The 71,191-nt window shown below is 46.5% G+C and overlaps 1 protein-coding gene across 2 annotated transcripts; it reads left to right on the forward strand.

The window, feature by feature from the left end:
• The first annotated feature begins 5,283 nt into the window (after nt 1-5,283).
• LOC128730465 (TLD domain-containing protein 2) lies at nt 5,284-59,513 on the forward strand. 2 transcript variants are annotated; one of them, XM_053823511.1, is made up of 19 exons: nt 5,284-5,386; nt 20,439-21,291; nt 25,900-25,971; nt 32,722-32,828; nt 33,554-33,847; nt 35,504-36,440; nt 36,819-37,443; nt 37,507-37,652; nt 38,132-38,266; nt 39,053-39,192; nt 40,199-40,234; nt 41,082-41,244; nt 41,321-41,462; nt 41,536-41,592; nt 41,877-41,954; nt 57,994-58,115; nt 58,208-58,367; nt 58,455-58,624; nt 59,066-59,513. In XM_053823511.1, exons 2-19 carry the CDS (start codon nt 20,462-20,464, stop codon nt 59,199-59,201), a joined length of 4,350 nt encoding a protein of 1,449 aa, XP_053679486.1. In that variant the 5' UTR covers nt 5,284-5,386; nt 20,439-20,461; the 3' UTR covers nt 59,202-59,513. The 2 variants fall into 2 exon arrangements, with proteins under 2 accessions (XP_053679486.1, XP_053679488.1); XM_053823513.1 differs by lacking the exons at nt 5,284-5,386; nt 20,439-21,291; nt 25,900-25,971; ... (10 more) ...; nt 41,536-41,592; nt 41,877-41,954 and adding an exon at nt 48,070-48,120.
• The last annotated feature ends 11,678 nt before the right edge of the window (nt 59,514-71,191 follow it).

Consider the following 71,191-nt stretch of genomic DNA (forward strand, 5'->3'; position numbering starts at 1 on the left):
AGCTGTTGCTAGTGCAACCAGCGTTAGGTCATTGTTTTTTGGGGATCCTTTTTCTTTTTTTTTTTGTTCGACTTTTTTTTACCAGCCAGCACACCTTGCACAGGAGTGCTGCAGTGGGACCCGTGCCAACTGTGGTGCATCGTAAAAGGACACACTTACGACTGGGAAAACGGGAAACTGCCCTGCTCCTGACAGATGGCCAAGATTTATTAGCTTACATTGGGGCAGGATGTGCTCGCGCAATGAAACTGAAACATGCATTCACGTGCACGGACGGTACAAAACGACTTGAAACTTTTACACTCGGGTGAACCAGTCGGATGTCCTTTCGAGTCCATTGTGAGGATTAAAACGATTGATCCCGTGGGAGCCATCCATTTGCGTGGTCCTTTTGCTTTGGTGAAACATCGCGAACGCGTTGCATATGCCCGATGTGGCCTTTCGCCTGACACGCGGTGGGATTAACTGGCATTTTGTTCGCATTATCGACCATGTTGTGACAATGAATGGTTCTGCCATCGGATGCGCTGTTTAGGAGAGCGGGAAAAAGGAAGGCTTTGGATGCTCTCGCAAGCGAAAGCGCAACCGCGTACCACTGTCAGCTGATTCATCAATACCTTTCGTCGTTGGATCCGCAGAAGCCAACCCCCGTCTCTGATCCTCGCACCGGAAGGTCATTAATCACGGTACGCTAAAAATCGAACGTGCGCGCGTGCCGGATCGTGCGTCACCTTCGGGCGGTTTTTCAGCACCGATGCGCAAAAAAAAAGGGATGCAATCGGTCAGGTGGCACTTAATCGAGCGGGCTTTTCGCGCGCGCGCTCGACCCTCGTTGGGGGCCGATCGGAGCCGAGTTTGACCTTTTGCGAGCTGAAACAAATGAGCCGCGCGAAAGCGACGAAAACAACGAGAGAGAAAAAAAAACAAGCAGGAAAATCCACACCGAACGGGCAAAGTAATCATCATCATCGCAAGAGGACGGTAGGGGCGCACATCGTTGAGATGATTAACATTTAGAACGTGGCGGCAGAGATATCCGCCCTTCGGGGCTAAGCGACGAATGGGATCGCACCGCCTGGCATGTTATTTATCGTTCAAGGATCAAGGGCTCGATTACAAGAGCCGGCTGGTTTCCGATCTGTTCGGGCCAAGCTAGCCCTTCCGTAAGCGCCGCCGCCGTTCGTTGTCGGTTAATCACGGGATGATGGCACGCTTTGCATTTTATAGCGTGCCTTTCGTTACATTGTCCGCCTTAATGCGCCCGTTGTTTGTCGAAGGGGAGAAGGCGCAAAAGTAAGGGGGGGAGGGGAGGGGGTGATGAAAACAAACAATTAAATAAATGGCTGTATTATTGCGATCTCGTGATGATCGCGAGCGCGCGCGCGTCTGGGAGCATAAGTGATTATAAAAATAGATGCACGTTCCTCACGCGTTTTGGCGGCTCGCAATTACAAAACAATAAGTACAAAAATCGCGCATTGCATGTACACTTCAGCAGCGTAGACATATTAAGTGACCTGTCTGTTTTTGTATGCTAAAGAAATTATCAAGGTTTTGGAGCTGATATACGATTGCTTTTCATTCAGGTAAATTGAGCACATTTGAGATACGTTGCCGCGCAATTTCAGCCATCAGCAACGAAACAATCAGCATATCATAAAAGCAATTTTCCGCGGCTCGCGTTTCGATCACGTGAGGATTACCCCCAGCTGACAAACCCACCCGTACGGATCGTACATCTTCTCCGACAGCCGTGCTTAACGGGCGATTTGTCTAAATTGACCGCGTACCAAACGTGACCGTTAGCGGTTAGCGGTTGCGGCGATTAGCTAAACAAAGTCTCGTCAGTCGCTCCATCTGTCGAGCTTACACTGACGGTTACGCTGACCCACTCTTTTCCACGGGCAGGCTCACCAACACCCCTGAAAAACCCACTCCCGGACCCAGTGTGTTGGTGGGTCGAAATAGAAGCTCACGATCCGGTGATTTGCATTGCACAAATTTGCGTGAGAACAACACCCTACTTTGCGAGTCGCGTTATGCCCCATAACCGACACCGATGGGCCGAATGGAGTGTTGGATCTTTAATGACGCGGTGGTGAAGGGCGCGGGGTTGAATTTTCCCACCCCTATAGTCCATCGCGTCCAGCACGATGGGGGTTGCAAATGGTGGCGCTTAGCCACCGCACACGAGAGTGACCGTTGGCTGTGACCTGCCTCACGTGAATTACCTTTCACTTTCCGTTGACTAGATGGAGCACTCTGACGTGTGTGGTAGTTGGTGAAGGAGCGGGAGTTGTGTTAGAACTTGGGGAATCTATTACTGGGCGCGAGGTTGGTCGCTCTGCACCCGCGCCTGGGAGCGTTAACAATCGAACCGTTTTCTTTGGCTTTATCGAGTTACAATTTTGATCAACCGTTCAGATATGGCGTACGGGTGGCGTTGACGAAGGTGACCTTCCGTTTGGTCGCATTTGCTCTAATAAAGCCCGTCATATGGAGAACCGATAACTTTGCTGTCTTTGGACCATTTTTAATAAAAATTTCATGATTAAATCATCGACCTGTGGTTCTTATGTTGATAAAAAACGCTTTAGCTAATTTTTTTATGATTCGGATGGTTACATCGATTTAACGCCACTCGCAATAATTGGATTTGTTTCGCTACCTAAAGTTGGGTGCAATTTTCCATTTGCATCCGTTAAGTTCTGCGATCGTACGTGAGTGTCTTTACGATCACATGGTAAAAAGCTCGTTGCACGATCTTCAGCCACTCAACCCACTTGGAGGGGTTAAAAATGAATCCGAATGCGCGATCGCGGCTCCGATCTCACAACGAAACCACACCGAGTGGTCACCCGAGGAAACTCAGCTCAGATGAGTACTACTCGTACCACTGTGTCACCTGTGCGGTCTAATTTGAATATACTATTAATACGATGCTCTTTTTTGCAATCATCGTGCTAACAATACCGTGTTATTTACTCGTACAATGTTTGAAACATTTTGTATGTTTTTTTTCCTCAAAAGTTCCTCAATCTATCCACAATAGATCACGGTTATATACACAACCATATCGCGTTATCATTTTACCTATCGTAATAAAATATAGTGTACAATTGCTCAAAAAATGCACACCAATTTATCAAACGAAAAAAAAAACACTAACATACCAAAAACACACTCATTCCCAATTATGGCCACCCTCAGCGAGCGACTGTGCGCCCACAGTGCGATCGCGTCTTTTATCGTGCTCCACCACGGTGAACCACGGTTCGGGCTATTAAACATTTTCGAACGACGTGCGCGCAGTTTAGTTTCCAACGAGTTGCTCCACCGAACGCAGGCGCCCCTTTAGCGAAGGCTCGCGGTTTCTTCCTTTCGTCGGTTGATACTATTTCTTTTTCTTTGATTTTTTTTATTACTCTCCCATTTTGCCGCTCCTTCGGTGAGCTTCACAAGCCAACTCTCGTCCAGCATCCAGAGCCCTGGACACGCTGGTTCGATCCCGGCAAGTAAGAGTGAGTGACGAAATGGCCGAAAGCTTAAGCCACCCGGAGCCCATTTGGGACGTATGACATCGAGCCTTGCGGCCATCATCGTGTGCAGTGCCGCGTGCCGTACGAACTCGCGCGTGCCCAGTTTTTGGCTTCCACATCCCTTCGCTGGTTCGTGAACAAACTCGGACGCTTTTCTTCGCGGCTCAGGGCGGAAGTGTGCGTGAATTTACCATCCACTGGGAAGCTTTCTTCTCCCGCAGGAGAAGCCCAATCTGCGCCACCCCGACGCCCGCCGAACCGATTAGTGCAAGTGCAACTGTGTGTGCTCTCTTTCTCGCTTTCTGGCCTGCGTTTTCCGTTTCGAACCCACGTTTGGCGTGTGCGTTGCGTCTAGGCGGGTCGTTACCACCATCAGCAACTTTTCTTCGCCACCGCGCTCTCGTGGTGGCCTTTTTTCTTTCCTCCCGCCGTTGCTCAGTGTGGCGAGGGGTTTCACTTAACGCGCCAGTTTGGACCAACAGAGATCGATCGTGGCATGCGATCACGTCTCGCCTGTGTCTGCCGGCAAAACGGACAGCTGTCCGCTTTTTTTTTTTGCTTCTCTCCAGATCCAACCACAGTTGGCGTCTTTCGTTATCGCTGGCGGAACAGTGGGCAAGCGCTGGTGCTCATCTCCGGGCGCCCTCTTCTCTTTTCGCAAGTGAAAGTTAGATGAGATGGGCGTCTCTTTTTCGTTTGCTGTCAGGCGATAAGAGCGCACACGCTGGCGAGTATTCGAACCGGTGTGCGTCTCGATCAAGTAAGCCAGTGGAACCGATTTATGGCTATTCGAACCATTTCTCTCGTGCTACTACTGCAATTATATCATTCTGATGCCCTTGTGTGGCGTCTATGTCTACTATGTCCTAGACCCTTGGACAGGAAAACGCACACAGCGCAACAAAACCGCGTGTTCTAAAACCTATCCTAATTGATCGTTCACCTCAACTCACAGGTAGCCGAAATAATCTTCCCTAGTGCGATGTGACTTAATCAAGAGTGAAATACGAAGCCAATCTCACTCTCGGATAGAAGTGTGTGCCCCAAACTTCGACGCCACCACTTCTTTCTCTAGCAAAAGAGTGCGTGTAAGAGTGTGTAAAAAGTGCTTGCTTGTTTGTTTGTTCTGCTCGCTGGAGTGTGCGTCGTTTGCACTTGCTAGTGGCAGATCGGTGCCCGTGTAGTAAGCGCGCGTTTGCGTCCTGATGGAGGGATTTATCTAGCCTGTGTTTATGTTGTTCGCACGGGCTCGTCTATGTATGTGCGTTTTTTTAGTTTGCTTGTTTGAGAGCACTCCAGACCGGCTACAAAAAGTGTTCCGTTTTTGCGTCTCAGCGTCCTTAGAGGAATAAAAAGCTCATCCTTCGTTCGCGCGTGACAAAGTGTTAAGCTAAGATCGTATGGTACAAAGCGTGAAATCGTGAGAGCCACCGTTGATCGGATTGGGTGCACTGGGATCGAGCAGAAAATTCTATATATAATCGTCCCAGGAACGCCATTTCTACCACCTCGCCCCGATCGGTGCTGGTGAGAAGCTCCAACCCACACATACACGCTCCATTTTGCGGAAAGAAAGTGACCCACGATCGGGATCGCGATAGCAACGAGAACCACTTGTAGGGGTCTTAGTGTGGCCACTGGCCTAAACCGTGCTGTTCCGTTTTGTGCCATAGCGAAAGAGGAAAAAAAATTCCCGCGTGACGAAACGCAGATCTTCCCCGTAAGGATCAGCCGGAAAAGCATAGCTCGACCGATGCGTCAAAGCGCGACCAAGTTTGTGTAGTTTTCTTGAACGAGAAGCAACGAAGCTCTGCGGGATAAAATTTATTAACCTTTCATTTACTAGAGTGAGTTAGCTTTACAGATCTGTTATGCATTTATGTCTTCAGCCACAAAAGCAAACCATCGATAAAGCCGAGTACTTTGATCGAGCAAGCCACAAACGATCGTACTGAAGTTCTTGAAAATTGCATCATGTCCTATTTTATCGTTTTTAGTACACATCTGATCTCAACTCGTGTCCCTCGATATTTCCTAAAGGAAAATGTTAATCTGTCGTACTACCACTAACATACATTGTGAAAAATCATCCCGATCTTTGATTTGGGGGTAGAATGTGGATGTAGTATCGTTCTCAAAAATATCAAGCACAGATTCGACACCTGATCTGTCCCTGAACTTCCTCGCCTTCGGTGCTTTTGCACCCCCCAAAAGCGAGTGCACTTCAGCCACAACGACAACCGACATTGACGAAACATCTGATCGCGATCGAGGCATGATCATCTTGCCCGAAAAGCGTAGAAAGCCGTCATCCAACACACGCACACGAATCGATCCGGCCGCTAAGCCGAACAACGAACCCAGCAACACCGTGTGGGTCCCTTTCTTTTTCGAACGGCACGAGACAAGGGGTGTCCCGTGACGCAGGCAGGCGAAAAAAAGGGCAACGAGGCAGCACCGGCATCGATGTCGAGCCGATGATCGTGACCGGTTTTTCTTGGGCCGTTGGGCGCGTTTATCCACCCCTTCTGAACCACGGAAGGGGTTGATGCACAGAAGAAAGCACCACCGTACGGGATCGTCTTGCAGCGGATCACGAAACGGTGTTTTTGCGGCAGGACGTGAAGCTTTTCGATGCGCAGACTCGAGATCGCGCAAGAATCGGGCTGATGATCGTGCAGCTTGCGGCTGTTAACATCCCGATGAGATGATCGTGCCTGCTCAAAATAGCGGAAACCCCGAAATCTCAAGCACATGGTCCCAGCGCACCCCCAAGCTAAAGCTCTGAAATCCCTCTCCTGCCCACCCCCCCCCCCCCCCCCCCCCCTCTAACGCGATCCTTCACGATCACACAAAACGGGTGATCTTTCCCAATAGAGCACACACTTCCAAGGCTGATCGCGGGCGCACACGCGGGAGCCCGTTAGCCGATGCGGGCCGGCGCAAGCGAAGCGTTAACTTAATCTGGACACATTTGAAATCTGGTTTTACAACAGACCCTGGCCACCCGTCACTCTCCCCCCCATGCCCAACCTCACCACAAGCGCGATCGCGAAGTGCGCCCGCGTGTTTGTATTCGTACGCCAGGGCTCGATCGTTGGCGAGGGTTTTATGTTCGATTTGGTTTGTTGATTTTTTTTCCGCTTTCCTGTTTACTTCGCTGCGCGGCTCCTGCCTCTGTTAGGGGCCCACCCCACCACCCAGCGTGTGTGTGGTTCAACCACGAGCCCACCTTTGGGTTGCGTATTTCGAGCCAAGCCCGCGACCGGCACACGCAAACCTGTCGAGGTGGTGCGTGGAGCTTGTCGAGCCACCCCCTGGGTGAGGCGGAAATCAGTGGGAAACGAACAAAAAAAAAGGCCCCCCACATATGGAGCCCCGCCGCGAACAGCGCGATGGAAAACGCGATGGAACTTTTGCTGAAAACGCCAAAAGAGCACGTGGAGCCGTGGCGGAACTCGTGCAAAATGCTCCGCAAAACGCGCGCGTATTGGTGAACTCTTGTGCCAAAGCGGGGTGACTAAGAACCGGCGCAAGAGCAGCGTCCAGGGATGGGGCACGTCAAACCATTCCTTAAAATGGATGCGGACGTTACAGATATAGAACTACCTTTTTGACGAAAACCGTTCACCTCATGGAGCCGGTGACTAGCGACGGTTCACCGCTTCAAGTGGCCATTCGAAACGTCTTAAAATAAAGCCAGCACATTCTTGAACCGATCGACCAAACGTTTCTTTCTCTCGCTGGTAGTGGTGATGGCGGTTGTTTGTCGTGCACCTTCCTAGTGCTCTGGTCACTCGAGGGCCCGCTCTACTACGCGCCAGCACAGGTGCAAGTGCTGCGCCATTTCGTGCAGCCAGGATGCAGCCGGTAGAGCTGAAAAACAACCACCATGTTGAAGGCCGAAGTCCTTCAACACGGAACGGAACGCCGGCGAGTGGTTGAATGAGGGGAAACGGATCGTTAGAAAAATTGTAAACCTCATCAGCCGCGCATGGACGTGCGCAAGTCTCGCTCTCGCGTAGCATAAATGGCGCATAGATGAAGCGCACGGCGTCGGCAACGGTTGTTAGGATGGTTTGGCTTTTCGATGTCCAAACGGAGCCCATTCGAAGCGAACGGTACACACACGGGGGAGGACTGGTTTTTCGAAGTCATCTCGATGGTGAGTCTTCCACACTGCACCTACCCGCCGGTGCCATTGAGAGGCAGAGACACAGTCAGGAACAGGTTCCACCATTCTGCGAGGCGTTTCGTTTTCTCGTCGGATTGCGCGGGAATTTTTACGTACCTGGGCTTTGATTCTAGTGATGCTTCAAACTTTGGGCGATCATTCACTCGAAGCGTAGTGGAAATGAGCCTTAAAGCATCATCAAACGTACCTTCGTTACGTGTTACAAAAGAATCTGCGTTACAAAAGAACCACGTGGGCATACGCTGCTGACGTAAAACCGTATCTAAACCGGTGCGTCAAACAAAATCCCCCCAGCAATTGTCGTTTAGGGCTCCAGTAAATCCCCCGTTGTCAACGAGCTTTTTCAACGGGCTCCGGAGGTGAAAATATTTAAGGAAAAATCCCCCATCCCAAATGGAATGGAGGCGAGGAATTTCGCTCGTCATCATCAGCTACCTGCAGCACATCGGCTGTTATCCCAACACCGGCCCTTGGTATGCTCTGTGACACCTTGCTCACCTCTTCCAACCGGTTCGCCTCAACTCGAATCAACCCGGCGTCACTTAGCGTATACAAATTGGTCAATCCTGCAACGTGTCGCTTTTTTTTTTTCCTTAATTCAAACCATCCCCCACCAAAAGCCTGCCGGCCACGTGTGGTGCACGCGTGAAAATCGTCCAACACCGTCGTTTTGCAAAACCCTCACCATCCCAGGGCTGGCAACCTTCAAATGTCTCCACTCTTCATTACACCCTGACCGGATTTCCTCCTTGCCTCGGTGCCAACGTTGGCTCGCGAGCGCTTATGCTGCGTGTGTGAGATAGTTGCAGCTCGGTGACACCGCGAACCCAGGCGCATCGTGTGCCAACGCGACCCACCGTGTTACGGATCGGTGCTCGATGAAACTGAAATTTTTACCATCGCGCCGCCGCTAATTAGCACCGGTTAGCGTTAATTATCGCTTCCTGGGTTTCGAGAGCAACCGTACGATGGCTACGTGTGCGTTTCTAGTTGGCGTTTAGCGTACTCGAAAGCCCAGACCCACAGACGGGATGGAATTAGCGCGCGATCAATCCTCACCACTTGACTCTCGCGTATGGCTCGTGTAAGCTCCAGTTTGCGTATGGAGTTTCTGCTCGAGGCTCAGTGTCAGCAGCGCACCGATCGTAAGGAAGGTGTCGACGCCATTTCTGATGACGATCGAGTAGACGTTGACGCACATCGAAAGCGAAAGGACACAGCGACATCTTCATTCGAGGTTGAGTCACGAGTTTGTTTGCGATCGATTGGGGTATTATTTTTTTTTTTCGTAGGTTCCAAAACCCCCAATTACCGACCCGATCGATCGAACACGGCCCAGTACGGCATTGATTACAGCACCATCAACCCTTAGCGTGCGAAAGGATTTTTTTTTCATCCATCCTCAAAGGTATTGACTTTTCGATGTTTTGCGCAATGTCAAAAATATCGTTTTTATACGTTTCCTGCGGCAATCACACCGGGATCGAATCGTTTTTATCGCTCCCCGTCGGGTCGGGAAAGACGGACACGGTTCCGCAAGGTACGGAATCGTGCCATTCCCACGCGCAAGCAAACGCGCACGCAAACGATGCTGATTTTTAACTCGCCCGCAAGCAGTTAAAATTCACTTTAAACCAACCAACCTTCGGCATCCCGTCGAGCGAATGACGTCGTTTTGATGGCAGCAAAGAGCCGCTCGCCAACCATAAAATGCGATTTAAAAAAGCATTCTCAGGGCTCAGGGGTGTGTGTGTGTGTGGGTTAAAAAAAAGAAAAAGGAGCCGAACAAAAAAACGAGCTTCTGGCGTCGTTCTCGGGAAGTCGGTTTCGCGTCTTCTAGATCTGAAACTGGTGGTAAACTGCCGGTACCATGCCATACACACCCTACTCGAATGTGCGGTATTCGCATCATAACGCCCGGCAATGTCAGGTGCGAAAATATCTCGCATTTACCCACCCACCAAGGGAGGGTGGCCAATAAACCACGTGCCACACGACCCCAGAACCGGAGGCTCGAATTCCGACCAACCCCCGGGTTGACTATCGAGTTGCGGTTATTATTTTACGATCCATTTTTTTCCCCCGTTTTTACTCCGTACACCTTCTCGCTGGTGGAGTCATCGATTAGCGGTTCTACGGAAATGCACGATCGGCAGCGCGGGTTCGTGGTAAAGTGTGCGAAAGTACCTTGAAAAAATAAATAGTGCAACGACAGTTCGCTAGCCTTCCCCAGTGGCGGGGTGGAATCGATTTTGCTGTACTGCATAAAGGATAAACCGTGCCCTGAAGCAAGGAGCGATGCTGGCTAGGGGATCGATCGTTTTTTTTTTTTTGCAAAGCGATACACTCTCCCTACGGTCACTAATGAATGCGATTTGTTCGCTCGTGCACCATACCGGAACTTTGCGGTGGGAATTAACGATTTCCGTTTGTTAAAAAACGATGCAAAAAATAACGGGTAGGAACTTTTCCCCCATGGGGGTTTTTATAATGAAATGTCACGGCAGAGTTCCTGCACCGTTGTTTGGGGTGTGCTCTTCGGATCGACCCAACAGCCGAAGCTCAAGGACCTGTGCGGGTTTATCGATTGGTATCCATTAATCTTCACCGACAGACGACCTTCCTGCAGGTTGATAATGGATCCATGCACTTCGGGCAGCACATAATCGAAGCTCATAAGGCAGATAATTCAGAGTATTTTTGATTGAGAACAGTGATTTTTATTCCATGAACGGTTTGGTCGGATTTTTCTTCAAAATAAATTTACAGATTATTTCTAGATTTCAAGGATATTTCATTTTCCAAAGGCTGTTCCAATCTTCAACCACAGATACAATTTTTAGCGTGTTTTCACGGCTGGAGGGAGTTTCGTCCCATCAGTCGCACGATTTCACCTTATCCTGGATGGGTTCGGTTCAGTAGTTCTCTTCTGCATAGCTTTCCTGGTTTCGTCCTTCTAGGATCTCATTTCTTTTCCTAGATTTTCTGGACCTTCTGGGTTCTTCAGGCTTTTACGCTTGCTTAGCTTCCCTAGATTTTTTGCTCTGGTAATCTGCCATCTTAAAGAGCACTAAAAAATCAACAGCGCTCTCTTCAAATAGAGAGATCCATGTCCTTTTCAATATGAATGAATCGTAAGTTTGTTTTTGTACCACGTGGGATTTTATTTTACCCAACGAGAGGGTCGTTTGTTCTATCCGAAGGTGCCCAAGGGCCACTGCATCATGTGCCAACACCATGCAGTGGAATGCTGTTTGTTGCACCGCCACGAGTTACCCTCTGCAGACGGGCAACCAATGCCACCGTTCTGATATCAGTGCGAACTACTACAACCCCGCGTGACTAGTGTTCTGTTGGCCGCCACGTTTACTCCAGCGAAGGCACTACCACCGACATCTTAGGGCTGCATCTCCCTAAGCAACCACCGCGTGCTGCCGTCTCACGGTTGGCAAGACGCGTTGTCCTTGACGCTGGGCCGCAAAAACCTACCGCTGGGCCGTTGTTCTAGACCCAGGCGGACAAACGCACGCATTCTCACAGCCGAGGCACAATCCGTTCTATGCCAACACGCGTGCTTCGGCGATGGAGCGGCACACGTCAGTTGTAAACCGGTCCCCTTGCTTGGGGTGTGCTGGTGCAGCGTGAAAAATGAGCACAATAACTAGAAGAAAAGCACACACAACCACACACACACGCATGCTCGCATGAACAACCCACCCATCTGGGCCGGATGGTGGGATGTAGGGGACCGCGCTGAAAAAGTGTTTGCCCAGGTCACGAAACAACGCCTCTCGTATTTTTTTTTTGGGAAGGTGTTCCAATTTAATTTTGAAATGCTTCAAAATACCGACACAGTATGGGTGGGTGCGCCTACAATCCACCCCGTGTCGAATGTTTTTCCGACGGCTAAGGTTGATCGCAAACAATCTGTCAACTGGAGAAATATCAATGGTCGGCTGATGCTAAAAATAAACGCAACCACTAAGTTGAGTTGAGTAATACAATTTGCGCCATAAAGGTTTTGCTGCGATGGTGTTATTTCGTTTGACCTTGGCTTTGATAGGGACGCATTGATACTAGATGCACCGCGGAAGATGTGTTTAATCGAGAGTTAATTGTACACTCGCGAAGAGAAAACCCACCCTTAAGAAAACGTGCCTTTACGCCCGACGACACCAAAAGGTAACAACCTGCGACGAAGAATTGCAACAACAACGGTCTCACACACCCGCGAGGCAGGAAATAGTAAATATTTTTGTTGATTCAACAACTTGAAAGCACACCACCGATATTATTCCCGTGGGCGCTCAATGTGTCTCTTTTGCGTGCGTGTGCCTCAATGAGCAGGGTTTTATTTCACCTCCCCGAAGCCGCACCAGCGTTGATGGGTGTATTAAAAATGTTTACGTCCTCGTTGGGTGGGGGTTGCCCCGTTTGTTTAATTAGTGCCGGATGAGCTCATCTCGTCGCTCGAAACCTCCCTCCACATGGCGTGAGGTCCTAAAGCTGTACGATTGGGAGGCTTAGAACAAAAACAAAAGGGTGCAAAATTAAAACCGTGAAAATAAAGCCCACCACAAAACGCTTGCACCATCGCAAAACGCGTCCCCATCACATGGTCCCGGGCATTTAAAAGGGAAGATTAAGCGTGTACCACTTGCTTGCGTGTTGGGGGGGGTTGCGCGAGAATGCGACACACATGCGTGTGTGCGATTTAAACGCAAGTGCAAGGCCGGTATTGCCTGCGACTGTTCCCACGTGGCGTACCCCCGCGATTAAGGCCACGCCAGTCGGAATTGTAGCAATTAAAGTCGAAACGTGCCTCGTGTCAGCTTCTTGCGCGTTGTTATTTCTTCTCGCTCTCGATAGAGAACGCACGGAGGTGCTCGAGTGGCCAATAACCGGCTTGTTCAAGATGCCATTCGCTGTGTTCTAAGCAACGGTAACAAAAAGCTCGAAACAAAGCCCAGCTTTTGCCGGGTGCGAAATGTCCAATCGACACCTCGTTACGCGCGCGGCATTCCGTTTCGTGAGTGGTTATTATTAATTCCGCTTTTTTTTGCTTGCTTGCTTGTCTTTAAGAACATTTACTGAACGCTTCGGTTTGAAGGCAAGTTCCACGCCGTCCAATTCCACTGGTTTCGCGAATGGGTTGCCCTGAAGAGCGCCATCACCTTGAAAATCGGTGGAAAGACACACAGACATGTGGAGCAATTTGATTAATTTTTCTATTAAGTGTGCAAAAAAAAAACCAAACGTCCAACAGCGCAGCAGGAGAACGGTGGCCCCAAAACCTAACACCGGCACAAGAACTTCGAATCCACCGGATCGCGCTAATGGTGCTTCCATCTCGCACGGTGGAGCAAATCGAAGGTTGTCCTGGGTAGGGAGCGAGCACGTGAATAGGACCATTTTTGCGGCCTTGCGTTGGCGAGTTTGGGTTGATTTACTTTTGCAAACTCTCATACACTGCCAAAAGTTGACCTTTTGCGGCACGGCGAGGGCAGCATAACTCCCACCGAACGAGGCGTTGTACCGAGGCATTAATTTATGATCCTTGCATCGTAAGCATTTTATGAGGCTCTAAAGCTGAAACGCCGCTACTAGAGAGGCCTTCCCGGAGTGAATGCGTGTGACAGACCCCCTCCAACGGCACATATCGTCGAATGCGCGCTTATGGGAATGCCAGGACAAAAGGGTGGCCGTAATTAAAATGATATCAACACTTTTAATGGCGCCCGTTTCGAGGCGTGAGATGAATGATTCATCGAAGCACGAGAGCAGCTAAGCAAAAATCCGTCATTTCCGATGTAAAATTTATTCCGCGTGTGTGTTTGTGTGCGATAGCCACGCAGCTGATAAGCCCTTCTTCGTGGGGGTAGGGAGCGAGCATGAAAAAAGAATTTGCATTTTGCTCTGAAACGATATCGTTTGGTGACGAACGGAGGATAGTCAAATTTAAGTGCCCATAAAAAAAATAAATAACGCACATCGAACGCGCGCTTCTAAAACGCGGTGGAGATTGCCGTCGTGCCGTTCTCCATTTTCGATACACGCTGTTGGGGAGGCACTGGAAAAAAGCGAGAAGAAAAAGACGAAAAACGACGCTGTTCCTGCCACCTGGCGCGAAAGCCCACCATGGTATGGAAGCGTCCTCGTACTTCGGCCCTAGCGCAAAGCACATCCTATGCACGTCACGCGTTTACTTTCACGATCCGATCTCTGTCGCGCGTGCTCTCACCTGCGATGGTGGGCTAAAAATACAGAGAAAAAAAAAACAAAACAATCACCGATGCACCAACGCTCTGTGAATGCACCACGTGCCCCGGGTTGCTGGTCTAGCGAGGGTGTTTGGGGTTTGGGCCGGAGCTTCTTCGCCCGGTTTCTGGCGTTGAGCCAAACGACTACGACGACGAAGACACCCCCGTCGTTCGAATACAAACCGCACATGCACATGTTGTCACGCTTCGCCAAACCGGCGGCGTTGGTGTGATGAAACCCGCACCGAATGCACCGGTGTTGCGCTGTAGAGTGGGAGTCATCTGGGGGGCTGGTAGAAGGGGAAGGGACGCAGCGAAAACAAATTTCCTGGTGTGCGGTGGAAAGTGACAACTTTTCTTTTTTTTTTTGCGGTGCCACCAACCACCTGCTCGATCGAGGAAAGCGATCTGCGATCGTGAATTCGTTGGATGGATGGATCCCTGGCCCGTTTGGAAAGCGAAAGTGTTTCCTGGCGTCCCGGGGGTGGAGGGATGCCCCCAGGGAGGGTGAAAGGTGGTACGGAAGCATACCATTCAATGTGTGTGTGTGTGTGTGTGCGTGTTTCACAAAAGGAAGTAACCTTTTTTTTCGCTGGTGCTGTGATTTATCGAAATCAGTCTGACACCTCGTTCATTAATTAATCGAAGAGTTCGAAGCAGCCCAGGGCACCCGTAGCGAGTTCTTCAAACCACCAGAGTGCGTTGTCCGATTCAATTCCCTTCCATAAGGGGTTTTTCCTCGACTTTTTCCTCGACCAACGCAGCGGTATCTTTCGAGGCACGAAATTATGCCTTCTAGCGGCCTGCGGCACCACGTCCTTTGGGGACAGGTTGAGCTAAATTGCTCGTGTGCTTGTGTTTGGGTCGTTTATTTTTTTTTTATTCTTTCTTGTCGTCATTTTATTTGCCACCCCCCACGGGTGTCCAACAGCAGCAAAGGCACACACACACACACACGAGGGTCCGAAACGACCGCTTTAGTGTGATTTTCAACCCTTGTGCCCTCGTTGGCTGGTCGACGAGGCCCCAGGTGGGTCGACATCCTTGGAAGGGTTATGCCGAAGGTTACGACGAAAGTGGAACGGAAATGAAGGGCCACCGGACACCTCCGCAGGTTGCTCCGTGTCGTGTGCGCCACCCCATCGAACCCCATCTGGTCGATGTCGTCGCCGTCGGTATCTCGACATGATTGCCACCGAGAGCCGTTTTTGGGGTGGATAGTAATCAGCGTTATTTTTTATTTTATTTTTATTCGCGCGTGTAGCATTATGTCCATGGCTTAAGCTTGCGGGAAGTTCACGAACAAAACGCACCACGCTCCGTAGTTCTAATTGCCAGGCATTTAACCAATTAAACGTGACTGCTTCATCAGCTCGGGAATCCATCGAGAGCCCCCCGGTAGGCGCTCATTTTGGCTCATTTGCTGCTGTTGGGCTTTCCGATTCCGGGCGTGTTTTAGGGGAGCATAAGTGCGGTGACAAATTGGCGGGTTTACATGCAGAGAATTGCGCTCATTAGACGTGTTGTGGCTCTTGCGAGGCTCACCACCGAGCAGAAGCAAATGATGGTCTTCACGGATGTCATTTGTCGGCCGGTCGAAGAGCGATCGTTTTAACGATTTCAACAAAAAAGAAACAGTATCCTTACAGCCCTTTGTTTGGTGTGTTGGGTATGTTCCTGCCATACGCCATTTTCCACCAACCGGGGGTACGATTGCCAGCGAAACGACCGAAACCCCATTACCGCAGCTGATTGATAGTTGGCCTTAATTTTCAAACAAAAAAACCCCTTTCATACCGGCCATTTGTAATGAAAATCATCTGCATAAGTCAGCACTATCGTCGAGCGCCCGGGGAGGGAATGACTCGTTTTTCTTGCCCGCGATTGCGTCGCATGCGGTGCAGTCCGGTCGGATTAAGCCGCGATCGAATCCACGCTTCCCGGTAGGTCCCTTAAAGCGCGGTCCTCATAATGGTTGCCATATTTCAGCGCACCCATCGAAGCATTAGCCTTTTGTGGGCTGACACTATCATCAGCGGTCCAAGCGGTTCTCCTAACGCGTCACCCACCGCCGCGGCCATGCATTACGCCGTCAATGATGAACCATTGTTGTCTTTGTGTGTGTCCGAGGTGGGCTCCTGGCGCACCGAATGCACCCACCCGTGTGACGTGGTGCAATGATGCAACCGGCCTATGCCCGGCTCGCGGTCCATAGCCAGCCGCAAAGATTAATCAGTACTTACACAATTTTACACCGTATTTCGTAATTTTCATATTTTCTTTTTCACGCGCGTGCCCGCTCATAACCGCCGGCAAGGAGTTGTGGGCACGTGGGCTCTTGGTTCTCTCTCTCTCTCTCTCTGTTTGGCTTCCAAACGCGTCCAATGATTTGCGATTTCTGCTGCTGTCGGGTGAGAAAAAGAGAACCCGGTGACCACCACCGCCTGTGAATGGGGTTCGTTTTTATGTTTCACTCCCCTTTCTAGCGTGTCCCGTTGGGTTTGCCGGTGTCCTAATGGCAAAACAAGCGCCTCGGGAACATGTGATCGAGTTCGATTTTTGCCCAACAACGCGCTTTTGCACTGAGCTGCGATCGTTGAAGGAACGTGCGTTACGCGACTCGTCCGTAGTTCGATTTCGTTCATCGGCCGTGCGGTGTTTTTTTTTTTTGCCCACTTCCCTAATCCCACACAAAGCACGTGTGCTGTTGGAAGAACGCTAGCTCGAATGGTGGATGCATTCGAGGCTTTTGTTGCGCGATGTTCGATGCATCGATTCGACACGCATTTGCAACGCATATCTGCTGCATGCAACCGACCGGGGAGCCCTTTTGATGTGCAGCAAAACTAATTAAACCCACACACCTGGTGGCGGTCGATGCTGTCGGTCCATATTTTCCATTCCTTCGCGTGGCATGGCTTGGCGGTGAAACAAAACGCGAAACGGAAATTGGCAACACGCGAACCGTCAGTGGCGATTGCGACAGCCCGCTTGGCCAAATCGCGGTATTAAAAATGTCTGTCGGGTGCGATTGCCTCATCGTTTCCTGTTGCGAACTGTAATTATGTTTCGGTACGGCCAGCAAAATGGCCGGCTGTGTGTTAAAGCTAGCAGAAATTAGCCCATGGTGGATGTTTAAAAATAGCTTAAAGCACCACATGCGTAAGGCGATTTTTTTTGTGTGTGTATTTGCTCACAATCGAGTATTTGTTTTCGTTCTTGCAAAAGTGCTTCGAAAAGTAAACCCTTCCGGAAAACTGTCAGCCGGTCAGTCGGTGGTTTTTCTTTCCGGCTACCGTACTGCTCCATATCGAAATTTACGACACGCACAATTTTATTGCGTCAATTCCATCATCACCGTCGTCAGCATCGTTATGAGCCAGACTAATAAAAGTGGAGTAATTTGGCTCATTTCATTATCATAATACGTACCGCCCGCCAGCCAACCCAACCAACCGCGGACTCGGTATCAAACACGATGCACGCGAGAAAAATGAGACGAACCCGCTCAAAGCTCGGACCGTAAATTAGCGGCCGCAGGTTAATTAATAAATTTGCATTATTTTACGGACCGCGGCGGCACCGATCATCTCGCAAGTGCCCTATTAGGTGCGAACACCCCCAACCGATTTCATGGTGCCCGGTTCGGTTTTCGTTCCGTTACGGCAGGCGTCGCAATAGGCGCGCAATAGCAATAAAAACCGTTTAATGTAAATCCTCTTCGGTCGGCTTCCAGCGGGTTAAGTTGATGATGAAGGGAAAAAAAATACCCAATGATTTTATTTTATTAAACAACTTCAACCGGCTACCGGCAGCCATTGGCTCATTGAACGCGCGTAATAAGAAAATGGCCCATAAAAGCCACCATCAATCGACATTTTCGCGCACAATTAGCACCGGTTTGTGTGACGTTTGGGCGTACGACGAAAGCCGGACCTAGGATAAGTCACCCAAAGCGATGCGAATGACCAGTCGAAGGGTTCGAACGGACTATTAGCCTACTTGAGAAACGGAATTCTGGCGGGTATGCCGCGAGCCCTCGTTCGAAAGCGAATTAGAAGAACCGATCAATTATATCGCACCTCATTCCGGGCCACAGCACACACCACCGGACCCGCCTAATGGTTCGTCGTCGTCGGGGTTCGTTTTTTTTTCTCGCTCTCTAAATTGCACTCATTTCCATAGCTGATCGCTTCATCGATCGATCACGGAAATGAGTGCGCCCGTGGCACAATTAACGTTGCCGCCTGGACCTGGTGTGGAGCCGGGCTAAACAGTCGCAATACCAATCGATCCTCGCATCGGCTGTTCTAATAATACTTTTGTGCGAGCGAATGCTGCTGCCCATTGCTTAATTATCGCTAACGAGGAAGTTGCCCATCGGTGACAGGGCTGACGCACTCGGTTGGGTTATATCGCAATCCGGAAATGGCTCGGTAGGCGGTTTTGTTACTTCCTTGCGAACGCGTGAAAGGCCCACGTGAGTCTCTGCGTTTTCTCGACGATATTCAATAGCATCTTGATCATTTGTGGAGATCGCCACTAGGGTAGGGAAGCGAATTCAGGATACCGAGAGATGAACTTGACACTGTACAAGAACCTATAAGGTTTTCTCGGCATGTTTATTAGCATCGATTGAAAAGTAAAGCTTTGTACCACTGTCCATTATCATCAAACCGATATTGGCGCATTCGATTAGGCGGATTTAATGAAACCGATCATCAGCAGTTTATCTTTTTTGTTATGCTAACCTGACCACCGTTACAATGCGCCCTTCGTTAGCGTGCACAATAGACGCCTCATCAAGACCACAATTCGATTGCAACACGGGCATTGAAATGTGACCTCCTCCCGGTTGGATCGATTTTCTGATTTTATTGTATTACTTCTGCCACCCACGGGCCCTCGGGTTGCATTCCAAATTGACCGAAGCATTCGAGCGGCAAAAAACGCGCGGGACCATACATTATCGTACCGTAGCAGCACCAACGGTATTAAACAATGCCACTACCAACCGGTGGAAGAGGGCCAACTGTGTGCGGCTTTTGCAACAGCGAGCAAAAAAAAAAGAGGGGAAAATAAAACCACGCTTATGGAGCGCGCAAAAATTTGTAGTTTCAAATTACACCACCCTCGGTTGGTAGCCGGAAAATGCGCGATTCGTAAACGTCCATTCCGGCGGCTGACTGTTTGCCCGCGAGCGCGTTCGTGCCTGGTCGTGATGCAAACACGCGGATTAATGGAATTTAAGCAAATGTTTGCAAGCGAAGGCAGAAGAGTGCGTGGGGCATTATTTACAAATCGATCGAAAATCAAAATTTTCGCTAATGATTGCAACGTGCCGGGGTCATATTTCTTCAAATGTATCAACCATGTGCCATTGTGCGCCACTAACACGTGGTGGTTTTGATTGTTTTTTGAAACAAAAGCGCCCTTTATATGGGAAGCAGGAAAATAATCTCTTTGCTTGGTTTCGTTTTTATGACCTTTTTCTATGCATTGTATTTGCTTTGGTACTTTCACTTTTTTGATTCTTTGATACTCTGAAGAGCATCGCATCGTAGAACACACCGTATTCTTGCAGTTCACGTAGCACAATGTTTGACGAACTCCTTTAAAACGACTGTGTCCGGATGTGGTGTTACTTTTCGCAAGATCACTCGGCCAATTTCCGCCCACCCGGCTAGACTCATTACGTTTTAATGGGCGTCCATCTGAAGATGATTAAAATTGACTCGCTTCATCTCGCGGAATGGCAGCTATAAGCGAGCGAAGCTTTCCGCCGTCACTATAAATACTCATCACAAACGGCTCATCGACTCGTGCCGGCGTCTTTGCTGTGGAGCCGCGTCCAGAGGTCGTAAAATCCACTTGTAACTATCCGAACTCACCCACGTGGGTCGGTGTTGAATTAATCACTTTTTAATGCGTCTCCCCATCTCGAACCACCATTGACCCGAGAAGCGCACAAAGCAGACACGCCGGTTGGAGCACGTTTACTTAGAGTTAAGGGTTAGCTTTTTTTTTTGTTATACCATTTTGGCCTTGGTCGTGAAATATTCCGTCTTGCTTCCAAACGTGCCCGTGCGACTTATCAGCAACGAAACGTGACCACGCTCAAGAGGTTCCGTTCGTGCGGCTTTAATAACCGCTAAAAATAATCCACTCATACCACCGGCGGGTCGGGGATCGTGTCCACTTCCCAGTACACCGGACAGAACCCGTTTCCAACCCCAAACCTAAAGGCTGGCTAGAATATACTCGAGACAATTTAGAGTGGTGACACACAGTACGATCGTTCGCACGGCTATCTTATCGATGGTTTCAACGCTCCCGTGGCTCAACACCTTTTACCCGGCTGCGCAAGAGATACGCATGCCACCAAACACCGGCCGGATTCGATTTATTTACTCGCGTTTCTTTGCCCGGTGCGCACTTTTCCAGCACCATAACGCACCCTCTCAGCCATGACCAGCATACTGTCCGCGTCGGGAAAGTACCGCTCGCGGAAGGACTTCAGTACCGGCTCGATCCCGACGCTGGTGTCACTGGATGAAGAATCTAGTCTCTCAACGACGACGACGACCTCGGTCAGCAGCGACACGGTGCTGCTGCAGAACCTGCGCAGTGCCAACAGCAGTGCATCCTCGAACGGCGGCACCAACATCACCGGTGGCAGCAGCAGTAGTAGCAATTTGAACATCAAAAATGGTCTCGCCACAAAACCTCCGAGGCGCAGCTCGCTCGGGCTTGCGTTACTTGGTTCGCGTGGTTCCGGACCTACCGAAAAGAGCGGCAAACGTCGCAGCTCGATCGCGGTCGTGTTCCTTGGCGGAGGTCGCAAGGACGCGAAGGTTGCCACACCCTCGAACGGCTCGGGAAATGGCCATCACCATCACAATGGCCACTCGATCAGCACCATCCCGGAGAAGTACATCAAGACGGGCGAATCGGACATCGAGAATGATTCACCCAACACGGACACGTTCGGTGTGATGGGTGAAGCGAACGGATCCGGTCAGCAGGATGTGTACGGTGGGGGTATTCCTGGGTATGACAAAAAGCGCCGCAGGTCGTCCTCTTGGCAGACGAAGTTAGAGCGACGCCGGCGCAAAGGCATGATGGCTGCGCTCGATGGTAATGATACGATGCCACAGGACTCCGCCAGCTTCAGCAGCTTCGGATCGGTGCAAGGACTCGACGGATCTCCGCAGGGACATGGCCCAGGTGGGAAGTATGGGCGCGAAAAGCGCCACTCCTGGTGGAACATCTTCGTGCCGGACAATCTCAAGCAAAGGTGACTATCTCGTGGTGTCGTGATCGCGACTCGTCGCAACACATTTCGCGATTCGCCTGTTCAGTAAACACGGTCGGGACCGTGTAGAGGAGGTGTTGGGGGAATGGAGGTGTGGGGGAACTGAGGTTGCTTAAATGTTTGCCCAACGTCTATGATGGGTTGACGCTCCCCAGTGTAGTGGGAAACGTGCATCGAACAAAGCAGACCACGTCAACTGGCTGCGGTCAATGTACTGCAGGTGGAAGCTGAGATGCTTCACCTTCACCAGCGGCATCGCACTCGACGTATCGCATTCTCGCTCGTGTGGAATTCATCAAGGAGAGTTAGTTTCGCAAGCACGAAAAGATCGATCTTGTGTCTATTGCGAGGTTATTGCAGTTTTTGCTATACACCTGTCATTTGGTGCTGTTTTTTTTTGTTACGCACTGTGCTGTGGGTTCTAATAGATAAAGGATGACTTTTAGGCTTTTGGAACCTGAGCGATTCGTGTACTACTTCCCGTTGACAAAAGCTTCTCGAAAGACACTCGATACTGTCTTTGGAAATACTTCGGAGATTGACATTGACCCACATTCCTTTCTGACAGCAGCTTCCTGAATCGGCACTCGTTGATAACCTGGGATGTGAGCCAGAAGCGTCTGTGTTTGGTTTACATACCGGGTGTCTTATCAATAGACTGTAGACAGCTTATTATCTGGCAAAGCTGTACAAAGCTCCTTGTCTTGTACACGAGGGCTTAGCGTTGCCTTTAACGCAAACCGTTGTTTACAGAGAAGAAACACATTTCGGGAAGTCATCAAACACTGCTCAATTGATCTCGATTGGAAACTATCTCGTCTAAAGCAGCCCCCTCGAGATCGAGCTCGATTCCATGACTTGCCGAAACGGTCAATATTTCGCTTCCGTTTTCCCATCATTCAAATGAAGGCCTTCCCGTCATCCGTTCGCAGAGCCGTTGTCTACGTGACCAGTGACAGGCGGCTTGTCTGGGCGCGTGACATCATACCATCGGCCAGGGTTCCGCAATAGTGCGTAGTCGTTCAATTGCGCTTTGTGATCAGCTCCATCGTTTCCATCCACTCCATTTCGGTGCAGTTCAAATCCGTTCCCTCTCATCAGCAACACGAAGCGTTAGCGCCATTTTTTTTCTTCTTCCCAAGAAGCCATTGAACAAAATGTCATTAAATAAATCCATGCCATCCTACCATCCAGCAACGTGGCCTCTCGCTGGTTTGACATTTCGGGTTTGACGGTAAGCTGTGTGATCTGCTGCACGTTGCACTTTCTGTCGATTGCCATTAGAATATAATTCCAACTTATCCACCAGCCAGGGACGCGTTTCCGACCCCCACAGGCACCTTGCTTACGACGTTCAAAGGGTAGTGAGTTCTCGAAGCGAATGTCAAACGTGTTGACTTGTTGGGTATTCATAAGTTTCCGTGCTTTGGCTGAACGCTTCTGTCGATCGCGCGCTTTACTTGCAGCGAAAAATGATTTTCGAATCGATGCAGACCATTTGTTTTGATGCCCTTCGGGAGACGTATCGATAAAGCATGATGACATTTCTTATCAGCATAAAAATGATTGTTGATAGCAGAAGAGAATGGTTGCTGTTTTAATCAAACTTATCCGCTCAAATTAATGATGGCTCTCTCTCTCTCTTTTTAATCGGTATAAGAGCAAGATAAAGTGGTCTGCAGACACGCGCGATTGAATGAATAATTATTATAGCAATCTGTGGCAAATATCATTGATTGTTTCGTTTGCCAACCGATCGATGGAGACACAAACACCAGGACTGAATCTGTGTCTATATGCTACCATTTCGTTCAGAGGCTCGTTTTGTGAAGTGCATTGTAGATGCAGATAGCGTCCTCCACCATTTAGATTGCCAGTGATTTAGAGAAATATCATAGTCAAACAATTCGCTCGGCCTACCGACCATTACCGATAAGTGGACGTATCTGTGTGATGGGGTTGGCAATTATAAAGAACAAAAAATATCCCACTTTATCATCAATATCGTCCTCAATATACCCTCTCATTCTTATCGTTCACGATGTAATATTAAATAACACTATCGTCGCGCCATTTTTATCTCTTGGGACACCCATTTCTCGCGAAGTGATAAATCAAATATTTATCTCACTCAATTGAACAGCATCTATCTGCCGCAATCAGGGCTACCGGAGCTGTTTGGAAAAATCACCACAACGCAAAAGACAAGCAACATGCTTAATTTCCGCTGTAAAGCATATGTTTCTCACACGTCGGTAACAGCGAAGAAATCACTCCGTGAGGAAACCATCCTGTTAGCGAACAATGCCACCGCAGCCATTGGTTTAGTGGGCGAATATTTGCCCCCCAATAATCCCAATGTAAGCTCCCTTAGTGGTTGTGTTATGTACCGAACCAATGCATCGATGCTCGAGCATGGAGTGGAGCGAAATTGTGGAGCAAACAAACCATAAAATGCAACAACCCCACAGGTTCCACGCAAACATGCGGTGCATCGTAAAAGGATTAACGATCGTGTTGAGCGTGCTTTACTAAACACCTGCTTTTGCAGGAATAGCGCCCAGTGTGCCACGAGAGTCGCCACATCGATCCGCTATCTTCGCACGTCACGTGCTCCAGTGGAAGCGTCAACGGTTGCACCGAAAACATCGATCCATTCGAATGCGTCCCAGTGTCCGGAAGGCGAAGGGCTCGAAGGGCAGAAATCGTGGCTGAGCTTCGAGACGAGCGATAAAATGTTGAACCATAAAAAGAAGCAACAACCCTCACGCCACGCTCGTGTCCCACCCACCGGGGGATGACGTTTGTCCAGTGATAAGCAACCCACCCAGGGAACCTGGGGGCGTAAGGGCTGAACTGCAGCAGGAATCAATATTTGGGATCACCTGTTTTCGTTCCTTCTTTTGTGTCGCAGCTCAGTGACCAGACGGTGAATCTGGAACCATTGCGCCATCTCGTCCCCAAAAGGAAGCTTATCAAGAGGCTTTCTCGGGTATGGCTGTGTGGGTTCGCCCAGCGTTTGTTATCGGTAAGGGACGCATTTTTCGTCCCATCGTCGGCGCAACACCGGGCTCACCTACATTCTGGCCACATGGGTTGGCTGTATCGGGTGCGGTGGTCACATTTCGCTCGTTGAAGCTGCATCCCGCGGCGTTCTTTTTATTTGTGTGCGATTTTTGTGTCTACTTGCTAGCAAAGCTTAGTACCTTCGGGATGTCAGTGATCGTTTAAAGGATAGTGTGTGCAAATTTAATAACCAAACTAACGACACCGAATAAACGCACGCCCCTAGTTCAGAGTGTTGCAGTGAAAGCACGTGGCTTGCATTGCTGTAATAAAGCGAATATAGCACAATATAAAATCATTAACATTCCGTGGGACTGGTTCGTGAAAAGAGAGTACTACGTACGAGTGTAACATTTTGTGTATGTCCTTGAATGCACGCGTACGGTAGACCAGTGCCATGAACGATAACGTAGAGAGCGAGAAAACAAAAGCTAACCCAACAATGGAAAAACCAAAGAAGCTTAAGAATCAGTTATCTAAATTTAAGGAAACCTACTGGTAAGGAAATCCTTGTCGCTGTTATCTACCTGCGTGTCTACCTATCTGTTATCCCATCCTCCCGTGATTGTGTGTTCATTTTTAATCGAATGATTCACCCATGTTCTGGTTAAATGATGGTGTGTAGTGTATGTTTACCACGAACGTCGAACCGTATCAAGTGATCGTCGCGCGTTGATATCATATTTTTGGATCCCGCGCCAAATCCAAGGCCGCAATACGTTTGAAGCTATTTGTTACTGTTTTTTTTTTGGGTTTAACTGAAACATGACCATTTCCAACGCCGCCAGTCGCGGCAGAAAATCCTTCCGTACGGTAACGAATAGCAATTAGCTGCTTGCCCTATCGGTGGTGCGTTGATTGAATCTCGCTGTATTTTAGAGATAGTGCGATTGTTTGGTCCGCTAGGAGCTTATCGTTGGCCCACGCAATCGCTAAAACTGCTGGCTCCCGGTGGCCAGTGCAGCGATGTAATCACGATGAATAGGCACAGTGACGTAGCGCCCTCTCGATAGGGCTGGACGCGATTACGAACCGTGAAATGTCTGCCAAATCAGTTTATTCGTCCACTCTCGCTCTCACCTCATTGGGGCGTTACGTAACGGCAGCGAATTGGGGATGAGTTTCACTAATTAGATCAAACTGCCTTTAAGAGTGGTGGGGTGGCTTATGGCAATGTTAAGCCAAGCGAACTAATTAGTATCTAATTTTGTTTGTTTGTACGCGACGTGTGCGAGGTCAACATTTCGTGTTTTAAGTTTTTTTTTTGTTACTCACGGTCGTTTATCTTTTTCATTTTATTAATTTTTCATTTCATTTTGTTTCGTTTTACGTTTTCTTTTTCTTACTTCCGTCCCTGCTCCATAATGCTCCATTCCTGGCACTTCCTGATCCGCGCGATCGACTGTGCTGCACTCTAACGGCACGCACCTGAACTATCCTCGTCCTGTATGCACGAACGATGCCATTTCATCAACCCCTCCTGACTGTACGCGCCAATTCACACTCACCAACCTGTTCGCACAGGACTCGTAGAGCTAGTCAGGATGTGATACTATCAAAGAGCTCCGACACACTCAGTACTCCGCCGTACCGAAGGTTAGTTGCATTTTTATTTTATTATTTACTTTATGTTTTGTTGATTTATTATCCTTAACTTCCATTAACGAGCGTGAACCATAACTCACGGCATCCGTCCACGCTTGATTGAGTTCTTCGTAAGTTCCGTTTCACCATAAAGGAACGCTCTTACGCTTCTCGTGTATTCGCGCCCCACAAAGAGTTCGATTGATCGATTGGATTTTAACAACACCGCAACCCGTCAGCAACACCGGTGTGAAGCGTGTTCACGGACCTCCCGAAAACTCAGCAAACTCCGCTAGCCCAGGTGTGGCGGTTTTGATAATTTGTGATCATAAATTCGTCTTACAAACGCTGCACGCCACCACCGGCACTGTGTTGTTTGTGCGATGCCGCGGTTCGGTGCTTCCGGTGGCATTAATAACACGCAGTACGACCGCCGTTGAACTACTGCGCGTGTCGTTTGTTTTGGTTCACGTGAGGTCGCACCGGAGGCTATTTTCGGGTGGCCAGCGCGTTTTGCGAGACGCGGTTGTTTAAAAGTCTATTTTTATCTGTCATTCCTCCGGTTTTGCTTGCCCCACAGCCCCACAGCATGATTCATTACACGAATTAAACCGAGTGGCCCTTTACCAGGCCCTTACGGTGATGATGGATGGTTTACTGTATCGGCTAAACAACAACAACAACAACAGCATCAACCACCCGTCGTCGGTCAAACGGCGTAAACTTGACCTTCTCCAGTGGGAAGTGGTTTTCCCATCGAACAGATTCGATTGAGCCTTCGGTGCAGCCGTTAGCCATCGCTTTGACGATTTATCATCTTCTTTTATGATTCGCTGGCCTTCCTAAGCTAGGCTAGCCTGTTTTAACCATCGAAGAAGCTTTTATTGCGCACCACGCTTGCGAGATATCGATTTATTGGTTGCACAATTAGATGTATCACTAGCGCCGAGTGCTGCTGATGGTATAATGTTTCATCCATATATGGCTTCAGGTCTGCGGCGCCACAATATATTGTCTGTTGGTGTGTAAAAAAATCAGATACACAACCAACGTTAACAAAAGGCATGAATTCAAGACGGCATATGCATCTGCCACCGGTATTTTTGACAGCAAAAAGGCTTCGTTAATTTCGATGCTAGAGAAGCATTATATAGTGATAAATGTTTTCAATCAATCGAAGGACATTCCACTAAACAATGCCATCGAAACAATTCGTGTGTCAGGTGCATTGCCTTGCTTCATTAATTCAACCCACTTTCGGGGCCTAACGTTGTACTAATTAGCCAAAGTCATTGTCCAAATTCGATTTAGTGTCACCCAAGGGCACATTTCGTAATGAGCGTTACAGTACGTGTCGGGTGCACGGTTGCCTGAAAAATGTTCAAGTGAGTAGTGTAACTAAACTACCTCCTCCAAACTCTCGGTTAAAAGTCGCGGCGTATTTATTTTACTTTTTGTTTTCTTTTGGGGGGAATCTCTGAAAGGCACCTAACCTTGACACGCGGCAATCGCACGGGGTGCGTAACTGAAGCTAATCCAAAACAATTGCAATCGCCGGCATGTAAAATAGGTGCCGTTCGATTTGGGAAATGGCACCACACGCTGCCAGCGACCTTCGTCGTTTGTTTTCTCGTTACATGATCGGCTGACAAAACATGGCCCCAGGGCCCGCCACCGATCACCGATGCCACATGACTAATTGTTCGGCAATGCGTGATGTTTCGAAATACCACCGCGGATTGCGGTTGCTATTCGGGGTCGATTCGAAAAGCGCTCAAGCCGTTACATATGTGCCACTCGATGCCGTTGCTGGACGTATTTTAATTTATTTTGTTTTCGACAAACGCGACAGAACCGGGCCGGTTCCGTTTCGAAACCACATCCATCACAAGGCACGCCGAATTTGCATTTCCCGGATAGTTTCGACGCGCGTGAATCACGCAGGTTCTCCTCGGCGGGTTTAGCAGTTCTAACTGAAAGTCTTTCCGCCGTTGAGCCCTACAAGGGCTCGCCATAGTTATTCGATAATCATCGTGCCAAGCCTTTGGAATGGTTGATGGCGGCCATTGGCGGCTTTCCATGGTGCTTAAGCGGATGAACTGAAGGTAACCGAACGTACAAAGTCCCGGTTTCGCTCAAGTGCAGTCTCTGACGTCCCTGGCAAGCCAATCCCTTATTGGAAGGAAATGAAGGGGAAGGAAAAAAAGTCAAATCTGAATTTAAACCTTCTGCCGTTTCGTTTGCCGTTACCATAACGACTGACGTGTTTTAGCACGTTCTTTTGCACAATCCGGATATGGATAGCAATTATTAAATTACGTCAGAAGCCTTTAAAATCATAATTTTGCTAGTCGTTGCTGAAGCTGCTTTTCAAATAAACTTTTAAGCTTTAGGTTAAATGTTAAACTTGTGACTATACGAAATGTGAAGAGCTGATCATCCCGCCATTATGCGGTGCGTAAAGAAGGTCTCTGATAAGTTGCATTTCTTGTTGTATTTTGCACATGTTTTATGTTGATTCCTGACGGCCATGGCGACAATTACACTTGCTCTCCATCGAGCTCCATTCGGTTGGCAGTGATTGAGTCGTATGCGGCCTAAGAAGCGACTGCAATGTTTTCGCTTTCGCATGCATGAATGAGCCCTTTTTCAGGCCTTGATGGAGCGAATGGAAATCCGTTGAGGCTTAAGCGTATTTGGTAAAAAGCTCCAATTTTGCGAAGATATATCGTCCAAAAACAGTTTGGTGTCTTTCAATGGCTTTTTTAAGGACGAAAGCGAGCACTACTTATGCACGGTTCATCAACCAATGTAGCGTCTAATTTATATCTACAATAAAAAAGTTTAGCGTCACCGAAAAGGTGAATCGGCCCATTATTTTTTAAGTCAAAGTTTACTTCATCCCTTCACTCCAGGCGTTTTGCCTTGAAGAAGCACATCACCTTGATGGTAAGGCAGAAGTGCATGACCGTCGCTTGCTGAAACTGTTGCTAACCGTACCAAAGTTGAACCCAACCGCAATCTGCCAATCAACGGAATCCTGGCTCAACTATTAACCGTTTCCATCCGATCGCGTGGCTGCGGTTGAGTCGAGCTTCCGTCGAATAGAGCAAACTGCCATGATCGATTTTCAACTGACTTTAGGAGGAAATTGTTCAACGACAGTTTTCCCCCTGCTGAACCATTTCTCGGCCCTCGTTTGTTGCTCCACTTTCCGAGGAAGTTTTCTCTTGCTATCTAGGAAGGAGAAACAGCACGTGTCTAGGGAAAGCACCGCTTCTATCATGAAATGATCCATCTTCTGAGCCGAGATGGCATGGTGAATGAGATTCACCTTTTCCGGAAGGGTTCAATGTCACCCCCGGGCACAGGGGGGTTGTGGTTTCGATTTACACGATTGCCCACGGTAGGGCTCAATTTCCGGCCATCGTCCATCGGTTCTGATCCGCAATCCTTTCGTTCAGTGGCCACAGGGACACATTGACCACCGAAGGGCGGGTGTTCAGATTTGCGCATCGATCGATCGGGGTGCTTTGAACTTGAAATTCTTCATGCACTGGAACGGCCGCGCTCACACACGCACACGAGGCAACACGTGTGCAAGCGCCACTGAGCAGCAGCATGCCAAGATTGCAATCATGCGGAACAATCGCAACACCACAAAAACCCGTACGGGCCGTACCCGGGTTAGCTCTCCTCAGTTCGTTCGAATCGGCGTTGCTACGGTGCTGTTTTTGTCCATTTCACTTTTTCAGGCGATATCGCCTTGCGATCTAGCTACTATGTGCTCCAAATCGGATCACACACGGATTGACAGATTTATCGTGCATAATTTAATTATAAGGCTCGCGCGCCCATCCGCATCACCCGCGAGCGAACCGATCGATACGATCGCCGTCTCTCTCGGGGTGGCCTCGAATGGAGCTGACGGCTTGATTGCTTTTAGCGTCAAACGATAAGATCTTTCTTCTTAATCAATAGCCCTTCGAGCCTCTCTGCTGTTGCCCTCCGGCTAGCCATGAGTGGTACGAAAAAAAAAGCAGCTTCCATAGACCTCAACAACCTCTCATCCATTTAGACTGTCACCGGGTTTTGTGTGGCGGCGTCCACTCGCGACTCACTGGCCACATTTGTCATCCGTTCAATACCAGGTGTTGCGCTTCCGCTGCAGGTCAGCACTTCCTTCACGCTGCGTGGATGCATATGCCTTTATGTGCCTATCGGTTGCATTAAATCGACTACGAGACACCCCGAGCTTCTAGAGCGCCCTCTCTGAATGTCCTTCACCGGAGCAACAGCAGTAGTAGCACCCCTCCACTACTGAGATCGTGTCAAATTTGTGTTATAATTATCTTGATTCACGCCACCCGCCAGGGTGCTGTGTGTTGCCCTTCCTTGGTGCTCGATGCCGCAGAGTAGTGCTCCTGGCCAACACACAGTTACTGTCATTCACTCCATTAAAAGCGTGTGCACGGTGTGCGGTTGGTCACCCCACAGTACAGCGCTTTCAAACCGCCCCTTTTTGCCGTTTTCCTCCCACCTTACCGCCAAGGGTTTTCTCTAAGGGAAGCCGTTGCGTGCCTATGGCGATCTGTGGAGACCAGCGTTTGCGGCCAGCTTTGCCCCGAGACCGGCGAGACCTGCGAGAGCGCACGACAAGTTAATCGACCCTACCGGAAGCATAAATCTGGTTTAATGTGGTGCAAAATTTTTCCTTGATGGCCACGTATGGGATTTTCACTGTCCCCCCGCGTGGATGACCGCGAACGGACGCTATTCGCCACCAGGTCACTGGCTCAAGTCTGTCTAGCTGGTTGGTGGGGCACGGTGCGATTCCTAGCTCTCGCTGTTTGCGATAAAATCGAGCGATCGCTCAACGGACCGGTAACGTTTATATATAGGTTAGACAGATAGCGAGCCCTGGTGGTGATCGCGTTCAACGACCAAACAGCCATGGAATAGCTGGCATTTCTCTGGACAACTGTCGTTACTCACTTTGCGTCAGCCAGCGTTGATTTGCGGATGAATTTTGCTACTGATTTTTTGCTAAAATAAATGGGAAATTGTTGTTTAGGATGGGCGTCCCAACTCACCCCAATTTTAGTTTCACCCTTTCTCGGAAACTCTCGGCGATCATATGGACTAATGACAAACGCCACACCGGGTGCTTTTAGAAGGATGCTCGTCCAATAAGGCGATGCACGATTGCGAAACGCTCACGTGCCGTATACGAGTGCATACCGCTAAAAAGGTGCAGCTGCGATGAAGTACCCATGCAAGCGGTGCAATCAATGTCAACCGAGAGCCTGTCAACTCCGTGGCTGGTAGGTGTTAGTTGCTGTACAATTTCCGCACAACACAAACTCATTAGATCATCTTTGGTGCTAGCGAGTTAGATAAAAGCATACGGCTGTCTACCCATACGCATATGAACAAATACTTTCCGGCTCTAAAAAAATCGTTCGATCGGAAACATCAAACCGGACGGCAAACCGAAAAGCGGTTATTCCAGTTGCAGACAATCCGATCGGCCTTCAGAAACTCCGGAAATACACGCGTAGCATACCCCCAACGACACCTGGAATTTGCTGTAAAACGGAAAAGAAATTCACCGCATAAAAAATCGACATAAAAAGCCAGCCCGAGAACCAAGTTTATTCATGCGAACAAAACAATCATGACAATGGGAACACGCAGTCAACAACACCCTGCAACAATCCCGCCCCGAGTGAAACTGTCTTCCGTTGCCGGTTCGGGTGGCTAGAATCCTGTTTCCATGAGCCACTTGCATTGGACAGGGTGTAACTTGGGCTGCTCGTGATCACGTGCATGGCCGCTGATCAACTGGTCACGAGCAATTATGTGAATTCTGTTCCAAAAGTGCAAGAGGTATTGTCGGTACAGATGCCCTACACTACTAAACGATATCAAGATACATAATAATTGAGAACGTACGAACGTCTTTGGCCACAATGATTATGTAATTAACTGGCTGCTGTACCTCTCTCTTAGACTGGCGCCTAGAATAAGATCTTAATTCGATACGTAAGAGTGCTCATTCTAGTAGCAAATTACGCTAATAAACCAACTTTGATGACCAAAAACTTCATCTGATCCTCTTAAACTTCTTAACAGAAAGCCTCCGAAGCAGTTATTTCGTAATGTCACGAAAAAAAATCCATTATAGTTTTTATAGATAAATTATTATCAATTTACTTCTTCTCCCCAATCGATACCTATCCGAGAAAGTAGTGTTTAGTTAGTAATGTATGTACTGATATACTTTGATCAGATAAATCATGATTGAATGTTATCAGATGTGCTGCCAAGGTAAGTTTAAGTGTATTCCAATGTTTCCGAATATTTATATGCTATAAACAAATGTCGTAGCGCTTCGTTATGTAGTGGCATGCAACCGCAATGTTTGCTTTTCTTAGGCGTTGATAAATTACCGAGCACGTTCGAAAATGGCGCCAGGAGACGTGTCGTTGTAGCACTTTTCCTGTTATTTTACCAGATTTATATTGCTTTCCGAAAGGCTTAACGGATTCTTAACAGCACTTGCTAAGCTGTTAAAACGAACGTTTATCACCTATTTATGTGAGTTATAGTTTTTTTACGACTCTCCATCGTCCAGAGCAGCCATAGCAACGTGGCTCCTGTGTACCTGTTGGTTGATAAATACCAACGATTTTTACTCACGTGATCCCTGTGTACTGATGGATGTTTTTCTTCCTTTCATTCTTTTCTTCCTCTCAACAGGAGCAAATCCAGGAGTGTCGATCATGGACTGGCCGCTCCGTTCGATTTAGACTCACTACGTTCGAAGGTCGAAGGCAGATTCGAAAGCATCGATCGACTGTCAAAAGGTAATATACATTTTATAATTTTATGTAAGTACTCAAATTTCAAGTATTTAGTACTCAAATGTAGCAATTTTTGTAAAACAAATTAATGGAATAGTCTGGTTTCTGCATAAATCAGCCAGAGAAATGAAAGAGTGAGTACATTGTTTATTTTTCATAGTGGAAAGTGGCATACGCTCGCAGTTCCGTAAACCGTGGAGGACACTTCCGAATGCATAAGAAATAAAAACCTTCGCGTATGAACGATGCGCGATCTTCTGACGAGAGTGCACTGTTTACATTTTTGGTCTCTCAACATTGTATCAAGCAAATATGATCGCGATATAGAGACAGCAAGTGCTCGTGTCAGCAATTTTGTCAAATCTCTCGGTTAGCAGATGCAATAACGTTTTCAAATTTCAAACAATTTGAAGTGTTTGTGGAGTGAAGACGTCTTTGTGCACGTTCATGCGTGCAGCCATGGAACGAACGATACAAGATGCTTCGTATGCATCGAACAACAGACAAATTTTTATATTATGTCGCCGGGAGAAGCCGTTTCTCAAATATAACTACATAATTGTGTATGCCACAAGTTTGGCTGAGTGTACACCAATTAGCATTGATCCGTCGTATAGTTTATTAAAATTTTCTGCTTCAAGGAAACGAGGTTTGAGGAATCTCAAATTTGTAAGCGAAATATTTGAAATATAATTTGCTAATTATAATTTTTTCTGTTTTTCTTGTAGATGGTGAAAAGAAGCGATCGATGCCTACAATACCTACGATTACGTACACAGTGAAGGACAGGGACACGCTGACGTCCGTTGCAGCCCGTTTCGATACGACCCCATCAGAGCTGACTCAGCTGAACCGGTTGGCCAGTTCGTTCATCTACTCCGGTCAGCAACTGCTTGTACCGGACAAAAATGCCAAACCGAACGCGGACGGTGAGTCCGACACCAGCACGGAACGTTCCTCGAACAGTCCCACCGACGTCCGCCGCAAGGGATCGCAGGAAGATTTATCACAAGATGAAAAAGGTAATAACCGAAAATGTATTGCCGAACACAACAACAACATCAATCCTGATACGAAAACATTTAATTTTTGATTACTTAACGTTGGACATATTTTCTTAATTTTTGAAAATATTTATCGTTTGACTGCGTTCAACTGTGGCCAAATGGAATATACTGTGGCTTTTCCGTTTGACAGCCGCTGCTGTCATGACGTTAGGGTTTGTTTTATTTACGTTCTCGGTCTCCGCTGTTTTCTACCAGCACCATCTGTTCATAAGATACAAAAGTACATTCAGCGTGTTGCAGGAGCATTTGTTCGTCGTTTCTATCTAATTTTGCCTGCTATAACAGCAGAATTAATGGATCAAATGTGTAGAGTCGTCGTTATGTGCTACGTGTAATATCATTTGCACAACACGGCATGCATCATTCATGGCTACCGCGAGCAGTATAAATGTTTGAACAAATGTTGAAGACAGTAGTGTTTTATAAAAATGGAGGTAAGCTCTTTGCGCTAATAATGTGGTAAACAGCACCAGTGATGATAAATATCATAGCAAAGAACAGCTGAGTGCATTGTTCCTGTTGTATACTACTTATCTAGGAACGGAAATGTGTTCATCCCCTGTCGATTGGGTCAAAATGATTGTACTGGTGCAGTGCAGGGTATGAAAGGAAATTTAACTAGTAGCTTGGCGTTGAATTGATGCTAATCAAACTACTTGGTATGGTTAGTGTTACTAATGTCGTACATAGCATGTAACCCGCCAGTTCACATTCTAACGTCATAATTTAGCCTGCGTTTTAACATCACATATTAAAGTCCTTTACCTTAGCTACACTACCTAGCTTAGCTTATAAACATATTCGGCTGTGTTGAAAAGAAAATTTTCACGCGCGTTTTTAAATCGTCAATTGATATGCATTTGAACTGTACCATGTTTGGACATTGCTTTAGTCGAGAATCTTACCATATGACGAGAAGAGTATGACGACGAAGCAAATTACTATATCGTTTAACACTCACACTGCAGGCACCATACCCCATTTGAGGCTAGATGTGTTAATTCACCATTCTATACATGTGCCACGCACATACACCCGTTCAGCAACCGGGTGACTATCGCGGTGTCAACCATCCGTGCATGTGAAGTTTTGATAAGATCGTGTATGCACAAACCCTCGCATTGACTATATAGTGTGGCACTGCGACAGATGCGAACGGCGACCCGTGCGTCTCTAACAGAAGTTTTGAAGAGAAATTTGCAATCAAATGAGTTCGCGATTGAAAGTTTCTGCTTTACACCGTCCATGCGTTGTCGATCGAAATACGCGTGAGCGCGGTGTTGTTTGAATAAGGGCTACTCACAATGCAATCGTGGACTATGGATTTCGGTGCTACGTTTTTGCGTGAAAAATTGGCAGGTGGGTTGCCACCGGTATGGTAGTTTGTTCTGTGCTGGTGTTTACTTAACATTGACGACAGCAAAATGATATTCCTTCATTACGAGTGTCAGCATCCGGTTAGCGATACATTTTACAGAATGATTGAAATTACCAGTTTTAACCAAACGACGAAGAAAACCAACATACATGAGTGTGGAGAAACGTCTCTGAAGTGTTTTTTTTTTGTTCGTAAAGAGTTAAAGTAAAAAAGGCATCTTTTCCTATTTTTAGATTTGCTGGAAGGACTACGTCCCGGATCTCCAAAACCGGGCCACATTGAGCGTATCGCGTCGCCGAATACGCAAAGCGGCGGTGGTACCGGCGGTGGAGGAGGAGGTGGATCATCCGGTACTGCTGCCGGAGGAGAAGACGATGATCCTGTCACCATTCAGCGCTTCTTGAAGATCAACGTGCGGCACATCACTGATGGCCAGGGTGTGGTCGGAGGCGTGCTGCTTGTCACACCAAATGCCGTCATGTTCGATCCTAACGTGTCGGATCCACTAGTCATCGAGCACGGTCCGGAGAGCTACGGCGTGATCGCACCGATGGAGTTCATCGTAAATGCGGCCATATTCAACGACATCGCTCACATGCGTGTGCAAGGTGCGGCCGGCAGTATCGAATCGACAGAGAAGGCCGAAATTTACCATCCCCCGCCGGTGGAGAAGCCGTGCTCGCGCTGTGACACTCACTCACCGGGCAAGGATTCGCTCCTCGTGAAGGACGAAACGTTCCCCGAGCTGGGAGTTGGGTCGGTTGAAGGTTGCGACGATCAAGAATCGATCTGTTCGAGCAACGAACGTGACGGAGATGCTTTCCCGAAGGCGTTCGAGCGAGACCTCGTAACGCCCAACAATTTACAGCGTCTACACGGCGATTCGACGGAGAGCGGTGGTAGCTCGGTAGAACCGAAAGCACCTTCCACCGAACCGCCAATGTTTTTATCGTACGAACGCGACTCATCGCAATCCCATACGCCCAGTTCGCTCGATCACAGTGGCGGCGTTGGTGCCGAGCAGCAGCAGGGCCAAGGACAGAAGCAGGCAGGCGAAAAGACTGACCAAACAAAGACCAACAGTATCTTAGAGGACCCCACCATGCGCTCCCTGGAGGAGCGACGAAGAAGCCTACTCGACCAGCACTGGGCAATCCCCAGCAAGGACAGGTTAGAAATACTCTGCGCTTCCTGGTTTGCACCTTTCATCCTCATTAGCAGTACTAATATTGTTTGCAGTCAATCAATTGTCTAGTGAAATTTGTTAACAATTTACCTATTTAACTAATTACCACTCACCCTTTTAACACATACAAACCTTACTGAGGCGAAAATAATCTATTTAATTATTCATTGCAAGTATGCTTATGATATTATTTGAACTCAAGTCTCACACCGGCGGAGGAATTATTTCGGTAACAATAGGAAGCTGTTAGAAATTTCACTACAACATTTTTTGTTTATACTTTCATGTTTTGCTTTTGTTTCCATGTTTTGTACACCCCGCATTCTTCATTTTGTACCCATTGTACCCATTGTGGAAAGTAGATTAAAATGCTATTGCGATCAATCGTCATCCCGAAGATCTCTGGACGATGAAGAGGCAGCCAGCACGGGTAGTGCTGCAACTGCAGCATCTTCCTCGACGACCGGTGCAAACTCGATAAGCGGCGTCGCTGGTGTTGCAGGACATCATGCACCAATCCCGCCGATCGCCGAAGCCATTGGTGATGGGCAGTTGGTGAAGCAATCGTGTCACGATTCAGGCATCGACATCCGCGATCCGGCCCATGGAGCATCGTTGACAACGGGCGGCGGTGCGGCCACCGGTGGAAGCGGTAGCAGTGCGGCAAGCTCAGTTGCCAGTATCCCGATCGTAGCACCCATCGCAACGAAAAAAGTGTACAGCGATGCGGACATTGTGCTTAGCGCAGACTGGGTCCCACCGCTTACGATTGCGCCGACTCATCTGCACGACAGTTCACCGCGTAGCAGCAGTTCGCTGGTGTCCTCGTCCCACCACAGCACGCTGTCGACGGTTACGTCTGATGCCGGTGGACGCAAAAAGACCTCCAGTGTAAGCTTCAGCGTTGATGAACATGATGCCCATGGTCCCACGGGTCCTGCCGGATCCGGATCGATGGACAAAAGTGGTGAAACGAAAAAGAACAAGGTTGGTAACGTTGTCTCTCCCATACATGACGCATCGATTTCATGTTTTTGTTTTCTTTTTTAGATGTTAAAACGACTTTCCTACCCACTGGCTTGGGTTGAAGGATTAACAGGAGAGGGCAGCGGTAGTAGCCACAAGTCGGACTCAATCGAATCCGCACCTAACACAGGCGATTCTAATCAGAGCGTCTTTTCAAAAGTATTCTCCAGGTAAGTGGCATTGCGCTTTCTTAGCTGATTGATAAAACTAGGCGGTATATCTCGATCTTAAGCACAATTTGTTATATTTTTATAATATAATTCTGGACAAAAGTAATCTTTAGATAAGGTAATGCGGCATATAGGTCGTTACTTGTCTGAAATAAAGAAACAAATCTGATGTTTATGCACATTAAGTTTGGTTTGTGAAAAATGGTTTATGTTAATCTTCGCATATCAAAAACTGCGGTTTATTACGATATTTACAACACTAACGACACTTTAAAAACAAATCATTTGTTTCGTAATGGTTGCACATTATCGTCAGTACGATTTTTTGTTACATTAAATTTTTTTTATGTGTTCGATTGGTTTTCGTGGCCAAGCTTGAGTTATTAGCAATTTTGTAAATTGATACCTAACTTCGCCATGTCCTTTTTAATCGCTGGGAATATCATCATCAATAAAACCAAAACTTCAATACAAAAAAGCTCACCCATCACATTGGTCTCGGAGTTGGGCGGGAATTTGTTTTTGTCCAAAACTCCGTCGGAAGACTCCGGAGGCTCACCAGTTCCGCCACTGACACCGCACGAAGCGCAAGCAGGGGGGTCGGTCATGGCTGGGTAAGAATTCGATCAACGTTCTACGACACAAAAATCTAAAAAAGCAAAAAACATACGTACACACTTTTGCTGTTCATTTAGCTTTTTTGGGTTTCTTTACCTCATATATTGAATGCTTTCACCTTATCTATTCTTCATACTACTTATCTATTATGTAGCGAAATATAATTTCAAACTACATTTCCATTTTTTTGATTTCAACAATGTGTGAGCATATGTGTTTTATTCGCAATTGTGGTAAAAGTACCCAATGTTTTTTTTTATTTTAACCATCGATGTAAATAGAAGTACTTGGAATGTTTTGATGTTGTGTCTTCCTGCTTGAAAACTTACTAAAGGATGAATGAATCATCCCTTATTAACATCATTAAAATTAAATCATGAATCGAATCTTATTTTCTAATATTTATTCGATTAGTAGAATATATTTTTTGTTAATCTTTGTTTCCTTAGTCACTGGAGGTGACGTAAACATGTCTGGAGGATTAGTTTCAGTACCACAGTGAGCAGGTTATCAAGCTGTACATCACAGATGTGTCTCTAATTATAGTTTTTAATAATGTCCAAAATAAAAGGTTCAAGAGACTTTCAATTTGCTGGTAGAAAAATAAATCACTTGGTGAAACTCAATACTGCCCTTTTGTTTGTAGTGTATGTTATGTAATAGTCTGCAAACCAATCCTATTCGTTGATGTGTTATGCCTGTAGAGTGTATGCTAGACAGTAATGTACAATGTAAAATTGTTCAAGTGCATCTCGAAACTAATTGAAAACTTCCAATTACAGACGATCATCCATTGGTACATTTATTCGACCGCATCCCTCTGAGGGTAGCGCGAACAAACAGAAACCAGCTCCGCCGAAACTGGATTACCGTTCGATGGTGTCTATCGATGACATGCCAACGTTGTTCGTCAGTTTCGATAGTAAGTATCCTTCATTCGAAAATACACTTCAATGAAATTCCAATGTTCACTTTTTAATTGGATTGTTATGAATTTACTGTTACTTTAGTGATGGAATGAATTTTTAATATAGCTAACAAGTTACATGCTAAACTATTTCGAATTGATTCTATTGTTTTTATATTATTTATTTGTTAATATGATAATCAAAATAGAGTTAACATTGATACTCTATTACACATGTAAAGATGGTTCAACTCTCTTATTTCTTTACCAGATGAAAAATGTTATATTGTATCCAACACCAATTGTTTTTAAATACTCATACAATATAACAAAATGTATTATTTTTTACTTTTGTTTCACGATTTTTGTTGATATTCATTTTGTAAAAATTGCTAAATTAGACACATAGATTATACGTTCAGGTTATTTGATTCAATTCTATTTAAAAGTTATCGCACTAGCTCGTTCTGCAGTTAACATTGTTGATTGATTGCATTTGGAATGTAGTTGCAAATCAATCTATAGATGCTATTTGTAGATTTTTATAAGCACAATTAAACCAACGCATTTTCATAGCAACTCCTTTTCTTTATTGTAATTGATGAAATTGAATAAGTTAGGACCGTTCGCAATTGGGAAGTTCGTCAGACAGAATATAACGATGAAATATTTATACATTGTTCAATTTTACAGGACAGCATTTGTCAAAACCACAAATTATTCCGTTGGTCTCAATTCGATGTTCTATTGATGTTTGATAATTTTCTCTCTAGTTGTTAAGCTATAATGTGAATATCTTTTCACTTCTTTGTCTTTCTTCTTTATCTCTCTGCTCTACGCTCATGTTTTTCTCCCCTTGATATTGTGTGCTTTCCGATAAAACCATATCCCCGTCATTTGTACACAAACTACAAACTACAACTGCTACTTCTACAATTTCAACCAACCAATCAATCATCACTACAACAAACATCTACAAACGATCCAACCACTTCTACATCCGTTGTTCACAATCTTTCAGTGAAGGCACCATTGTTTCCTCAGCTTGAGAAACTTGGTAGGTTACACGCGTGATATTCTGCGCTCATTCGCATCTCATTAAGTCCTTACTCTGTTTTTACATTTGTCGATCCATCCTGTGGCAATATTTTCCTTTAACTACTAAATTTACTATTTTGGGCGTTTTATTTTTGTCACCCATTTGAGTTTTCATCATTCACGTCTCTATCCTTAAATGATCCTGATCAACGTCGTCGTGGTATGTTTCGTGTTCGTCACTTGTTTGAATTTTACCTCTGTACTCATACGTCGAAGTTTTCTATCGTGCTGTCGGTATTTAGTTTTTTCTGTCTATATCTCTATTGTGCACAGTTCAGCGTATCGCATTTTCTTCATATTTAATTCAGCTTTTGTCGTACTATGTGCGACAGCATTCCCATCGGTGTATTTTGTCCACATAGTTGTTTGCATTTTAAAATTATTTAATTAAGCAATTGAGAAATCTTAAATTTAAGCATTTTATGCCAAACTCACTACCTTCGCATGAGATAAAACAAATGTTTGGTTATAATATTTAAAAAAGATGAATATTATTTGGTTACATGCATGTTTCAATTTTCCTATTGGCATTTTTGATATAATGCACACAATTTGTAGATCTGTAAATAATTAAAAAGTTTTTTTTTTACGAAAAATAAGTTTAAAACATTGCTTCTAGTCGTTCAAACGCTACCATTACCTAATATATGATAGGTCTTGCCTTCAAGCATGGTATTGCATTGTTTTCCATTTTTTTTCTAACTTTTATGCATAAAGTGTTCGTAAACGCTGTATGCTGTCTTGAGTTCATTTTACTGTTTCGAGCAATGCATCCATTTCATACTTTCGTCGCTTTCCCGCAATAGAACTGATCCCACGACCAGCACGAGCCTGTCCAGACCCACCGATGTACCTGCGATTGCGCATGGGACGCAAGATCGGTAAAAATTCGCCTCTCCCGACAACCGTGATGTCCTATGGAAAGAACAAACTGCGTCCTGAGTATTGGTTCAGCATTCCGAAAAATAAGTAAGCAAATATGGTAATGCTGACAGAACGCTTATTTAATAATCATGGTTTCGCATCTTTTTTTTTATCATTGCAGAGTTGATGAGTTATATCGATTCTTAAATGCTTGGGTACAGCATCTGTATGGCGAGCTGGATGAGGCAGCCATCAAAGAACGTGGCTTTGAACTCATTCAGATGGACACAGAATGGGCCACTAAAACTGGTAGTCCGTCGAAGGTGGGCTATACATATTGACCCTAGCTGCTTACGATTCTTTTATTAACATTATGGTTATTTTTTCTCATTCCAGGACGGTCGTTCCGCTAGTGAAGGTGAAATCTCCGAGTATACTCGTGAATCATGGGAGGTAAGTTTCTATCATTTTTTTTCTTCTCTATAACAACATAGTGTTTTTTAATGTAAGTGCAAATGATCTCAACTATCGTAAAATCTCTCTGTAATGGACTTCATCTACATTGAGATGACTGCATAATTTCCATAACGCATAGCCACTGCTTCCAAAGGATACGAATGATTAATGCGTCTTTTTCATCTTTGTCTCTCCAATTCCAATTCTTCCTTTATTTGATTTTCTTTATTTAATTCAAATGCCCATCATCCGCGATGTGGTTAAAACATGCGAAACAACAGCTGCTAAAGGCACCGTTCGTTAAAACCTACAATATAATCAAAAGTCAAACTGGATCTAACGATTTGGATGGTTGTGAGGTTAGAATTGTTTAAGCAAAACCTTCTAAATCTTATAAAACATCACTACAAATACCAGATATGAATCGCCACACACTTGCAATATAGAAATTAGCCTTAAATATCTGTATCCTATATGCTATCGTTTACTATTAGTACAACACTGCAAATGTTTCGTACTGTAGTAGTAATATTTTCGTAACACACCCCAAAACGCTCTATATGCTGTTACAATACACCCATTATTGTCCTTTACCTCTCTCTATCTATCTAAGTCTCTGATCTTGCCTTCTCCATATTTGCTCGACTGTAGTGTTGAAAATGTTAGAGATTGTCCAATAGAAATGTAATTGTTGCTGTGTATTGCTCGAATATAGTGTTTATGTTATTCCCTTCACTATGTTATCTCGCCCAAAATCATTTTCGACAGACTGTACAGATTTTTCCCCTATGGCGGAGATTTGTTTTATATCAATTATATAATATTTATTTTATTTATGTAATGAATTGTTCAACTTATCGGTTACTCAAAACGGGCAGTATTGTTTACTCAATGCTCCAAGAGTGTCCAAAAGGCTCCAAACAATTTAAAAACACGATTTATATTTTTAATTTTTCTTTTTTTTCGCCACTTTGTAACATAATTACAAAGATTTCTGATTTTTGCTGTATACCATCAAAAAGTTATCAACTGTTTATTATTTTTATGAATATTGTTCAGAAAATAACCATGAGTCTATGCTAACATCAAACATAAAGCTGAGTTCTTTTTTTTTGTGAATTAACGATTTATGATACAGTTGTCGTATATTTTTGTTTGAATATTTTTAAATTAAGATCGCAGCATTCATTAAATACAAACGTATAGGCTTATGGTTCTAAATTTCATTGTATATTGTTAGCCGTTTAGTGTATGTAAATCTCAAAATTGCTTCCTAAGTTTTCTAGTATGCGTTTAATGTTTAGGCAAATTACTATTTATTTCTTTAGCAATTAGCTTGTTTCGTTATTTCAGTTGCTATTGCCTATGTCATGCTTTCTTTATTCGGATGCTATTGTGCTACGAATTCTTTGCGAATGTACAATTGAAACTGAAACAGGTCTATATGATTGATTAAGAAACAAGGAGCTGATGAACGAATATATATAGATCCTACTACATCACATTAATTACCCGCCTCCAATCAATTTGATAATTTTTAGCATTGTAAAAGTGTATTTTGTCATCATACTTAAGGCTACATAATCCACTGTACACATCGGTAAAACCGGCCACCACGGATCTCTTACAGAATAACAGCTTTCTTGAACCTCGAACGCAATCTTTTAATCATCAAAACCCATGACATAACCTTCGCTCAAGAATTTTTATAAGCGAATGATTAATGTAACCTTGATTGTGCAGAGGTTATCAGAGCTATGTTCCAGCGATTGGTTATTGAATTTTGTGGATGAATTGTGTTGTGATCATGCCAGACTGTTTTCATAATACCATGAAGGCTGCGTTGTGTGTAATTGCTACTACTGATGTTGTGTAACAAAGTTATTGTTGAAAGCTTTTAGCGTATATTTTACTTTTCTTTAAAAATTACACGCAATGCCTTCCACATCAGCTTATAATTCCGAGTCGAAATACCTCCGATTGTTTACACATAATTGCCAGCCAAGCCCTCCAAAAATAGCAGGCACGCAACGTTTCATGTGATTCTCGTCTTATCATGCGAAAAACCTGTTTTTGGGGGGAAATGTTCGTAATTGCCACAAACAACCCCGGCAAAGGAACACAAACACATTAAGTCCTAAAAAAGAGGCATGCCGGCCAATTTTGGGAAGTCTAAAAATAACCACTGCAAGAACAGGTTTACAGGGGATGCAGATGATTGATTCGCACATCCCGTTGTCTCAATTTTGCGCCTTCGTTAAAAAAAATCGGCACTCACATAAGTCTGCACCGCTGGACTGCAGCACACAAAAACAACAGTAGTTTCTTGAAAAGCTGTAGGTTACATTTGATGAAAGTTTCGAGAATATTATGAGAGTACATCAATTAACATACATTTAGTTTATACCATGTTACGAAAACAAGTTAGCGAAAAAATATCCCTCGACTTCCTCAACAAGCGAGTTCATGAGAGGGAAGCCGATATCTTTGACCCCTCTTGCGGTGGCAGCAAACGACACCTTGAGAAGAACGATTTGAAATACGGGTGTCGAGCTTGATCGCGTGACTTGTGCACAATGTCTGATGCCACGTGAACTGTTTGGCAACGCCGTAATATAGGACCCATTCCCCCATTTTACCTTCTTCCAAGGATGTTGGATAGTGCCGTCACGATGTAGTGTCAAGTTGCTGCAAGGACATGTTTGTGTTTGTTATTTTTCTTATGCACGCTCTTATCAGCTTTGCATCCAATCTCTTAATATTTCCGCACGAAAGAAGAGAGGTTTCCATTAGGCTTCAGTCTCCTCTACGTGCAATCGCTTGCTGCAGTCATGTTTGGCAATGTTTGGCTTCCGGTCGATGAAGATTTTTGAACACCAAATATGGCAGCCTTTTCTGTACTTTATGTGTGTGCACAAATATATGCTGCAATAAATCCCAGCAGCGTTGGTCACTGGCCACTTACTGTTGCGGATGACAGGGCACCAGTAGCCTCACTCACGGTTCGAAAGTTACCATCCTTGATCGTCGGAGAGCAGAACTTCTTCCAATCCCCAGCACGCTCGTTTTTCCTGGGTTCCGGCCTTCAGCGAGGCTTCCCGGTCGTTGAGATTGCAACCGGTTGAATCATCGCCAAGGTGCCGCATTCCCAAGCCCCATCAAACTGCCTGTTACTATTAAACGCGACGCAAAATTATGCGTTACTGGCTTGTTTATGTTTTGCCGATTTAGCAAAACTTACATTATCAGCGCACGTTACGTGAGACGTCAGCAGATAGAGTGACTTTCGCGAGATGGTGGTTTACATTTTCAAAATCTCTATCACGTTGTACAAAGCATGTTTCAAATATGGCTGGGTTCAATGTTTGGCATTTGATGATTGTTTCGCACAGCTTGCCGATAAGCTTTAAAATAAAATTAAACATTCATGATGACGCTTTCATCACTTCTGCTGGGATTTATCGCTGGGAAGCGTGCTTCATACATGCAGCAATTCAATTAGGCATGCGTTTTTCCGTGAAATTTTTGTCCCAAACATTTTACGAAAGTTTCGATGTTCGATGGATAATCAACATGAATAGAAAATTCACAACTATGTCGAAACCAACACAACTGGTTCCTACCCAACCAACCAGTCCGTGTAAGGGGATTCCTTCGTGGGTGCTTGTACGACTTGCCACCATTTTTGTCCCTGGGGCGGTTGTACTTTTCCATCGGCAACACTTGCCCACAACGCCCCGTTGTCGCCAAAGTACGCCGCCGGAAACCGGCAACCCGGTATCATCCGATCTGGTTTTCATTAGAGCGGCGTCTTCCGCCATTTCCCATTATCTATTTACGGCATCGGTGTCGAAAATGAACTCACGGAATGGCTTTGTCTAGATCAGGTTTTTGGGGTTTCACAAACCCGTGAGACAACACCGTCAGAATCAGTTATCGTGTGCCGAGGTTTACGCGACGCAATGTTGAGTGAGGGTGGATCGGGGTTTGTTTTTGTTTTGCAACAAACCAGCATGTTCAAATTCTTCCACCGTTGAGAAATAGACGATGCGCGGCGTGTGCCAATAGACGTGTGTAAAATGGCCTCGCATTTGTTTTTAAATCTCTCTATCCCTCGGTAATAGCCACTGCTGCCAAAGCAGATAGACGGTTAGTTTAATTGAAAAAACGCGCTTGCCAGGACCCAACTAACTCTTATTTTGTTCGTCCTGCCCTCAATGCGTTGTCTGAAACGTTGTTACCATGGATTTGGCTCTCCGGATCCAAAAACGGACACTAGAAAACTGATCGAGAGCGCAACCAAAAGTAAGAGAGCGAGAGAAAACATGCGTACACCTACTCATTCGCGAGATCCGATCGTCGTCGTTGTCGCCTCGCATATACCTTCTGCGGACCGGACTGGACGCTGGCCATTTCATTCCGTCTTCAACTATTCGCCTTACCACCGACCGGGGCTCGATCGCGAAATTCCGGTGTTCAATTTTTTTTCGGGACCTTACGCTATCAAGCAAAAGCCGACCAAAGTGTGCCCCGAGTGCAGCAGCCCTGACCGTGGTCTCGTTTTCCATGGCTAGACGGACTGCATCGTGTATATCGTGGCGATTTTCGATCGCTGTTTCCAAAACGCGCTGGGAAACCGAGGAAGAGACCTGACTTGTGTGTCGGTTCGGTTGTAAAATAGGACGCGCATAAACGCATCACTTTGTTTTCCCAAAAATGTCCCCCTATGTGCTGATTGTTGTGATTTAACGTGCCGTGTGTGTGTGGTTGCTTATGTGAGCAAAGTAAGAAAGCGTTATTTGTTGGGATTTTACGCACGTCTCGAAGATGGCGGTTAAGGTCCCACAGTGAGGAAAGCCAACGACGGAGCGCGAAATTTCCATCGGGCAAGTGTTTTGTTGGAAGGGGAATAAAGCCAAGCAAAACCCCTGGGAGGACGTTCGCCGTTATAGCTCGATTACCGTGCAGTAGTAGGTTTTTACGGAGTGAACGCATAAGCGCCCAATAGCGTACGTATTGGGCTTGTTATTTGGCGTACTTTCATTTTACACCAAATGCAGCTACTGTTGCGATCGCGAACCCTCGTCATCATCATCGCGATCGCAAAACACCCCGCCGATGTGTGGTGGGCACGGTGTCGTAGTAGATGTGCGCTAGTTTTTTTTGTTGATCCACGAAAACGAATGAACAAAAAAAGGCCTCACAATTACTGATCTTCGTAAGTATCTCTTCACGCCGGCGAATGATCGGTACGATCAGAGAGTGCGCGATCGCGGTAGCATAAGACGACGGTTTATTCCGCGATCGGTAACTCATCCTCAGAAGGCATCTTGCGCTCTCTCGAGTGGACCTGATGTACGGGATTGTCGGAATTTTACGAATCTGTGCCTTCTAATCCACTCTAATGCACACAGGCATTTCGCGCTCTCTCTCTCGCTTCACTGCGATCGTACAGCACTCCACGTGTGTGGAAAGCCACCAATAAATTAGCTACTCCCTGGTGACTCGGGTGACTCTCACCGGCCATCATCGGATGGCCATTTCTCCGTGAACTTGCGCAGATCAGTTACATCCGAGCGCGGCCAGTAGGGACACACTAAAGCTAGGTCAGATGCATTCCCGTGCACCGTCTAGTAGTTCGATCGCGTGAATACCCCCACGGGGTCTGTGTGTTGGTGTTAGTTTCCTATTTCATGACCCATTCCTCGCTACGGTAACCCTGACTGGGTGCTGCTAACGTCCCGGTCTCATCAACGTTGTGCAGGGATCTCGACCTAACGTTCCCAGTCGATCTTCTGCATTCGCGATCAGACGAGCTTCGTGGCCCGTCGAAAACGGTTCAATCTTAACCGATCTGGCATCTGGCGTACGTACGCGCACCGTGTGTTGGTTTGTGCCATTGCAGAAGCAGAAGGTGACGATCATTTCAACGGTGATTTGAGTTACCGCCCGTGCGTTGTGAACCGAATTTATTCCAATCAGATGATAATCTCGCTCGTTCTCTCACTCGCGTGCTGTGTTTGAACAATTTGAGCTGCGCGCGACAATTCCGTCAATCACATAAACGTGTGCGCATGCGGTTTCGCGAGGGTTGAATTCTCCCCTTTTCGCGAGGGTTGAATTCCATGTAACGAGAGTGCTCTCTTTTTGGTGTCCAAATTAGCTTCTGCTTCTCCGTGTACGAACGCCGACAGGCCGGTACTGTCGAGTGGATTAAAGGTGGCACATTATTTTGCTTCAATTGGTACGATCGCGATCGCGTTGTGGAAAGCAAACACTCTCTCCCGTGCTGTGATATAGTTGTGTATTATTGTTGTTACTGTTGTTGTTCTTGTACTACGCTGTTGATTTGCATCAACACCGATCGGTGGCGCACTTAGCTTTTCCCGAGGGCACGAATCCGCCACCATCATCATCGTCGCCGTTCTACGGTTTGTTTTCCGTATCGTTGTTGGTATCGAAACACAAACACAAATGATGTCGAAATCAAAAATCAACCGACTTACGAAGTACCTGAAGACGAAGGTAAATGCACTAACCCATCCTGCTTTCATCATCTACCGGATAAATCTGAGTGAGAGAAGAAACAAAAAAACGTAGCAGAAAAATGTGCTCGTTTTGTGTCGCCAAAAAATTCAGAATGACGTAAATTTTGCGTTCCAACAATTCCCTTTTTCGCGCGTGCAAAAACGAGTGTCAGCTGCGTTAATAAAGCGATTCTGCGCTCTCCCACACCTGCGCCGGTGACCCGTACGTGTGCAAGAAATGCTAATCATCCTAGACCTTCTATCACCCATCGTCCCCGAACCCTTTTTGTGCTCCATTGCGGGCAGCAGCAAATTGTTGATGGTTGTGTTCAGCAACTACGGCAAAAAACAACTACCCCAAGTTGTTTATTGTGAGTTTTTTTTTGTTGTTGTCGTTGGTGGTTTGCTATTTTAATATTCTCACACAGGCCGACTCGTCACACACACACACACCCATATCCCTGCGAGAGAGGACACCCCTTGTAATGAGAAAAAGGTACTGGGGAAGGGGGCTACAGCCTAACCTTTGACGACCCTGACCGGCTGTCCTGACCGGTTCCGATGATGAAGGAACCGGACACCACCCCGCGCACCATCGTTACCCCTATCTATCGTTCACCCTCACCCGGTCGTGGTTGCGCGAACACGTGAGAAACCGATCGCGATAGGGGTGAGAAGAGTACCGAAATCCCTTCCGCGTGTTCTAGCCCCACGAAGGAAGCACCTGCTTGCGGTTAGGCGCACTTCCTTTTTGCACATTCCGTGGCTATATACGTTTCCATTCCACGGTAAATATCGTTGGTGGAATCGTCCAGCTTTCGTGACCTTTGCGTTCACATTCGCTTAACGCAAGGATCCTGAAGATGCGTGTGTGTCTGTGTGTGGTTTGTCATTTCTTCTCTGACTCCGTCCCAGCTCCAATCGAAATGCAAATTAATTTCATTTCTAACCGCCCACCTTCAGGGACTGCATGATAATGATGATCGCGAAGAAGGAATTCCGATTAGCTCTTCTGGCAGCGCGCTGTATGTTCAGGTTTTGCGTCGCTAGTGCAGCTGCCGATGCATTGAAATTCATTTGTTTGCTCGTCACATTTTACGCGACACGAGCTGCTGCTGCCGCGATCCGGTGCCACGTTTGGTAGCGTTAGGTCAGCTTGGTGCGGCAAACGCCCCATGCAAGTAATGATCCGGCTGAAGTGAAACCCTGACGCAGGTGGATCGAAAAGTTGCTGCTTTTGCCGTACGAATAAACTCGTGCGGTTGCGGGGCATGAAATTGATTTGAAAAAATGGATGAAATTTTCCTTTATTTTGATATAAAGTTATACCCACATGTAGACATATTTCAAACATTCAGATCAATATGTTCAAAATGTAACACAGATTTATTCAATTTTAGTGTTTTTTTTTTCCTTGAACAAAGTAGTTAGTGTTTGTTACATATTTTAAATATTTAGAGTTTCAACGAAAAGAAAGGGTTTCAAAAATATCACCACCGAACATGTGTACCACGCTGCTCTTAAGGCAATCAGTTTCACTTTGCTTCAACTTTTTGGGCAATTAAAAACATCATTTCGTTGACTTTCGGTTTGCTCACATGTGCCGCGACATGAACCGTCTGAGATGGTGCACGCGTGAAAGAGAGCGGATTGCTTTACGGATCACCATCCACGCCGTCCTTGATTGAGAAGCGTAACCGCCTGAAACTGGATCACCGCACGCCGGATTTCTTGTGGGGGTTTTTTTTTACAATCCATTGGCTCTGCCGTGCAGAAGACTAAAAGTGCTGACCTTTCGGATTTTGGTATCCAGCAAAAAAACCCGCGCTGCAAACACAAATCGTATGTTACTGGCATGCAAACGCGTATGTGTGTCGATTAGCGTTTAAAAATTCGCCAATATCAGGAGGCGTCATGTTAGCAACACGTGCTTACAATCACGTGTCATCAGAGTGATAGCGATATACAAAGTACACGCGCTATCACCAGTCACGGGAAAACGTCACTCGCTCTAACGAAAGCTCCCGCGAAAGCTCTCCCCATATAGGACGCCCTTTTGCTTTGGCTCTCTGTCAACGACCCATGCTTGGGTGGTGGTTGGAAGCTTTTTTTTTCTCCGAGAAAAACCAGCCCCCTTCACCCAAAAGGGTGTAAGATGGGACGCGTTTACCCCTATATTTCGTACAAAAAAACGCTCACAGACACAACGGCAACACATGCTCAAGCCAGCTAAACATCCCACGGCGATGAGACGATGGAAAGCATTCGCAGCATAAATGGACTAGCAGTGTGCGTGCCTGCGAATGGGGGGATGATGTAAAGTTCTCTTCGCTTTTGGGGTGCGCTCTTTCTTTCGCTCTCTCTCTCTCTCTGTATTTTTGCTCTCCTTTCATTTACCTGGAGCATGGTTGTCAAAAGTGGCCCGTTCCCTGTTCTAGTTCGCTTGGTGACGTTTTGGAGTATGTGACGGGGACCGTTTTGCTCCACCGCGGTGTTACCCAAATCGGAAAGGGTTGTGATTTCGTGGCTTTTCTTTCGCCTAGTGCACCGGTCTTAAGCAAAAAGTGTACCGGAAGCTTCTCAAATAACGCTGCGTGCTGTGGAATAGTTTCTATTCTGTCGTCGTCGGTTCAATTTATGCGCATAGTGCCTTTTGCGAAACATATGAGCGAGCGCGAGCTAGGGGTGTTGGTGTTTGACCAAGTGCACGCGTTATGAACGTTTGACATTTGTCTCTTCAGCTGCACCGGTTTCTGTGACGGTGCAAACGTAGCATGCTGCGATTTGCGTTCAAAAACCTCCTAAAATACCCACCGTGATTTGCTTCCAAGCGTTACACTGGACGTGAAAACTGCATCACCCCGCATAATCGCGTATGTCACGGGACCTCGTTTCGCTATCGAAACTCTCGAACCACGCCGGCAAAACCCGTCGGGTGACGGTCGACAAACCGGCCAGTGAAGGGAAGAAAACAGCGCCAGCGCACACACAAACAATCGGTCGTGATATTTAGAAGCAAAAAAAAAACGCACCCCTTCTCGCGCCCACTCCCACCCACTCAAGTGCATACGAAGCGCGAACATAATAACAGTGAGCGGAGGCCACATCAACGCGCACACACACAGACGGTTCCTCGGGAGGGGTGGGTTTTTCCGTGAGAGTGTGTGCGTGTGTTTTCTCCTACATCCGCTGTGGGTCGAACCGGTCTCTTCGAAGAGAGGGTGGTGTATGAGTAGAGAGCCTCATCATCCCCTATTCGTTAGGGGGGTTGATTCCGCGCACAATACAACGCACACCACACGCGTCTTGTACCGAACTGTATAACGTTTATCTGTGTGTGCGTCGTTGCAAAGCAGCGGCGAAAGACAAAACATAAACATTAGAGCATAATCTCGCTCCAAAACTTCGCACCGGTGCTCCGGAAGCTCGCAAAAACATCTGTCCGCCAAGTGCCAAAGTGCCGAAGTGCCTGCACCCGCCGTTGCAGTGAATCAGGGTGGTGAATGTGACTTTCCCGAGCAAAAAAGCTCAAGGATTGTGATCGCTGCTAATAGGCTAACAGCGCTGAAATGTGGTATCTCGTGCTGCTGGCCGTTTCGGCCGCCCTATACCTTGCCTCAAGACGATGGGGACGTCAGCTGTACTACCGATGGGGACGCCTAATACCTTTCCGGCGAGCGATCGGGAACAAATCGCGACCTCCAACGCCACCACTCATCGAGGTTCCCACACTACCCCCGGTTGGCGGTGGCGGAAGTGGTACCGGCGAAGAAGGCTATCCGCTGCTCGGCACCAAGGAGGAGTTCGATGACGATCGCTTACACACGGTAGGAACCATGATCGGATCGCCGGGATAGCAACAAGCTCCTCTAGCATAGTTGCAGGCATTTTGAAAACAATCCACCGTTTCCTAGTCAACATTGGTGCCCTTCCGGTGTAGGGCAAAGCAAGCACATGTCAAAGCCGCCGGGTGGGCCGTCTAGTGATCATGTTCGGAATGTCCTTCGCCACATTGTATAGCTAATGCTCGGATCGGCATCCGATTGCGCTTAGCAACAGCGGTTTCCGAGAGGAAATGGATTCGATTGATAAGCCGGCTAGTAAATGCAAACAACAACCCCCTGCTAAGGGTTAGAAAGTGGACTGTGTGCTACCACTTTCGCTCTCTCGGTCGGATTGCATTGTGTGTATGTGTGTGGGGTTGGTTGTCTTCCCTGTTGTGCATTGTCCAAGCCTGTCCCTGATGAGAAGCTGCACGCAGAGGTCGACCCCACAGACGTTAGATGTTGTTGCTCCAGTCCACCCGTTTGCACGGGGGTTGATAACGAAACGCGTATGGTCTTGCGGATGATAAGTGACCGCCGTGGGGTGGTGGATTGATTTGCTCGACATCTGGCTGACCGAGGCCGTTTACCCTGGGCTCTGGGTGGGATGGTGGACATTTTTACACCCCCACCGTTGTTGGTTTGGTGCCGTTCACCGTAGACGTGATATTTGCATAGACAAACCGTTGCTTTCGCGACGCGTCCCGCTGCATTATGTAAGGGATGAGACAGCACGAGAGCTGCCGGAGGGAGGAAGCGAGTGAATGCACTTCCTTGAATGCAACCAGTGCACTCCGCAGACAGGCTCGAAATCTGAGATCCCCAACGCGAGGGCAGGTGTTCGATGGCATCCCTTGTCTGGTGTTTTGTGACCGTTTGGAGTTCGCAAAGTGTCAACCACTTGTCCATCGTCGAGGTGAAGCCAACAAACCCGGACCCCACGCACCGTTACGGTCAGGTGATCACGATCAAGGCACCGGTGGGCTTGCGAGAAGATGATCAATTAGTTGCTAATGACTCGCGATCGTGTGTACTCTTTTGGCCATTCGGGTTTTGTGGCGGTTTTGATTTATGGCGTCCGAAGCAATCAGCTCGGGTATCAGTTTATTTCGCGCAGAGGAGGTCGTGTTGCAATTAATAAACTTGATTGCCAGCGCTGGTGCTTTCTCGCGGCTACGTGAGCATGGCTACGCGTGCACTTTTAGGACAAACTTATCAAGATGGCAATACGAGCCGTCGGGTGGTTCAGGAAGTGGTGCGATATGGGAAACTAACCTCAATGTTGATGCTAATATTTCTAAACTTATGAACCCAGCGATGTACAAATAATAAATCTGCACCACGAGTTAGACTAGCTTCGAAATCTACTGTTTGTCCATTTTCCTGGGCCAGGAAACCGCGCATGTTACAAAGTATGCCTATGCTTGTGGAACGGTGGAAGCGAATTTAAATATACGTCTATAAAAAAGTCTACTTTATGATAGAAAAAAAAACCGTTCTCTCCCTTTGCTACTAGCGCAACCGCATGCGTGCGTTCAAGAAGGAACCGATTTTTAATGCAATGCACGGAAAAGCCCGCTCGTGCGCGCACCTTTCCAAGGACATGCGTCACTGCTGCTGCTGGGCTGGGGCCTGCTATACCGAACAGGATATTCCCGCAGTGTCGCCGAGCGTAGCTGCGACCTCGCGTAATCGATCGCGACCAATCGCTAACAGCGAACCGACGTGAAACACCTCAGACAACGTCTCGGGCAAGTCGCAAAAGATCATTGAATGCTGCACGAAAAAAAAACCGCAACGATCTGACGTCTTTTTGCGTTCGGTGAAATCTGAGATAGCGCACACAAAACGCGGATTAATCGCGGTCAAGCGAGCGATTCATCGTTTTGCGTACATACGTGTGAGCAAGGGATGTGTGAAGATCATCTCCCGTTGGAATTAGCTACCACCCAGCGTTTGTGGGAGCATTTCCCACGTACTGGAGGCAGCACGCCACAGTCGAATGACGAATTCAATGGACACCCTTTCCATCCAAGGGCTTTGCGCAAACCAGGCGTGCTATGACAAAATGAATCCGCACTTGTTTGCAAGCCCACAGCATCGCGCTTTTTTTTTCGAAGATTAACCCCATATGATGCACAATCCGTGGGTAATCTGGTGCGGCACGTGTGACGCACCCCCGGGAGCATGACGCATAATAATAGGTGGTGCAATTGTTTCCGTCGTTGCACTAATGAAACGGCACCGATTAGCTCACTTCCGGCGCATTATAATTCTAATCTAATATCGTCCGGTTCGGGGGATGAGTCGGGCATTGTTTGGGTGTTGTTGCTGTGTATAACCCTAGTTAGAAACCCTAGTTCTAACGCAGGTGACATGATCGATATTGCAGTACTGATCAAGCGATCGTGTTTTGTATGTTGCCATTCATGTACGTGTCATCGAAGTCTTGCTGGTTCTGATGTTCGAAGGGACAATTATGCGAAGAGAGTTTCACCTTCATAAACCACCGTGGATAATCCCAATTAACATTTGTTTCTGCTGAAACTCTGGAACTCACTTGCCTGATTCGTGACTTCCTGAGCAGATCGTTCCAAAAGAGTTAACTTTGATTGCCATTCTTACAAACGGCGTCGAATGAATCACGGATGCTTGGAAGATTGCAACCATGTCAGTGCCTCGATCGATTAACTTATTTGGCCGTCTTCCATCTCCAACACCTGTCCGTAGCCTGGCGGTTTGGTCATCTGCACGTGCTTCTCCTGTCACTTCCCGGACGTCGTTAGATTGATTGCGGCAACCGCAAACCGTACAACAGCCTCTCCGAACCATTCGAGACAGACTCCGACAGACAAATGGGGCCACGTTTACGTTAATTGTGCGCCTCGCGGATGAGCTCGTAAAAACGGCAGACCGGAAAATTGGGCGGATCGCGGAAGCCAAGCGCGCGTGGCTTTTCCAAAATGGATCGCGCGAGGTAATCGCGAACAATCGGGGAACCGAGAAAAACGACCAACAACGGGCGGTTGGGCTAGCGGCTTTCCTTTTTCAAAGTCCACCGGTTCAGCGGCTTCACGCTTTCACGCGCGTGTGGTTCTCTCGCCCGTTGGCCTTATGGAGCATCAAATTCTAGGCCGCGCCGGTTTCCGTTAGTACGTCCGACTCTCGCCCCATGTGAGGTGTACACCCAGTTCGTCCTCTAGAATAGCGCTTACGCTGCGCTGCTCAGTCATGTGTGCATCGCATTGCATCGTATGGTGGGGCAGATCTAGATCTGGCCATAATCACCCCCTCGGATGCGCGGGTATCTTTGAGAGGAGGGGGTGGGTTGGGTGCGGATCAACCCTTCCCGGGTGCGGCGGACCCTCCCGCCACCCATCGAGCTACTAAAACGACGGCACAAAGGCGTTTACGCGCGCGCTAAGGGCTGCCGTTAGTTTAACGCGAGACTTCCACCGAGCTGGAAGTGCGATTCCAAACAAACGCCTCTGTTCTCTGAGCGCTCTGATAGCGGAAAATCCCGCCAGTCGGTAACGGCAGTGTCGTCGGTGATATTAGCTCTCGTTCTTCAAACACGGAAGGTGTCAACTATTTCGCACGCATTCGTCGCATTGCCTCGTGACGACTTGCGTTTTGGTGCGTGAGTGTTGCGAACGCTAAAGTTCCTCCAGTGACGGAGAAGTAGATCCGTGACGTGACGAGGTTTCGTGCGTCAGTACTTTGCCTTCTCCAGTGAGAGAGGAGTCGGGAAGAAGTCGTCATCATCCCTGGCACGGATTCGCGTTGTGCGTAAACAGTAATTAAGCGGTGTGTTAACCGTTCTCGTTCTCGAAGGCTCGCAACACCTTTATCGGTCGTTACGTGGTTGTGGTGTTTGTGCGCTTTAGTGGAAGTTTGCCGTCGGAGCATCGAACCACGCTCGAGGTTCCACATCCTGTTCCCGACGTTCCGGACCATAGGAGCAAACGTTGAAACGGGCTTTTGGGCAGAACGGCAGCATCATGTGTGAATTGCTTAACATGGCTCCGTACGGCGACAAGGTTGTTACCATCACATCTCGGGGGCCGGGTTGCATACGCATACGATCATTACCATCATCATCATCATCATCATCATCATCGTTAGCTGTGTTTTATTCAATGCAATATCAATGCCATTGGCATTCGGTTGGTCAGAGTTTTTAGTGAGGGTTTGTTTTAGAGAGCAAAAAATGTCACACAAAAGCCGACTATTGTGGGAGTTTTTTAATGAATAGCTAATGTGGTTTTTACAAAAAAACGATGGAATTGCAGCTGAAAAACAGCCTCAGCTTATTACGTGCTTTTTGTCCTTGCTTTGAAGCTAGCAAATCCTTGGGTTGGACAGTTCAAACCAATCTGCATTCCACGACGGCCAACAACCGATGCTCGTGTATTGCGCAGTGTTGGTGTAGTGATGAACAAGAAGGTGACTTTTTTTCGAATTTACAGCATCCCTGAGCTGGTGTTCGGTGTGGTAATTTTCCGCCAAATTCATCTCGCCTTCTCTCAATGAATAGAACGCGCTAACCTTGCTGGGAAAAAGCTTTCCATCTGCGGGGTAAGAATGCGTTTCATTCGATGCTCATGAGCCGGCTGCAAACAAAAGCATTGCAGGCATGTCATTTCCTCGCTGGTCGCCGCTTTTCACTCGCGCTTTACAACAACTCGCGCACGTCAACAAGCGACAATGCAAAGTGCATCCCTTTCCAGCATCTCCCCCAGCTCTCCTCCAGCGCTATGCGAATCACGTTTTTCATAATTTTGTTTTGATGCGCACACAACACCCCGTTCAATGAGCGGGTGGTTGATGACGAAGGAAAACGGGGCTCCCACCCCCGCCTGGTGCCTGAGAAAATGACAGTCAAAGGAGGGCGTAACGCGAGCGCATCAGCCCTCATTTACGCATCACACTGCCTCCCCACTCGTTTAGTGCTGATGGATGAGCCTCCCCCAGCCTACTGTGTTGTTGCGATGATTGTCGGTTGGATGATTCTCACTCCACCTGAGCCAACCTCCTGCGGTGTGTAATTGCGACGATATCGAGACACGGTACCCTAATTTCGTGTTGCAAGCGCAGAAAATACCACCACAAACGGTCAAATGCCGCTTGACACGAACAATCGTACAGAGACGTTGCGCTATCTCGCTTAACTGGCTGACTTGTGATCTAATATCCAGTGGTGGTCTAACGAAACCCTCGCCAGAGGACGGCCCAAGGAAAGCGCAGTTGTTTGCTTGCTACTGCTCTCAGCTCCCCCAGTTGCGGTTCTGACCTCAAACTGTGTACCCATGTCCCCCCAGATCCAGACAGTAGCCTAACAACAACAACGGAACACACCGTGGCGAACTCCGCTGTAAGCCGCTCAGTAGTGACCGGCTTCGAGAAGGATTTCAAGAATAAACATCACCTCGGTGGGCGGTGATAAAAAAGCACCACCCATTCTCGCGCCTCCACCACCCACTTTAGAGAGGGGTGGGTTCGCGCGATGGCGTAACACGGAGTAGAGCGTGTTCTTATGTATGTTGTACAGGTTGGAATGGTTAGGGGAAAAAAAATCGCCCAACATCGGCGACGAGAGATTCGTTACGATGCTTTGATGTACCCCCAATGTGTTTGCCAGCCCTCCCACGACCGATGTTTAGCGTGAACGTTTTTCGTTTGTAGTGGACGACTCTGTGTATATCTGTGAATGGCCTTGCGAGAGATGTAGCATTTTCCCCTCACACTAGCATATTTCTTAGATCGTTTCGTATGAGTAGTAGTTCTTCGGATATCCTGCCGAAGTGTCGTACAAAATCATCAATCGCCTACCAAATCGACCATCTCAACATCAATCCCCCCCCCACACACACACACACACACCCATGTCATCTACTCCTCCACCGTGCAAGCCTTGTTGTGTAGAACGGCTTTTCCCTCCCCGTGGTACATTGTAGCGCGCCCCTTCCGTTATCCTTCCGTCGAAGAGGTCGTAGATGTTACGCAAATGGATCACTAATGGATGGTCTTCTTGGGATCCCTCACAGGTTCTGTCTATGAGCACAGATGACTACAGAAAAGCGACCCTGTTTGCGTCCGGTTCGTTCGACCAGGACTTCCAGATTCCGGACCTGATCGGTCAGACGGAAATCCTCAGCGAAGAGCACAGGTACGGGGGTGTTTTTTTTTCTTGACGTTTTTCGGGAAGCAACGAGACGGGATTGATCTTCAACTCAACATCACCTGTCTTCTCATTTGCAGGGAAAAACTATGCGCCCATCTGCCGGCCCGCGCCGAGGGGTACTCGTGGTCGCTCGTGTTCAGCACCTCCCAGCATGGTTTCTCGCTCAACTCTCTCTACCGGAAGATGCACAAGCTCGAGAGCCCGATCCTGATCGTGATAGAGGACACGGACCACAACGTAGGTATCCTTGCGGTGTGCGCGCGTGCGCTGCTGCTGCTTTACCAGCACCCGGTTTTTTGTAACGCTTTCGAAATGTTTCCGCAGGTTTTCGGTGCGCTGACGTCCTGCTCGCTGCACGTGTCGGACCATTTCTACGGTACGGGTGAATCGCTGCTGTACAAGTTCAACCCACACTTCAAGGTGTTCCACTGGAGCGGCGAGAATCTGTACTTCATCAAGGGCAACCCGGAAAGCCTGGCGATCGGTGCCGGAGAGTAAGTATCTGCGTATCTTCCAATCCGCCGAAGGAGGCGTGCGTTGAGGAGTGTTCTGATAAGGCGACTGTCAACATGTTGGGTGGGAGACCACGGCGTCATTGATAGGACGACGGTGCACATTAGTCAGCCCAGGTGTCATCAACAACACACTCCGGCCGGTTGTTGTTGTGTTGTTGACTGATCCAAAGGACGGTGCAAGATCACGAGATCGCGTGAGAGAATACACAGCGTGAGAGGGAGGGGTGTTTTTTGCATGTGATTTTGCGACGATAAACACATGAGATAGAGTTCGCAAATGTGGCTGCCCTGGTGGCTAGCTTTGGTGAACATTTTTGTCCCATGCGCTGGCGCGGAGGTTGGCCGCGTGATATCGGACCGTGATTCATATACTGCTTCCTTGCTAGATTGTAATCCTTCTGTTTTCTTGTTTGCTTGCAGCGGTAAATTCGGCCTGTGGCTAGATGGGGACCTGAACCAGGGTCGATCGCAGCACTGCAGCACGTACTCGAACGAGCCGCTGGCACCGCAGGAGGATTTCGTCATCAAAACGCTCGAATGTTGGGCCTTCGTTTAAGTGTGTGTGTTTGCGTGTGCGAGTGTGAACGCAACCAAATCTCCCGAACGTGCAGGCAAAATAGAGCAAGAGCAGCAGAAAAGGATACGGATGCCGGAATCCCATCGCCGCCCCTCCCAGGAGCAGGGTAGCAGTTTCCGGGCAGTGCCTCCGGCGCCATTTGTCGTGTGCAAATGTTGACGATAGCCCTGCCCGGCCGTCGCACCAAGCTGTGTGTGTGTGTGGTGCGATCCGGACCAAATGTTGCGAGCAAATCCGTGGGTTTCCGTTTCCGTTAGGGGCGCAAACGATCGAACTCGGGGTGGGTGCGTACTAAACCGTCGTGCATGTGGTGGTGGTGGTGATGTGTCGCTCCTGCGCGATGCGGCGATGTCCTGCGACAAAACAAAAACCAGTCCGTACGGCGAAATTTCAAACGTTTGTCGATTTGAGGGCAGAACCGCCGGGCGGTAGGAACCACACACTGCGGCCTCGCATATGGCCTGGGAAAACGGAACGTAGCGCCCGCAAGGACACAAATGTATGTTGTTAAAACTGTAGAGCTGCATGGAGTATAATTAGCGAAAACGATAAAACAAAAAAACGGAAGCATATGCATATATCTAGAGAACACACAAGTACTAAGAAAATTGTAATCAAGAGTATCAATATATGTGCGTACGTGCGCGCGCGTGCGCGTTCGAGTTGTATTCGAGGAGTAGTAGAGAGTCGGTACAGAAACAAACCACGAGAAACAAAACCGTTGCAACACAAAATTAGAAGCTATCGCAAAGGGCAGTAGGGCAGTAGTTGGAATGATAGACTTTTTGGCCCTCGGTCGATGGCAGCTTACGCAGCAGAAACACACACAAACACACTTTCATACATCTAACCCCTTCATTGGAAAAAGCAGAAGCAACCCCGAGGGATGAGCAGAACATATATATATATATATATATAGCATATAGCATATAAATGAAATGAAACGCGTCCGCGCGCTGTTCGATGGAGAAGAAGTTTGCGCGTACACCTGGCGAAACCTCTCTGCATGCTGCCAGGTTGTGGCGTAGGTTGCCGCGTAGGTCAGAAGCCAACTGGGATGGGAAGGAATTGTAAATTCACCCTTCAGACCACACCAACCGGAATCCATCATCCTCCGGTTATTAGGTTAGCTCAAGCGTTGAGCGAACCAGGAACCCGCTCCCGGAACGGGCGAAGCGTTATTAGATGGAGAATTGTCGTCTTTAGATGGTGCTTATTAGAACCGTAGTGGAACCGCATCCTGACACGTACGCGGCGGTGTGCTTTTAGCTGTTCGTGTACGCGTTTTAGCTGCAATAAGTGTTCTCAGCATGCATGCCTCCCGGGGGGAAAACCGTGCATGTGTTGTTGCACGCCAAATCAATCGCTTGGCCGTTGTGAATCCTCCTCAAAAGCAAAATCTAACTCGCTAACCTCTGGTGGCCGGTGGTCGACATCTCTCGAGTGTCAGCGAAAGCCCTAGGGGATGCAAACACACGCGAAGTAAAGTACTGTGTGACTGTGGAGAGGTGATACCGCGGTATCATCTCCGGGCGGACAGATGCTGAGCATTTTACGAATGAGCCTCTCTATTGTTGATCCTTAAATAAGCACTTGAACCACCCCCCGAAGGTCGCGTACGCGACTGAACCAGACTGGCCTGGATGTTAACGTTGACGTGCGCGTTCACCGGCGGTATGTTAACGTTCGCATTCGGTGTATGTTCAGTTATTTATCAATTTCCAACGCCCACACGGTGCCCTGTGCGTGGCTGTGGTTCGTTCCTTCTCTTTAATTCCTTCTTTAAAATCCAAAAACAAATAATACAAAACAGTAGTACAAAAACAAAAATCCCCTCCAGCAATTGGGTTCGAATGATTTTTTGTTTTTCGTTCGTCAGTTGATGTGAGAGGTGAGCAAGTGGACACCTATCCAGCTTTTGGCATTATCACGTGCGTGCTAGAGTCGGTTGAAGCTTCAGCTTCATGTTTTTCTGTTCGTTTGAGAAGCGTTAAATGCAGAAGCTGACGTTGCAAATACGGTTAGCGGTGCGTCTATTCGTTTCGTCCAATGCGATGTCCCTTTCATTCGACACCATGTGATATACCCCATTCGTTTTCTATCCACAATAGTCTAAATATACAAGCATGCATATTGTACTATGCAACTGCAGCTTCCCCATTGAAGGTGTAACCAGTTTTTTTACTTTATGCTCTATTCCTTCATGTTACTTTTTCCATTTCTCAGCTACATTTTCTTCGTTCTTATTCATCGTTCGCGTACGTTGCTTAACACCCTGATTTTATTTATTTATAAAAAATGTCCAGTTTTACATGTTAATACCTGCTTTCGATCTAACTTGCTTTTTGTTTTATATTGTTGCAAACCAACAACTAAGTAACAGGAGTTCGTGACTTCGACGAACCATTTTTTTTAAACGCAATCATTAGACGGTGTTTTAGTCGTATTAGCTGACGTTCGGTTGAGTCGTCAGATCGAGTCAGATGCTGTTTATATTCTAACACCCCCCTTATATGAGTAAGGCAGTACACCTGCGTGCCGTGGGAGAGTCTAGAACGTCTAGTGACTGTAGCAAATAAATTCATATACTTTAATTTATTGTTCGAGATGATATTGTTTTTTTTTTGTTTAACGTTGTTACTAGCGAGGGACATAAGAGGGCCGAACGGATATGGCTAAAATTGAACCACTTCAGCGAGGAAGAGAGGTGGGTTGAAAATTTGTGCTTGTGTGTTCTTGGAATCATTTTAGATACGCAGAAACAAAGAAGCGCCCGCTCGAAGGATGAATGACACAAACAACCCCAATTATGAACCCCGTTGTCGTAAACCGCAACGAGTCGCGTAAGATCGAGGTCGAGTAAAAACTAACAAAAAAAAACAAAGATATATAAAAAGGAACACACACTCTATATTGATACGGAAATTGATGCTAGTTTTGTATGTTTGTTGTATTATCTAGCAAAAGCGAGTGAGCAGAAGCAAGAAAAAACAATTATGAAGCATCGTAAACGTTTTTATATGAGCCTATAACAATAAAATCATATGGAAGTATATGGATAGTTCAATATACTCAACCTAAGAAGCAAAATCGCAAACCTATTCGACGACACGATGATGAAATCAACCGAGAAAAGAAAAATAATTCCCTTGCACTAGTTTAGTTTGTTGTATATATCGATGGTCCATTTCTTTTAACCGATTTTTGTTTCTCTTGTGAATCCGTGTTCGGTTGGTTTCAGTACTCTTTATTTTCTTACAACTTTGGATAGTTTCTTTTCAAACATTTGCTCTTCATTTCGCATTTTACGTTTACCCGTTTCTTTTAGTAACCCATTGAGTTTGATTTTCTTTTCTGTTTTTTTTTTGCCATTTCATTTCAGCACAACATCGTCCCATACGATATCCACTTTGGGTTAGCCTTGGACGGAATACCTTACCGCCCATGTACTTGTAACTAATGGCAACGGATTGTACAATGCATAAAACGCAGCATGCTAGTAAACATTTACTCAATATACCGCGAATATCCTACCCCATCTAGCGTAGCGTATTGTTGGTAGAATGTAGCACATTGGGCCATGAACGGAGCCCACATACGAACAGAATCGTAGGGTTCTGCTGCGATGCTTTCCTTGGAAGGTAGTCGCAAACGATCCGTTGAGCAATGGTTGGTAGGCAGCTAGTACACCGCAGCAGTAGGGCTGGAACCGAATGCCATCGCGTCAGCGCGTGACCAAAACATAAACCACTACCCCGGAAAGCAGCGCAAATGCGAATGTTGCTACCGGTTAATTAAATTTTTGAAACTTTTAGGACAGATGACCGAGTGGCACCCCGAGGGATGGCAACACGAGGAAGAAAAAATACAGATCAAGAGAAAAAAGAGTACACTATGATACACAGAGGAAGAACAGCACACACAACCACGAACCAATAATGAACAGGAAATATGACTACGGCGCTATGAGAAGCAACGGACGGCTTTAAACTTATGATATAATGTTTGCTCGTAAAGCCATCTGCTCCTGCAGGATGGCGTTGGGCGTTGATCTCGTCGCTTAGAGAAAACATGTTTGTAGACCATTTTATATATATATAACCGCAACCGGGAAGTAGCGATCCTATCGAAATCCTAAACCCCCTTTAAACTCTACTCTATCCTCTTAAATGGTTGCTCGAACGATTTTCCTATCCGTTTAGAACGTTAGCGTAAGGACGGAAGCTATCTTTACACTAACCACACTTGACACAAACCTCAACCGAGGCTCCAACACGTGTTGGGCTTTGGGTGCAAAAACAAGGGACGAACAGGGCCGCGTGTATGGCGCGCAAATGCGCAAGCCTTTAACTACGAGGGACAGGAACGGGCATCGTTTTGATTGTCGGATCGAATTTACCACATCGGAAACGAATGTACTTATGGCCGCGGTTGGCGGATGATTTGAAAACTCGTAAGGGATAAACACGCACCACAGATTGCTACTAAACGTTTTTTAGCCACACGCGTCGCTTACGATAACTAGGCAACGTGGTACCGGCTTTTTGGAGTTTGTAACCCCTTTTTTGTGACACAGTCTTATTTATTTACCGGTTTATCCGTGCGCTCGTCTCTATCGTACCCTCGGCCAGTGCTACTTCCGCCCAAACCGGCGCGCAAGTGGCCACACGTTTCGGCCCAACTCCTTTTTCTACTAACCTCCTCTTGCGGATGCTTTGGATCTTCTCTACTACTGTACCCATGAAGTACACACAAGCGTATACTCGGATTAGAAGGCACTTGGCGGAAATCAGGTACCAGGATGGTTAGGGTGAGTGGGTGCAGAATGTAGCCCAACGGTGGCGGATTGGAAGCGATAGAATACCTTGTTGTTACTCCCTTATGATAACTATGCAATCGTTGGCGCTGGAGGTAAGAAAACTAACCCAATACGCTCGGGTACAGGTCGGAAGCATTAAACTACTATTACACAAACGATATTCAAGTGCTAGCCTACAGTATGTATTTATATGATATGCATCAACAGACAAAAAAAAAAAGAATTCATAAAGCTGATAAACGATACTAAACAAAAACGCGTATGTAAGTAAAGAAGCAAAAATACATAACAATGTTAGTGAATGTTAAATAACGAGAAAATGTATCAACATTATCGAGGAAGAAGCAAACGGTTAACCACCATTATTGAAATGAAAAAGCGGAAGCACAAAAAAAAAACAATACCAAAACGTTTGAAACAAAAAAAGCTCATTACCATGAATAACACAATCCCATTGCTAGCAAAAAAAACATGAAAATATAAAACGAAAGCGGACGTACGGTGAAAAGAGAAGAAAACTTCTGTCAATTACAAACGTAGAGACTGGAATAATGTTATAATAATGAACAAACTAAAAAAAAAAAAACAAAAAAAATAATACATAAAACCGAAACGCTACTCGCCGCACAGTCGCGTTAACGAAGCCCAAAACAAGGCCAGAAAGCCTGGAAGAACAGACGAATCCCGAAAAGGATCTGACGGCAAGGACGAGTTACTAATGCGGATAACCGTTGCATAGCTACGTAGCTCATTGGCTCATGAGGTTTTGTTACTGCAATGTATTAACGAGTTCGCGCGGATTGACGGAAGGATCAGAAACCGGGATTCCTGAGCGTTCGCGTAAGGCTAGTTGCGAGGCTTTCTCCGTGCCCGATCACGGCTTGCTAATTCGTAAACGAGAATGCGTGTCATCTTTGTTTTTGGTGCTACAGCTGGCGACGGTAGCGACGGACGATCTGGCCCGTTGCTAGGGCAAGGCCAACTAGGATGGCGTCTAAATGTTCCGAAAGCGTTTCAAAGCCCAGTTAAAACAAACATCATGCTGTGACTGTTTCAAAGAGATAGAACAAAGTCTAGATCAAATTATCACAGTCAATTAGAGGGTGTCTGCACAGGCGGAACACCGATATCTTTGGGAACCGGCGATAAATTGGCTTCTCTTTGTTACTCACAACTTCTGCGGCCGGTTCCCCGCCCCCTCCCCCCATGATCTTACCATCGTTGGCGTCGCCATCTGCACCTTATCTGGCTTTGTACGTGCGTTACTATGGCACCCGGAGAAAAAAGGGCGAAGGAATGCGCGCTGAAGAATGCCCAAAAAAGGACTCCTTCTCCTTCTTAGTCAGGTTGTTAGCTCGTTGTTGATTATTGATTAGCGAATATATCCTCGTTTGCACGTTTGGGGTAGCTTAAGACGAATGGCCAAACTGGCCCCGCTTCGAGTGGACGCGCAAAAGCAGGCCGCAAAAATAAGAAATAAACACAAATGTATCTCGTTTTCGCGTTAAAAGCAACACTGGGAAGTCAGTGCAAGCATACATCCTACCCACTTTGTTGCGGAAAAGCCAGACCTTGTTGCAGCTGTAGAAAGTTATAGGAGTCTAGGTTGGAAGCGCGATAAAATGTATCAACGATCATTTGCTAGGCGTGTGCTAGGGATGTGCGTTGTGTATGAAGAGTTTTATTACGGTAGGCACACAAAAGGCCCACAGAAAGGCACATCGAAAGAAGCCGCTACAGTAGGTAGCACGTGCGAAAGCTCATTGCAAAGGCCACATTGTAAAATGCTCATACACTAAGTAGGTTTTTGCAAAAGGCAGGACATCTAAGGATGCATTTGAGGGAAGGTTTGGCTCTATGTCGTTTGATCATGTGAAGATTGGTAATTATTTCTTAGCCTTAGCCCAGATTCACGATCCGCATGATGTATGTGTGAGTGTCGCTGTACGTGTGTTTATGATCGGCGTTAAAATTAGTGCAATTTATGTGCGTACAGAAGAGCGCACGTTTGGCAGGATGTCGGCAGTACGAAAGCCAAACGAAGTCGAAACGTAATATGTAAAAACAACGCACTATCACAATAGCTGGCGCACGTGGAGTGCGAATGGAAAAATCAAACAAACTAACTAAACGGATGTGTGGCAAAAAGGAAATTTGCCGAAGCTGGTAGAGATGGAGGGAAAAGCAAACAAAAAACACGCGCATACACACCGTAGCCGCATATGAACATGTAGAAACTGCATTGCATAGTCAATGGGAAAAAGATTTAAACAAATATATATATATAAATAATTATATATTGAGGGAGCGATCGAGAGAGCAGCTGTTCAAAGAAGAGAACAGACGGTGACAAGTTAGAGAGAGAGAAACAAAGTTAAATATATTGAGAATATAAAAAGGCAAAAATAAAGTATATATATATACATACATGAACATCTTACTTGTCAGCATTTATTAATACATTCGAAATTAATATGACTTCTATAATATAAGGTAAGCTGAACTTGAGAAATACTAGCAAATATAATAAATATCGTCGCAAAATTACTAAATCCGTTACTGATTACAAGCAAATGAGCTAGAATGCGTAAAACGAACAAAATAAAAAATTCACTTCAAAAAAGTTGACGACCACTGGAAAACACGGATCGGCAAAACACGAAAATTTGTCGCAAAAGTAACAGGAGAGCATACCAGCTAGGAGGTAGATTTTTCGGTACCAGCGCTGTACTAAAAACAAAATTAGACCGGCTCTCAGTTGTACTAAAAGTTGAAATTTTTCACTCATAGATGGCGCTGTACAAAATGTTGTTCAAAAATTTGTCGTATAGATGGCGCTAAATGCAAGCGAAAATTATAGCAACGCTTCAGCGCCATCTATGAGTGAATTTTTAAAGCTTTTCACTTTTCTGTTGTGCGAAATAAATTTTCCGATTCGCAAAACAATGTTACCTTTTAGCTGGTATGCTCTCCTGGTATTTTTGTGTCAAATTTTCGTTACTTGCCAGACGGTGTTCGGAGACAACAAACATGCGATTTTAGCTTCGATTTGCGAACACAACACTTACCCGTTTAGAGCCAATTTCGGACGTTATTTAATGAAACTATTTAACACCAGTATTTTTTTAACAGTTTTAAACAGCTCTTGATTTCTTTTATTTTCTCTGCGCCACTTTTCGTAATGCGAATGGTTACATCTTTTTCCTTCGCCAACTCTCTGTCTCTGCTTTCGCACGCTTCTTACTCTGCATTTGTCAATGAATTTGAATGATTGAGATTATTACTATATTAACTTCAGCCATTTTTTTTTTGTTCGAGAACTTGCTATTGGCGGTGTGTTTGCTTTGGGACACGCTATGCTTGGGTTCACGGAATTCTACCCCTAACGATGCGGTGTACGTGTGCCATGGTCGCTACCATCGAGATTGTATCTGTGTTTGTTGGTTGGGTTTTTGGCTTTTCGCGCTGCTTTTCCAGCTCGTACGAGCACTACTATTCTACCACTGTGACTTTGAGTTGGGACATACTTTTGCTAAAAACACCGTGATAGTAGTGGCCGATGAAACACGTGTGCCGCCCAACGACGATGATGATCGAAGAGTTATGCTTTTATGTTTTCGCGATTACATCTTTGCGGTCAACTGCTAATGTTTGGTTCTTCAACGCACGCCAAATCGTGACTTCCTGTGCCTTAAGGGTATTGGATAGCATTGGCTTATTGTTTTAGTGGTTAGCTGCGGCTTTAACACTTTCACTTAGCTGCCGAAAACCGTTCTAGCAAGATTTTGCGTTCAGAAATTGTTGTAGATTTAGTAGTGTATTGAGTTATAGGAGTTGATGTCTTATTGAATTATAGTTGAAATCTCTTTTTAATAGATAGAACTGTCTGTGCTATTTCTTCCCGGGTGATCGGTATGTTTCTGTTGTGTACCTTTTTTTCTCTCTTCTTACGATTCTCTCATTCGGAATGTCCTGGACGTTGCGTTGTGTGTCGAACGTGTAATCGGCTAAAAGTGACGTGCGAAACAAAACCCCATCAAAAGTATGTTTCGAGCATGCGAAATGAATCCATCTTCCGGTGGATAATTACGAGCATAATTACGTCCGAATGATGGTGCGTTGTAGCGATGCGATGGTTTTAAATGTAAATTACGATCACGATCGACTTGTTTCACCCATGCTGCATGAGCGAATATGAGCCCCTCTGCAATATTCACCTGTCCACCGAAGCATGATTATTAGCGTTGAAGATCTGCTTTACCTAAAATCCCTTTGCCGTTAGTACGCGTTATTCACTTTACACCTTAAACGTAACATGACCATAACATAACAAGGCCAGCTTGTTTGTATGAATGGTATTGTAGTAATTAAAGTTTTCAATTTCTTCATCCATTGATCACGCCGTCCGCTGCACTTGCACACGTGCGCAACAGAACCAGGGGGATCGCGCAAAGACATGTATATAGATTTGAACATTAGCCCTTCATTCATCGCAAACGCCAACCTACTTCCAGTCGTACTTCCTCTCTCTCTCTCTGCCTGTGCAAGGATGTTGTCTTGTCTATGATCTACTGTTATCCTTTTGCTCAGACATTTACCTGACACTCTTCCACATTGAGTCAACTTTTGTCCACCAATACGCTTCCGTGATTCGTGGTCCTATTTCTATCCTTCATCTCCTCTACGACTCCACCAACCACCGAATCTTGCGCCTTGTGCAAAGGCTACACAACATCTGCTTATCCGTTTATCATTGCCTAGTACAAAAATGGAAACAAAAATACAGCATCAATGTTTCCTTTCGAAAACGGTGCAAAACCAAATTGCATTTCTGTCTGCCAATTCCGCTGCGAGGATTTCGAACGAGCAATTTTTTTTTTGTTCCAGCCACCCCCGGTACATGGTTTGCATGCATTTCGCATGTCTCTATGTTACATTGTTCCCGATAAACGTTTCGCACGTGTCTGCAAATGCCAAGGAAACAGTGTGAGCAGATCGGTACTAATTCACATCATTTGATTCCGTTAACATTCATCTAACACATACGGCCAGGCTCCCGGTGCTCCAGGATTTCAGGTTAAAAAGGTTACAGTACGTTCCCGAGAGGCGCAAGTACGCGATATTCTAACACCGTAGCAACAACGAAACACATGTGCACATCCGTGTTAGGTTTAGGTAGCGATTCAAAAAGAACAAAAAGGCTTTTAAGATTCTTGGCTTTTGCGTAAATCGAAATCAGCGTTATGCGTTCAACAGCGTGCATGGTTTTGTTCCCCGGTCACATCCGCGCCCCATCATTAAGGAACACATACAAAATATAATCACAGTGCAGCGTTACACATTACATATCAGCGTGGTGCATCAGAGACGGTGGTATCGTTTTACTTCCTTCTTTCCCTGTTTCCGAATGATGATAAGGGTTGCATTCAAGTGTTCTACAAATGGGCGAATGAAATTTTGATCTAAACGATGAGCGGCGCAAAAACGTACAAAGCCCGTTGTGCTATGTAAAAGAACAATTTAAGTTGTGAGCCCACAATATAAGGAACGCTTTTTACTGGTTGGCAAGCATGTTCTGCGTTTAGAACAATGTTTGGTGCCGAAAGAAACGAAAAATCTGCCGTGCAATCATGCAATCAGCTGTTGTGCTTTCTCCTCGCCTTCAGTACACGAAAATAAAAGTATTTTCATTCGAAACAGCCCTAGTAACCGCGATATTCTTATCACCCTATGCTAGATAAATGCCCTTCCTTGGGTATCTGGCGTTGGCTTTGGGAATAGGGAAACCAGTACTGTAGTTAACTTTGTTTAAAGTCCTCTTAACCGGTTATTCGATTCGGTAGCCGTATCAGTCCATATGTTCCTTCCGTTTCAAACACGTTCAGAAGAATTGAAGGAACGGATGATGATTAATTTAGTTCGCTAAACTCATCGCGGTCCGTTTGTAGCGAACGTTTGCCTAATGCTCAAGCAACGGAGTGTATGATCTTATTGCAACTGAGCCGCTGCAGCGGATGAGAAACATTTCTGTGCATAGCACATACACAAAACGTATTATAATTGTAAGGAAACACACATGTTCGCTTTCGTCTGCCGGAGATGGACATCATTCGGCACGGCAGCCCCGGATGCCAATCCCCCGGAACCCGCACACGCAAACGGCATTGATAATCGACAAAATGGTAAGATTAATATCAAAAGTTACTCATAGGCTACACATGTGGTAAATTATCTACAAAAATAGTTTTAATATTTAGTTTGCTGGTGGATTTTTGCAGTAGTATGCTGTGTCTAAATTTCTATGGAAATAGACATCGAATTTAGCTCTTCTATATCCTCTTCCATCGGGCTTTTTTTTGCTACGTATCTTAAGAAACATATCCCGCAGTCATGTACCACCACACCATGAATATTACATCTAATCCACAAGCGATTCGAAGCTCCGGTTAAGCCGGTGCATCTCACGAGCGCCAATAATCCCATCCTTACTGCATAACGTGCTTCATCAATGCGACTTTTTATTCACTAAACAGTTACACTCGGCTTTGGTTAGTTTGTGAGTGTGCTCGCTGTTAGTAAGACATAAAGTAGCTCAGTCCTACTAAACTTCACAATATTGCCACGGCAATAGAAGCTGACATGACTTCAATGACATTGCAATATAATCATAACCTAACAAACAATTGTTCTACTTTACAACTTAAACATAATTAATACTTTTTCTGTGACAACAGATTCGATTTTCGTTTCACTACGTTTCGACACAAATGGATGTTTCCCCCATCGTCAGGACCCTGGGCGTTGCTTTTTAAAGTCTACCAAATCTTACTGATTATAAAATAACTTACTCAATGCTACTTCACATCCCGTAGAAGATATATTGCACTGCGTTGTTCCTTTCGTTTTGCTAATTTTTTGTTGCCATTTTTCCAACCGTAGATGGTCTTTTTTGGTTATAGATTGATTTATCCGACCAAGACAGATTCCGACAAGACAGAATGAGAGAACTATGAAACAGCAGAGCTGCGTTGTTTGATCCACGGATATGTCGCGCTTGATACGGTTCGAGCTGAATTGGCTTCACTCTTTCGTGACATAATTCTCTTTGGCATAGTAGCTGTGTCGACGTTTCGTGGAGAATTTAGAAATC

The sequence above is a fragment of the Anopheles nili genome, chromosome 2 (genome assembly GCF_943737925.1).
Source record: "Anopheles nili chromosome 2, idAnoNiliSN_F5_01, whole genome shotgun sequence".
NCBI classification, from domain to species: Eukaryota; Metazoa; Arthropoda; class Insecta; order Diptera; family Culicidae; genus Anopheles; species Anopheles nili.

Excerpts from the sequence above, each read along its gene's own strand:
- LOC128730465 (XM_053823511.1), top strand. The coding sequence starts at position 20,462 with ATGACCAGCATACTGTCCGCGTCGGGAAAGTACCGCTCGCGGAAGGAC. Across the intron at positions 36,441-36,818 it reads GCAATCCCCAGCAAGGACAG|ATTAAAATGCTATTGCGATC; the intron begins GTTAGAAATACT and ends TGTGGAAAGTAG. Across the intron at positions 58,625-59,065 it reads CTGGCGATCGGTGCCGGAGA|CGGTAAATTCGGCCTGTGGC; the intron begins GTAAGTATCTGC and ends GTTTGCTTGCAG.